General features: G+C 42.2%; 5 protein-coding genes across 13 annotated transcripts in view; 3 read left to right on the top strand and 2 right to left on the bottom strand.

Moving 5' to 3' along the window:
- Positions 1-740: 740 nt before the first annotated feature.
- On the bottom strand, positions 741-15,520 carry mettl25 (methyltransferase like 25). 4 transcript variants are annotated; one of them, XM_010887343.5, is made up of 12 exons: positions 14,960-15,520; positions 14,622-14,783; positions 14,333-14,487; positions 13,274-13,957; positions 12,074-12,221; positions 7,643-7,740; positions 7,397-7,426; positions 6,415-6,488; positions 5,139-5,232; positions 3,901-3,975; positions 2,545-2,616; positions 741-1,108 (listed from the first exon to the last, which is right to left on the bottom strand). In XM_010887343.5, exons 1-12 carry the CDS (start codon positions 15,183-15,185, stop codon positions 1,007-1,009), a joined length of 1,920 nt encoding a protein of 639 aa, XP_010885645.2. In that variant the 5' UTR covers positions 15,186-15,520; the 3' UTR covers positions 741-1,006. The 4 variants fall into 4 exon arrangements, with proteins under 4 accessions (XP_010885645.2, XP_010885644.2, XP_010885646.2 ...); XM_010887342.5 differs by having other exon boundaries at positions 742-1,108; positions 14,622-14,786; XM_010887344.5 differs by having other exon boundaries at positions 743-1,108; positions 14,333-14,445; positions 14,622-14,786.
- Positions 15,432-17,831, top strand: ccdc59 (coiled-coil domain containing 59). Its single transcript, NM_001304149.1, is given in 4 exon segments — positions 15,432-15,681; positions 15,973-16,339; positions 16,638-16,746; positions 17,382-17,831. Coding segments are annotated over 4 exon segments (801 nt in total). The 5' UTR covers positions 15,432-15,524; the 3' UTR covers positions 17,550-17,831.
- A 190-nt stretch (positions 17,832-18,021) lies between these two features.
- cracr2ab (calcium release activated channel regulator 2Ab) lies at positions 18,022-29,139 on the top strand. Of its 4 annotated transcripts, none has more exons than XM_020043044.3 (18): positions 18,027-18,328; positions 19,641-20,001; positions 20,923-21,034; positions 21,380-21,572; positions 22,021-22,167; positions 23,323-23,413; positions 23,562-23,657; positions 24,442-24,629; positions 24,811-24,882; positions 25,008-25,056; positions 25,404-25,492; positions 26,005-26,617; positions 26,832-26,970; positions 27,471-27,552; positions 28,013-28,127; positions 28,281-28,382; positions 28,509-28,585; positions 28,769-29,139. In XM_020043044.3, the coding sequence occupies exons 2-18, from the start codon at positions 19,774-19,776 to the stop codon at positions 28,854-28,856; spliced, it is 2,481 nt and encodes an 826-aa protein (XP_019898603.3). In that variant the 5' UTR covers positions 18,027-18,328; positions 19,641-19,773; the 3' UTR covers positions 28,857-29,139. The 4 variants fall into 4 exon arrangements, 3 of the variants coding, with proteins under 3 accessions (XP_019898603.3, XP_019898601.3, XP_019898604.3); XM_020043042.3 differs by having other exon boundaries at positions 25,891-26,617; XM_020043045.3 differs by lacking the exons at positions 18,027-18,328; positions 19,641-20,001 and having other exon boundaries at positions 20,942-21,201; positions 25,891-26,617.
- A 202-nt stretch (positions 29,140-29,341) lies between these two features.
- Positions 29,342-42,807, bottom strand: prmt8b (protein arginine methyltransferase 8b). 2 transcript variants are annotated; one of them, XM_010887346.5, is made up of 11 exons: positions 42,233-42,807; positions 41,879-41,961; positions 40,273-40,491; positions 38,395-38,550; positions 37,487-37,550; positions 36,594-36,736; positions 35,639-35,726; positions 34,945-35,060; positions 31,157-31,307; positions 30,369-30,490; positions 29,342-30,277 (listed from the first exon to the last, which is right to left on the bottom strand). In XM_010887346.5, exons 1-11 carry the CDS (start codon positions 42,267-42,269, stop codon positions 30,194-30,196), a joined length of 1,263 nt encoding a protein of 420 aa, XP_010885648.1. In that variant the 5' UTR covers positions 42,270-42,807; the 3' UTR covers positions 29,342-30,193. The 2 variants fall into 2 exon arrangements, with proteins under 2 accessions (XP_010885648.1, XP_010885649.1); XM_010887347.5 differs by having other exon boundaries at positions 42,338-42,807.
- An 8,268-nt stretch (positions 42,808-51,075) lies between these two features.
- The window catches only part of tspan11 (tetraspanin 11), a 20,781-nt gene continuing 10,908 nt past the window's right edge, over positions 51,076-60,948 (top strand). Inside the window, exons 1-3 of one of the 2 annotated variants that reach the window (XM_010887351.3) lie at positions 51,076-51,235; positions 54,335-54,435; positions 56,265-56,456. In XM_010887351.3, coding sequence (XP_010885653.2) covers positions 54,349-54,435; positions 56,265-56,456 — 279 coding nt within the window. In that variant the 5' untranslated portion in view covers positions 51,076-51,235; positions 54,335-54,348. The remainder of the gene's footprint in view (positions 51,236-54,334; positions 54,436-56,264; positions 56,457-60,948) is intronic. The other variant, XM_010887352.3, reaches the window with a different exon arrangement.

Raw genomic sequence — 60,948 nt, 5'->3', positions numbered from 1 at the left:
CAAAGTAGCCAGCAATGAGCTCCTCTCTTTCCACTTAATTTAACCAACTTAGCTGTAGTTGTTCCTTCCTGCTGTATGCACCATAAAACACACTGTAGGATAGTTATTTAATGGATCACAGTATTGACCCAATAACTGTTACATACAGGGCATGCATCGTTTCCACTAGTCTGATTCCAGGCTGTGTTGAAATGCACCAGCCTTCAAAATGAACGATGGAAAATGGGAATGATTTATGAAAAAATGGAAAAGACAGGACTACAAGGGGTGGAGGGCCCTGTTCTGTCCCGCTACTCCTCCTGGGTAGACCCCTGCTGATGGGGATTCCAGACCAGCCAGTCAGGGACGACTGGCGAAGAACAGTCAACTCCCCGATCCCAGTCCTTGAGTCCAGGACACCAAAACCAGCTATTGTTCTCTCTAACTCAAGTCAATACCATATGACTTTGTCAGACCCAAACATTTCTATGGGTTGTCGTGGGCATTGCAGTCATTAGAGTAGAGGGCAAACTGAGATGATGGCCGGACGGTTGCTGAGCGTGGGAGACATCTGTATTCCTGGAAGACACAGACACCGGCCTCTCACATTGACGAAGAGTTGAAAAAAATAAAATACAATAGAAAGAGCTGAGAAAGAAGGGAGTGCAATGGTGTTTCCAGGGGCTTTGACCATGTGGTATTAATGTTTGCTCCTCTGAGGCACTCCTGGAAAGACCAGCCATTGGAGGGAACAGGGCAGAAATCCACTGGTATTTTGTAATTTTTCTAATAAGTCTTTATTAATATGGTATGGTACAGTACACCCCAAAGTACAGTATGACTAGCAGAAAACAGAAAAAGGATCATTAGAGAGAACAGATGTATCGCATTCCCATGTTTGTATGTGACTTGGTAAGGTGTGCATAATCATATTAAAACATGGCTAAAATCATGCGTGTCAGGAAAAAAAAATATGATCAAAGACTTATTTTTTCCTGAAGTCAGGAAAAAGCCGTTTGAGCCACCCCTACAATGCTGTCCCAGGTGCCTTCACTCCAACAATCCCATAACAGCGAGGCGACAACAGGGGATCAAAGAGCTGCACAAGAGCAGAGAACGTCACGTCTTCCTGGAAAAAAAATAACATTACCGACAAGAATAACAAAAACAGTCAGACAACAGCGCAACGTCAAATACTGCCCCCCCCCCCCCCCACACAAGACACTCCATTGCACAGCAGAATTTGCCTTTGAACAATGCAGCGGGGGCCTCAGATGAATGCGGCCCCCTTCCTTGTAAAATATCTTCGTAATGATTCCCCCGAGTAGTCACATCTGTGCAAATATTGTGTTAGGTGGACTTCTTGAAAAACACTGAAAGCAGCATGTTTCAAGTTCTGAACATCCAAGCTAGGTATTTTACAGATACTGACCGGCTGATACTTTACGGACACTGACCGGCTGATACCTTACGGACACTGACTGATTATGGAACACACACACACAGTTTGTGCATAGCTGTCATCAAGGCAAAGGGTGGCAACATTAAAGAATCTAAAATATAAATGCATTTTGATCTGTTTAACACTTTTTTGGTTACTAAATGATTCCATGTTTTATTTCATCATTTTGATGTAACTAAGAAATACCCTCGAGTGAGTAGGTGTGACCAAATCTTGTGGTTTTGTGACTGGTAATTTATATACATTTAACATGGTAACACTATATATCAATACTGTATGTCATCTAAACATAGAGACACTCCTGTAAGACAATACTGTAACATAGTGACACTATTTTTTTCTGTAACATATTCCTGTCAGTGGGCACTTTGAGACAAGGCAACAAACATGTAGAAGAAAACACCTCTCCTTCCAAAGCATATAGATAATATTAGATAATATCAGTCAAATCACTGATTGTTTGTAATTTAATTTCAGTCTGCGTTATGCAGTTCAAACACTCCCAGGCGAGAACGGCAACCCTAGTGGTGTCTGCTCGGATTTCTTCCGACTTACATGATATTTCGCCTAGGAAATCTAACGAAATGCAAAGCCACAGAGTTATAAGGCAGAGTTTAGGATCCTTCCATCACAAAACTGTCGCTTTCCCCCTGCTAGGACTTGGACAGAAAATTGCTAACAAATTACATCTGTATTTTTTTTTATTACACGGTATAGCAGTTAATCATTATATGTCTACCCATCGCAATGTATATTTTATACTTACATCTCATTACATGTTATTATCTTATTATGCTAAAACCAATTGTATTTCGACTTGGAATCTCTACGTTTTCTCCAAATAGCACATTCCCCAAAGAGTAGGTCAAAGAGATGTTTGGTTTCAAGGCCATTTGACGTGAAAACCACGTGATTATACCACCACATTTGACATTACGTGTGAGTGTTTGTGTGTTTTAATGTGTGAGAACGGATTTGGGGAAAAAGTAGTGGGACAGTTCATGTCCTGTACTCCGTAGTTGCAGTGCGTCTTATCCACTTCAGACCACAGAGAAGCCTCCCAAGCGCTGTGGGGCCCATTGGGGTTAAGGATGTTTCTTTACCTGTTCTTTGAGGTAGCAGAGGCGGTCCAGCAGAATCAAGCCCTCAATGCAGGGAGCCAACATCACCTTCAGCTGAGGAAATGCAGCCATGTCAGTAAACAACAGTGTTTTGTTTGAGAATACCTAAAACAAAACCAAGTCTACAAAGAAAATATGAAAGAAAATACTGATTATTATTCTATCAATATTTTATTGGCAACTAGGGTGAGTGTAAATTGTCTTTTCACAACAACAAACCCAATTCAGGTCTTTTTTTGGTTCTTTTGACCAATCTGATCACCACAAAAAAAAAAGATCTGGTGTGATTAATCAAACGACCAATCTGGTGAAAGAATATCAGAATGCTTAAGAAAGCTTTAGCCCTATGTGATAAGTGACCCATGACCCAACAATCAGTGGCACCTGGTGCACCTTGAGCAGGGCAGAATGACGTGTGTGTGGGCACACTATCTACTGGCATGTCATCTATTTCTTCAAAAGTAGGAATTTACTGGAGATGTCAGAGAGGGCAGAGAATGGGAGGAAAGGACTTCTCCTAACTGTCTGGTACAAGTGTGTCCCAGCACTGAGGCCGAGCATGTGTCTCAAGTACTAAAGCATGTTTACACTCTGAAACCTAAAATTGTAAAGATCATATTTTATAACTTAGCTAGTATTGTTGGTAAATGAGTAACTTTCAAATGATGACAACCAGATCCAGAGTGTGTTTTATATCAGGACATTTTTGGAAAGCGTAAACAACAACTTTAACTGTGTGATGGTAGGGATTTATGAATGTTCCACCTCTGTTCTCTTTCTACTGTGATCGCGGTCACTATGCTTTTCATATGTCACCACCATTGTCATGCATTTGCTATTATATTACTTCTGTCTGAAACTATTTAAATCTCCTCTGTCAATTTAGGCCAAAATATATCTATGTAATACATTTAAAGGGTTAAATATGGGACACAATAGTTCAACTAGGTGCTACGATTGTCAAAGGTGTGTAACATCAAGGAAACAAAAGCCTCTGATTCTGAACTAGCTTTGGTTTGGCCCGATGACAGCAAAGTTCTCACTTAATTGTCAACGTATTTACACAGAGTAGAGCCGGCATAAGCCAATGAGGGAGTTGTGTAAAGGTAAGCCAATGAGGGAGTTGTGTAAAGGTAAGCCAATGAGGGAGTTGTGTAAAGGTAAGCCAATGAGGGAGTTGTGTAAAGGTAAGCCAAAATGAATAGGCTTAACAACTGATCCAAAATACAAAACGGACAAAGTAAAGAGAATCAAATATTTTTCTGTCTGACCCATTCAGTCAGAGTAATACTTCCTCCAGGTAATAGCACTGCTGTAGCTTTAACAGTAGGGACCTACCATGTTAAATGCCTCCATCTCAACCATTCTGGGCTGGTATGTGTCATAGTAGCCCTGTATGACACTGTCTGAGAGCTGAGAGAGGGAGGGAGGGAGGGAGGCAGAGCGAGAGGGAGGGAGAGATGGAAGAGAGAGTGTGAGAATGTGTAAGAGATGGGGCCAGATGAGGACAGAGGGTTCGAGACAGAGCATGTTTAATGAGGCCCTGTCACAGCCTCGGAGTGGACATGTTAGTCCACTTTTAACGTCCTATCATAGGTCAGAACGTTGACAAAGATTTGAATGTGCCTGTTGTTTGCTGATGTTGTCATAATGTTGAAGGTAAACCTGAAACACATTATACACAGAGTGTTAGGCTATTAACCAAGTCTATTTGTATATAGTTCTGACCAAGCCAATTCAGCTCATTGGAGGGACATTTCAGTCAGTTGAGTTAGGCTACTCTTGAGACATTGTGTATTATCAAGAGTTTAAAAATACAAAACGGAAACAAGTAACTTCAGCAATGGCAGCCAACCAAATAAGTACGTTGAAATACAGTATAACCATATTCAACATTTTGGCATGTAAAAACGTTTACATTCTGTCTCTAGTGACTTGTTTTAGACTGTCATGGAGTAACCATGGTAACAGTCTGATGTATAGGCAAGGGTAAAGAGGGCGACATGATTGATAACACAACATAAACCTATTGAACAGTCCTAATCTCAGGCTTTATGAGCAACAGGACAAAAAATCTCCTGTTCATAGATAATTTTACAGGAGCCTGATGAGACATTCCCTAATCCCTACACTAGCTGTTAGTTTAACGATGCATTACCCATGAGGCTATTCTGTGAGGCTAGGCGTTTAAAGCAGGTGTCAAATATTCTTCTAGGTAATGCATATTTAGACAACTTGCTGATTTCAAAACAGCCCTTAAGGTCCATGTGTCAGTTTAATAGCCGTTCTCGAGTCAGTGACGTTTTCACGGTAATTATAGGTACCATTACAGATAATCGTTACTGTCAGTTCGATTACACAGAGCTATGCCAAAAGCTTAATCTCTATGGAATTTGACATCTCACATCAAGTACTTTTTTGACATCAAACCCATTATGGGATGCCTTTCCAGTGTCCAAAGCCACAGAGCTGGATTCCCCCTGAGGACATGTTGCTTTCAATGAACAAAATCCCTAAATATAATGTATAACATTCCCAACTCTGCTCCTGAAATTCCCGAATCATACAGCACTAACCTTTGATTCATCCAGATCCAGCCTCCGGAGCGCTCTTCGGACATAGTCCACAAACGAGGCGGCCTTGGAGTAGACGTTCCCGACACGTTTCTCACTGCCAATGGCACACACACACACACACACACACAAAAGTTTGTATGGCTATCCACATGGGGACCAGAAAATAGAAATTGCATGCTCCCTTGCCCTAGTCTTAACCCTAACCTTAACCCAACCATAATCTTAACCTAACCATAACCTTATTTTCAATAAAGTAACATTTATGCCTAAATTCATTTTACCTTGACGTAATGCCTAACCTTAACCCTAAAATTAACCAACAACGCCTGGACCTTAAAGAAACCCCAATTCTAATCATAAAACAAATTGTAAGTTTGACCCTAAACCCTGAGCCGGAAATTGACTTTTGCCTCATGGGACCGGCAGAAGGTCCTCATGAGTCACATTTTTTCTGGTTTTACTATACTCATTGGAACATTTGGTCCCTATGAGTATAGTTAGACCTATAACACACACACACACGTACACGTGCGCGCGTTAAGACCGCTCTTTCCGAATCACCATGAATTCAATCATTAAGTCATAGGTTTCCGCCTCCCCTTTTTCTCTCGTGTTCACCCTTGGTAACAATACAACACCCTAGCAATCAATCGGTGGGTGACGAAATGAGTTCCATTGGTGAGATATGGGATCCTGGTTCCTGTCTGTGAGGATCTGTGTCCTGTGGGCAAGGTGTTACCAGGCTGTGGAGGCAGTCAACCAGGTGGGATGCCTTTTTTATTTCATTTCCTCTGCTTCACTGACAACTCTGGTTGTTAATCTCCTCACGTCTCCAGTTCAGAATCTCAAAAACCACAACGACGGCGCTGTGACACACTCTCATGACGTCCCTGGTCTAGTTTTGGTGTTTTCTCACTGAGAGCAGCTGTCTTCCATGGATTCATAGTCAACTCAAGTCTGAGAGTGTTATGTTGGGAGTCTACTAGTGTCAATTTTCAAAAAGGGGTGTTCAGCACAATCTTAGCTAAGGGAATACTCTTTCTTGGTCTGAAGACTCTCTTTTGTAATCTAGCTAAGCATATCTGAGTGGAAGTTGTGGCAATCTGGCAACAAACTATATAATAAGGGCCCGTATGACCTCACATGGACATTGAACAGCTTTGTCAAATGTGCAGTACTGCCCAAGGCAGAGGGCATCTCGGGTCTCTCAGTAATCTTTGGAAGCCTGCTAAGCCTGCTGCTTTAGAGGCTCCCAAACCAAAGGCACTAAACCTACCTTTTAAAGGAACTGTAGTGGTCCCTTAATATCACATGCAGGACTGCCCTGTAGAAGAGTGACTCCATTTGAATCTGTGAGAGAATGCCCCCAAACATTTGGTTACAACATACTTTTTTTGTTTTTATATTTCTTATTTTCTCTGCCAGTAGTTAAGGTATGAAGGAATGGGATAGTTTACTCAAAAATGACCTTTAGTTCACTGATCATAAAACCCCAAATAAATTGTGTCAGGCTTTCAAAATAGAGCATTTAAAAGCAAAGTAAAAAATCACATGATGATGTGTTTCTTAAAAATATATAGGATTGTATTATCAGTGGACTAACAAACAAAATGATGATATACAACTTCTAAAAAAACAGAAAACAATCGAGGGAACATTTATGCCAATCATCTATGCTTATTCCGACCTCAAAACGAAAAATGATCTGGGCGCAATCATCCCTAAGTGATTACATTAATATTCAGAAACGTTCTTTGTTACTGGTCTGGGTGGAACTGTGTATTGGGGTGGGCCCCACACACAAGAGTCCCAAATTACACCCTATTTATATTATAGGGACCAAAGGTCCTATGGGGTGCCCTTTGAACCCTGTTCCATTGTAGTGCTCTATAAAGAAAACCGGGTTCCATTGTGCAGGCATACAGCGATTGGCAGCTCAAATACAGAAGTATGTAAGCTCTCAATCAGGACCTATTGTATGTGAATTAGTCCAGAGAAATATGGGCACAGTGTGTTTTAATGCATCCTTATCAACTTGATCTTGAATGCAAACAACAAAAACAGGATTTATCAAGCGCCCATGGGGCCAGATGCTGGATGCAGTCATTCAATTGGTCAGCTTTGTTTGTCTTTCATGGCACAAACGTGTGGCCACCAGAAATCCATTCAACTTTGTTTGCACTGTGTCCTAGATGTGTGGTTTGACAGAAGTCTGATCACAAATGTTGCCGTGTACTTGTGTCCAGTATGGCACTTACCCCTTGGCCCTGGACAATTCTCTCCAAAGACTGGAAGAAATGAAGAGAAATTTTCATATACTTAGAACCAATTGCTCACCCCTGAATTGTTGTGGTACAATACAGGTTTCTAGGTCAATTCGTTTTTCTGCCAATACTGTGGCTTATCTGAACTGTTCAGTGCCTTCTACTAAAGGAAGTAGAAAGACATCGTAGCCTTAACAGATGTTGGCTCAATGTCCTTCACCGAAGTGACGAAAGTCTTACCAGACACGCAGACATCCTGGCATTTCTGCCACAGAACCAGGACTGCTCCCTTAGGAACCGACTCAGGGGGAAGCCATACACACTGCCGCCCGGACCCTCTGAAACACACACACACACACCCGTCATACACACACGGTAACCAACGGTGTTAAAACTGTGTGAATAATCTGTTTCCACCAGAGCTTGGCAGTTCTCATTTTGGGTGCAGGTTCTGTTTCTATATGCTGAGTGACATAACCGTCCAGATGGAGACAGAAAGAGAAACAGAACCTGTTAGCCACATAGCTCTGACTACACTTCGGTTGAACGGGACTGTCAGTCCCAAAGCGAGCAGTGCTTGTGAAACACTGCTTTTGGTTGGATGCTGGAGGCAGCGGGTGTATGGGAAATATACAAATTCAATGTGATATAACTGGTGATGTGCGCTGATGGCCAAAGAAACAGTGGATCGCTGATGTATAACTTAGGGGCTTGGCCCCTTTGTTGGTGTTGGGCTTGCTCCTAAGACATCATTGCTGCTATTCAGTGGCTGGATGTTCTGTACGAGGGGGCAGGCAGGCGAGGGGAAGTGCCCTCCTCGGGTTATTCCTAGTAAACCCCTACTGTCTTGGCAGCAGTCTCGCACGGACCGCAGCACCAGGGTTGTTGTTCCGGTTCTAATGGCAACCGATATCGGAAAAGTTGAGGGTATCTCGCTACAACAAGGTCATTTGCGGGCTCTGAGAGCAGGGCCTTTCATTCTCCACTTAGGTGTGGGACGGCAGTAAATGCACCCGGTCATGTGGAAACAGATGCCACAAACACAGGGGATAACATGCTCGTAGTATTAATACAGCAACGTGGTCATTCTATCCCTCTATTTCTGGTCATACAGTGCAGACCAGAAGCATTTGGATAATAACACACTTTGTTGTTTAGGCTCTGTACTCTGGCACGTTGGATTTTAAATGAACCACTTATTAATGGGTTACAATACAGGCTGTCAGCTTTATTGTGAGGGTATTTCCATCAGTGTCAAATGAACTGGTTTGAAATAGCAGGTTTTGGGGGTACTAAAGGAATTACTAAATTAAATGTAATTCAAATGTTATCATTATTTCTTTAAACATAATACCACAACAAAATGTACCAATTTGGGAGTTGAACTTCATGTTTTTAGTGCTTTTGCTGTGTACTTCACAAAATCAAGGCATACGAATCTACCAGATGTCACCAAAATAGAACTTCTTGGGTAAAACAAAATCAGGACACCAACCCGGCTGGCTACTTTTTCTGTTTTGCTGGATTTTCCTTGCACTCAGGAAAAACACTGCACTCTGTGTGGTGACATGTTTACATTTCCCTAGCACGCTAGGCTAATCAGGCCAGCCTAATCTCAGCCTCACTAAAGTGACCATGTGGCGAGTGCCAAGTACCGATTACCCACTTCTCTGGCACACCGCTAAATACAAACACAGACACTCCCAAGTGTTTCTTTTATTGTAGTCTGAAATGATACTGTGGCTCTAGGGCACATTACTTTAACCCCTTGAGGACAGGTCTCAGGCCACTTAAATATATTGTAGGTTTGAAAGAGGCCTGTGGTTAGGGTTGAGCCAGTGACTGAAAGGTTGCTGTTTTCAATCCGCCAGCTTACATTATAAAAAAAAAAATGGTCTTAAGCAAGGCACTTAACCCTATCCAGCAAGTCACACTGTATGAGATGCCCAGCAAAATTACTAAAACATAGTGTAAAATAATATAATGGTCAAAGACAGAGGAGTAGAGCAGGCTGACCCCATATCAGTTGAAAGGTCTCTCACCAGGCTGAAAGAATAAGACAAATGGTACAGTCCACCGAATCATGTTCCATAGGACACAACTGCATGGATCTTTCCTATATGAATTAGCTAAGGATATCCACACTCCTCAGCTCAGCTAGCGGTTTGGGTTCCCATCCTGTAGGGTGAGGCTGTACACCACAGGATTTGGCTCTCATCCCAGAACTATTTGCAAGGTCGAGACAGAGAGTGAGATGGAAGCGTGCAAGGACGTCTGGAGCGACTTTAGTGTTTTAAATCAAAACGATGTGATGTCATTATCGGGCGCCCCAACAGAGTAGCGAGTCACAGGTTAGGGGTCGCTGTGTTAATAGACAGCGTGATAGGAAGCAGCTCACAGCGCCTCGATGCCAAGTCACTGTTAGAAGCACGCAGAGGTAGTCATAGCACACCGAGACGCCATGCATAAATGTTTCGTACCTCATAAACAGGAGGGATTGGAGATCAATGAGGTCATAAAAAAAGAGAGGAGCTGAACGAACATTCTGGCTCATCTGTCAACCCGTCGGTCTGAATCGTTAGGGCCTACAGTGATGTGTGCCATGTCTTGTGGGTAAAACAGGTGCCGCGGTGTATTAAGCATTGTTACGACTAGACTCCTCGGAAAGCATTGCATTATACATTTGAAGGGAAAACAGAACAATTCCTGTGGAGAGACTATTAGCCTGTGTACACAGTATCCTAGCCTTTGTATTTTCAAGACGATAAATGTAAAAAAATAAAAATAAATGCCTAAGTAAAATAAAACTTCAAATGAGAAAGAAATGCTTTAATCAAGCAAAAACATCTGCCAGTGGTATGAGAAACTTTAATTTGTAACAAGGCAGATATTTCAAAACCAAGCTAAACATATTAAGAATGTAGTTGTGAATTAGACTGAGACAATAACATTTGTAAAGTCTGAAAACAAGAATATGTAGCTTATTTTCAGAATGTCTGTATATTAAAAGTTACATTTCTCCACTCATTGGCAGATTACTATGCTTAATTTAAGCTCTTAACTATTTTTAAATGATTTTCAAAGAAGCATTTTTTGCAATGTAGCCATTTGGGCTTATTATTTTATGTAAATCCATCATTTCAATCATTCTTGTACATTTGGAACAATTTCGTAATGCAGTGTTTTTCTGAACAGACTACATTTTTACAGCAAACTGAAAATGCCAAGCCACTCTGGTTTAATGTCTGAATAAAAGCTGAATAAATCATTTTTAATTCCACCCATGGACATTAAAGGGTCAAAATAATCACATTTGCAATCTGCTAAACTTCTATCCTGAGACAATAAATGCATTAAATGACTCCAACAGTCTCTCTCATCTCTGTTCTTTCCTAACTGAATCCACAGAGTGGGTTCGCCTCTGGTCTGGGCCCGTCTATATTTCTATGGACCGCTCCACTCCACTCCAACTCATCTACCCACATGAGTGTTCACGCAACTCCATATTTGGCTTGTGAGAGAAATAAGGGCCTATATAGATTTGGGATTGGTAGAGAGTAACAAAGTAGACACTGGGTGACAAAAGGATGATTAGCATAAAAACAACACCGGGAAGTCTGCAGAAGATTTACAGGCCTTCAAAGGGGAGGGAAGGAGGGAGAGGAATGGAAGAAGGGAAGGCCATTTATATCAGCAGTAATAAGTAAGAGTTTGGCTCTGGATGAGATTGCCACATACAATGGAAACCATATGGTCTATAGGGGTTGGAGGGGGTGGGCTTGTGGGAAGACGAGGCCAATGTGTCTCCCTGCCTGAGTACTGTGTAGCTAGCTGTACTGTGTAGCTGCTGTGTAGCCAACTGTACTGTGTAGCTGCTGTGTAGCCAGCTGTACTGTGTAGCTGCTGTGTACCCAGCTGTACTGTGTAGCTGCTGTGTAGCCAGCTGTACTGTGTAGCTGCTGTGTAGCCAGCTGTACTGTGTAGCTGCTGTGTAGCCAGCTGTACTGTGTAGCTGCTGTGTAGCCAGCTGTACTGTGTAGCTGCTGTGTAGCCAGCTGTACTGTGTAGCTGCTGTGTAGCCAGCTGTACTGTGTAGCTGCTGTGTAGCCAGCTGTACTGTGTAGCTGCTGTGTAGCCAGCTATACTGTGTAGCTGCTGTGTAGCCAGCTGTACTGTGTAGCTGCTGTGTAGCCAGCTGTCCTGTGTAGCTGCTGTGTAGCCCTACTATACTGTGTGCACCTAATAAAGGTATGCACTGCCTCTCCCTAGGGGAACACCCTGTGTCACTGTATACCAGGTTGGTAATTAAACGGTTATGCCATTCCCACAGGTCATGCCATCTGTCCAAGTCCCCTTCTGTTCTCCTGTCCCTCTTACTAATCTGAATGGACTTGATAGGTATGAAACACTATCATTAAGACTTATCCAGTCCATTAAACACTGTGTGACTAGGAAGAAGAGGTAGAAGATCAAAGAAGCCATTAGAGTGTGTTGGGACAAAGCCAGTGAACGTGGCCTCTAGGCACATGAGCTCTGCTGTATGGGCCATTTGGCTGAGACCTATAAGGTTTTTTCTCTCTTTCGCGCTCTCTCTTGCACTCTCTCTCACACACACACACACACAGAAGCGTGTGTGCCAATCTTTTCTTTCCCCCTAGGGCGTGTAATTACCTTGTCTGGTGGGATCAAACTCCTCAGAAAGGAGGTGGTAACAGCAGCCTACATTGCAGACGGAGAGGAGCTCCCGTTTGGCCACAAACATGCGCAGGGTACTGGGCGCCAGGTCTCCACACGTGTGCAGGCCAACCATGACCGCATCCTGGGGTTTGAAAAACAAGAAGAGACAGAGCTCAGCACTGACATGGGGCCTGCGTTAGCAACGCCACCCAGAGATGGCAACAGGGACCAACACATTATAGGCACGTATGCAAACAGAAGAGATTTGAAATGCCTATTTGAATGTGACAGGTATTTGCTGTGGTAAACCTAAATATTAATCTTAGGAATTATGGCTTTAGATATTTGGTCAGTGACATAATGGTTTCAAAATAGGACTAAGAAATTAGGTATTCATCGTTGGATATAAAAAATTAAAAAAACATGTAGCCTACTGCTCAGTTAATCAAAATTGCATTACAATATCCATAGTTCTGGAAGTTTTATGGACATACACTTGTTGGCTGATGAAAAACAGTGAAAATACCTGGAAAACCTCTAAAACTTATTTCCTGTAACACAGTCAAGATTTTTATTGCATCCTCAAATCCACAAAACAATATTATGTAATATGACTGTAGAAATCTGGGTTATACCACTTCACTGTGGCTACATTACAATTAATAAATGTTATAATGGGAGATTCATACCGTGTGCAATGTTTCATTATCTTTTATTATATTTTTGTTAAAAGGCCACTGCCAACTAATATCAACAGTTAGATTTAGTTCTTCTGAAATAATTTCCCATCTGTACGTTTAAGAAAACATAATTACAACATTTCATAATTTCTTTCTCACGAGAAGGGAACATTCTTCAAGTAACAGAAACCTACCCATAAGATATTGTTTTTACAAATAATTTAGTCCATTAATTAACAGGATTCAAATGTGTCACTATTACCCAAATCAGGAAAAGTAACTTAAAAAAAATAAATAATGACTGTAATTTAATTAGCCACAATGAGAAATCGAGCATTACAATAGAGCACATGAGTAGAGCAATAAGCCCCAAGGCTGTGTGCTACCATAGCCATATACTTTGGAAATCAAAATGGACATGTCACACCACCGACCCATTCGGTGGCTTTTACTGTCAACAGAGCATGGTCTGGCCATTTCTCCGCCTTCTGGGTTAAAAGTGAGTCTAACCTACCTTCAGTTCACCGATAATCTCCTTGAGCTCCGTCTCTGCGGTAACATAAGAAGTCAGAGGTGAGTACAGGATGCCGCCGCTCATTCCATCACTGTTGACCCAGTTCCTGGCCTTCCTCTCGATGTTTTCTCTCTTCCTCCTCTCCCTCTCCTCCACGCTCAGCTCACTGGGGGGTACCCGTGGGGATCCCGCCTCCACCATGCCGACACACAGAGCACCGAGGAAGGGATCCTCTGGAGCTGAGACTGGGTCGGTTGGCTCCACCTCGGGTAAGGAATTGTCCGCTAACAGAATGGCCGAGGTCAGTGATGTAATGTGGTCGTCCTTGATACGATCTTTTAAACAAGTTGTGTTTGTCTGTTCTTCTCTGTGTTGCCTCCCCTCCGCCTCAGCATCTTCTCTCCTGTCCTTGGCATCCTGAGTTATCGAAACCACGTGCTTTCTGCATCTCTCCCTGGGTGCAATAGCCTCCAGGTCATCCAGTCCTGAAGGGGGCTCTACTGTTTGAGTCTTATTGGCCTTGCTGTGTCTTTGGTAAGCCCGGGAGTACTTCTTGAGCTTCCTGTTCCTCTCCTGGGCACCGTGCGTGTTGACGCTGGATGAGTCAATACCGTACACCTGGAGGCCATACTGCATTGACAAGAAGGAGCACAGATAGCCCTTCCCCGAGCCAACGTCAATCACCTGATCAGAAGTAGGGACACATGGTAGTTGTAATCTAAAACCTAAGGATTTATGCTATTATTACATTTAATTAGATCATGCAGTAGTCTAGTCTGTGCTATTTTGTCCTGAGGAGTCAAATTATACTCTAACTCACATTGTAGTATACCACTCCAGTTTCAGGAATTCTTAACAAAGCTCACAGCTGTTTGTTCTAACCCAGCACTAACACACCTAATTCACAAAATAAACAAACTCATTGTATAGCAATAACAGAATCTAAGTTCCCAGTGGAATAAAAGACTACACTTTGTATTAGCAAGTATAACAAAAAAAACAACACTTGGATACAAAGAGATTTCCCTTTTTCCCAAATATTAATTTGATATGTTTCACCTGCTCAACCTGGCAGCTTTGGGCTAGGCATGCCACCACCTCTGACATGGATTCCACCTCATGGGACTTCTTCGCGTTCATGAACTCATCCGGCCCCGTCACAGCTACTTTAACTGTCAATGGACACATGTGCAATGTCAGTGAACTGCTGCCTGCTGGAAAAAGCACGAGAATATTGATACTAATAGAAATGTTTTTTTGTTCAGACAGATCCCAGACCTTGGACTAAAACCAACAGTTTCCCATAGTTTTTCTTGGGGTAAAAGACGCAGCGTCCATTCTGTTGTACCTTGGTCCAGGGGTGACGTGTTGAGGAATTGCAGTAGCTCCGCGAGGCTTACACAGACCCCAAGGCCAGATAGGGAGTGGGCATTGGCGGCCTCCAGGAGCTCAACAACATCCACCAGTCGCTTAGTGTCATGGCAGAAACCAAAGATGCTCTTTGTTTTTTCTTCTAGAGTAAAATAAAATAAATAAAAAGAAGAGTTTGTGACATTGATAAACATTAGAATAGTGTAATAACAATACCATAAAAAGAAAAAAGAAATGGTACTTAATTAAAGTGGTTGTGGACTGAAGTCATCCTTTAAAAAGATTGAACATGGAGTTTGAGAGAGAAAGGCTTACCATTGCTATGGTTTAAGTTATCTTTTTGCGCTCTCTTGTGGTCACCGTTCGAAGTGATTTCTGTCAAGACATCTTCAGGAGGCAATGCCACGAACTTATCCCATATATTTAAAGTGTAAAAATCCACCGTATGGGCATTGGCGATGCTAACCGAAACAGATAGAAATTGTTTAACCTCATCTATTTTTCTCTGAATCACTTCTAGCGAACTCATGGAAGATGCCATTGAATATAAAATATGTACCGTAGAGGTATATAACGTAGACTGCTAGACTGACTGCGCTTTCCAAAATAGTCAGGCATAACTAGTTGCAACTTAACATGTATGATTTTCTCAGCATGTATGCGGTCGCCATGTTTGGTGTACCGAAATAAATTGCGTCCTATGGACGCTTTTCTTACGTATGCAGCAACACAAATGACTTCTCACTTGCTCTAATGCTCTTGGATAGATTGTAATGTCTGTTCGAACAGATACGTCATGACAATGCGACGAAACCGCATGCTAAGTAGTATGAGATTTGTAAACACATTTTTCTGAGATATTTTCTCTGAATTTTGTGAAATGGCATTACCAGAAACACAGAAAATGAAGACCAAAGGCACGTTCCACGGAAAAGAAGGGAATAGAAACCAACCCTACAAACAACAAAAGAGGTTAAACAAGTATAAGAGGAAATGGGTCCCTGAGCACAAGGTGTTCGACGGCAGTATTGCAGAAGGTACATTAGCTACTGCAACATTAGCTAGCTCTCCGTGTCAGTCTTGCTGTCTACTTATTTATATAGCCATTTCTCTATCTGCATAGTTGCACGTGAATTGATAGTTTCCAACCAGATGTAACGTTACATAAAAAGCTCACGTTACCCCCAGACACAACACTAAACAAGTGTGTAAATACTTATATACCTGTATTATATGTAATTTACAGTAGATTCCACATCCAAGTGGAAGTAGGTTTAATCAATCAAAACTATTTTATAAAAAGTATGACAAACATAACTTTTTCCTAGGTCAGGGTTTTGCTTTCAAACGGAAGGAGAAAGTAAAACATGAATACAACAAACTGCTACGGAAGGAGCGGAGGAAGAATGCAGAGGTCAAAACCCAATATAAGGAAGAGTTCCCCGAACATCTGCGACATCTGTACGAAGCTGAGGCAGAGCAACTAATGAATGAGGCTAAGATTAATAGAATCAACAGAACTAAAGCTAGGATGGGTGGTGGAGGGGGTGCTGTAGAAGAGAAAGCAGCCCCAATGGAAGTAAACGAAGCGTCACCAACGTCCACAGAACCTGCAGCTGATGCTGGCATCTGTACCAACCAGACGGATTCTTCTGCTCAGCTTCCTTCAGCTACAGGGGATTTAGAGAACGACAGGTAACATGCTTGATTTTAAAAGGGTGGTTCCGTCAACCACACGCTTTTGATGACTAACTACCTGTGCCTCAAGTCTTCAAAATAATGTTGTCTCACCTCCCTTGGATGCTTGTAGAATTGTATAATAGCAAAAACAATGTCACTGGTCCACGGGACAAAACCTTTGTGTAAAAACTGAATCCGTATATGATTGTGTGTGTGTGCGTGCACGCTCTGTAATACTTATTGCAATCAGTGTGGAATATATGAATAATATGCAATGTTTGAGTTCCTAATAATGTATAAATATATTTCCCAGTCTGCCAGTGAGTAACCGGAGTAAAAAGAAAATGTTGAGGAAGACTTCCTATCAGAAGACAAAAGAGGAGTTTGAGAGTATAAAAATAAAGAAGCAGAAAAAGAAAGAGGTAACGCTTCTCAATTCCTTTTGCATTGTAATGTCAGATAATGTCCTTAATATGTCTTCAGTAAAGGTCGAATGATAGTGTTTCACAACATTTACGTACCAGCGATGTGGGTGTGTACAAAATACATCCTTAAATTAAGAATTTCTATTGGCCAGTAGTCAAAGTGGCACCCAGCCTCTCCCATTGGGTTCACAGAGGTACACAATTATCTCCAATTTCACTCAGTTTCTGTTCAAGAGAGAAAACAAGCAGTGAATAGTGTAGATAATCAGTGACATCTCAAAAATAACCTTTTTAAACTTTTGCAAGTTTGTCGAGCAAAACTGACAATGTTTTTATATAAACAGTTGTTGGTGTAAATCAGAACTTCCACCACATGATAGAACAATTTGCAATATAACCTTTAATAAAAAGAAGCCAAACTGCTAATGTGATGTCATTTCCACCATCTATAACCACAGATATTACCTGGGTATAGGTAGAGATACCGTGTGTGACTTTGTGAGAGCAAACTCATAAGATCTGTTGTGGCAGCATCATTCCGAGGCACACTTTTAATGGGAGCAGAAAGGTGTCTATCTTTGTTCAAATGTGTTAAATTTATCATGAACAATTTAATTTTTTCACTGATTCAGGAATTTTTGAAGAACAAGCAACAAAAAGAAGAAGCCATCAAAAAGTACAAACAGAAGAAAAGTGAGACCTTTCAGATGCTGAGCAAAAAGACCAAGAAGGGGCAGCCCAACCTAAACCTACAAATGGATTACCTGCTCCAGAAGATTCAAGAGGCCAATAGGAAATGACAAGGAAGAATGGACATTAGCTAAACTTTGGAACTCCTACATTTACATTTTAAGAGAACATTTCTTAAGTCAATGTGTCATTAAGTTCCCCTACACAGCACGTTCTCGGTGACTTGTCTGTATCATAAATGTTTATGTAGTGTGAGACTCTTGTAGTGTATTTTAATATTGAACCACAAGGTGGCATTTAAAGAAATCTCGATGGACGAGTTACTCTTGTTAAATATATAAAAATGTATCTGAAATGACTTTTAAATTGAATTAAATGGCTTTTAACTTGGTGTAGTTTAAAGTTCGTTTTATAAATACTCTAGTATTTACAGCATTACATTCCTTTAGATGGCGCTCATACATTCCGTGAAAAATTATCTAAAACGATGTTTGTTTTTTTGTTGACGTAACACCATAAAAACCGTGCATTAATGCACCCACGTGAAGTAATATATAGTTGTAGGCACCCGTGCATATGTCCTAGCGCGAGCGTTGTCATAGTTACAGATAATATTTTAGTGCACATCTGTTAAATGCTTGACTCAGCTTTACTATTGTCTTGGGGTAGTTGCAAACCCATTGCATGCCGACAGCAATTCCGACTTACGTGTTAAATATTGAGATCCAAGCCGATTTAAATTCCCTCAAACGACTGCCCCTTAACGTCACATGGTAGACGAATGACTTTTGAAACGTAAATGTTGTGGGGTAATAACTTCTAACTGTAATTGTCGCGCTCTGTGGCGGAATTTTCAAGGTTTATATATACGTCTTTTGAAGTTGAAAAGGTACGTTATTTCTTTTTTCTTTTAGTGAAAGTACAATGGATTCATTCGGCTATATTAATGATTACGATATCGATCCTATTTATCTACGTAAAGATAATAATGCTTAAGTTGTACAATGACAAACATTTTACTTTCGATAGGTATTGTTTTGCATTTTAGACAATTCCTTCATACGTAAGTAATGATGCGGTTACCAATTATATGACATCCCAAACCGTGCTTAAATGTGATGCCAAATCTTTTCTTGGTCTGGCTGCATGTAAAAGAAAGTACTCTGATTGGCTATTTAGAGGCTGCGTTTTGACAGACCCATTCTGATATATTTTCCAAAATTACAGAAAAAAGTCTGTTGTAAAAATATTTTATGTGATTGGTCAAAAATAGAAATTAGGGGGGGAAATGCCAAAATGTGGCAGCCTGTGAAATAGAGTTTTGGAATAGGCCACGGTAACGGCTGTCAACACCTACTACAAAGAGGGGATGTCATGTTTTTTGTTTTTACAAAGAAAACGCTACTTTATACATAGTTCCCGTGTTGATATGGAAATGCTTTCTCAACCATAACGGTACCAGTTTCTGCAGAAGCCCTGTTATCTAAAAACCAAACCGCTTCCAATACCAAGCTCCATTGCAATGAATTAACAGTACATCCGTTTGGTTCAACCAGTTAGCCAAAAGACATGCACTTATGAAAATCATAACCGGCACACAGATCAGTAGAAATGGTCGGATACAGATTGGTCCTCAACACAAAAACTGTTGTCGACCCCGCTGTAGTCCAAGCATTTATTTTGAGCCTGGACAAAAACACTTTTTTAAAGCTCCCAGTTGTAACAACGATTGCACTACATAGTATACTCCAAAAGTATGGGCTACGTTAGGAAATATGTTTACTTTAAGGAATGTATGAAATTACATAGCGATGAGGTTTCCATGCTAGGGTTTTAATATAAGCTGTTTTGTTGACATGTTTCCCCAGTATATTTGTTTGTGAATTACGTTGAGTGTTTAGCTTAAGAAAAAGGGAACTATGTGCCTACGGACACATGCATGGCTCAAGACTGAGCTGTTCTCTTAGTGGTTCTTACTCAATATTAAAACTAGTCCTTTTCCTGTTATTTCGTACAAAGATAAGGTACTTATCTCAGAAAATAGTTCCCCTTTTAAACATCGTTAGCCTAAAACGCATGACATGACACACATTTCGAACCTGCACGACAACATAATACTCTGTACTTATCTTGTACCTATTTTCCAACAACCTTATTGTTTAGATTATATTCTATTTGATTTTCTATTTATTCCCTCATAGGGCGTCTCCAGGATTTATACACTCCTGAGATATGAAAACCTCTGGACGTACTCTTTGGGTCCATCCCTTCTGATTCGCGGTGTCTCGTCTCTCACCATGACCCGAGCGGGCCTGGCCAACGAGTGAGACGGCCATGTCCGATCCCACCCTGTTCCGAGCCACCAGAGTATACTGCAGAAGCGTATCTAGTGATATGGAGGAGTCTGACACCAAGACCCAAGGTGGAGATGTCCCCGTGAGAGTGAATTCTGACAGGAGGGGTTCTGACTGGGAAAGCACCACTTTGCTGGATAAGACCAAATACTTTTTCCAGACTTGCGATGTGGAGGGCAAAAGCTTCATCACTCGCACTGATATGAGGGTTAGATGGATTTATTTTTATTTATGTCATATGTAGATGTTGTCTGTAACATTAATGTTTAATTGATTATTTATTCTCAGCCAGTTGCACACACTAAAGGAAATTAGCTGATTTTTCTCAGTTGATATCCGGGTCAAGGTGATATGCTACAGTGAGGTTGGTGTGTGTGTGTGTGTGTGTGTGTGTGTGTGTGTGTGTGTGTGTACAGTGTGCGAGGGCGTTGTGCGGCGTTTGAAGTGCTTTGTGTTGTGGCTCTCTGCTGTACCGTGTTGATCATTCACGGGCTATTCATTTATGTGTGTCTCTTTTGTCAAGAACCTCTCCATCCACTCACTTAAGCAGCCACTCAGTAGTAGACTTTTGGTCACTATATTTATGAATGCTTGATTACAAATACACACACACACACACGCTTCGCCAATGAGCAGTTTTTAATGAGCAAGATGAGCCCTTAACCAAGACAACTACTGTTGGTTGATGTATTGTTATTGGGGATGATGTTTAATGGATTTAAAGGTGTAGATATTGATAACATGTAATCATTATCCATTTATAATCTATTAATTAAAACAATTAATATAAAGTGCTTTAGAGAAGAATTTAAACCCCTTCACTTTCTCACGATTTAGTTGTATTATAGACTGAATCTACAGTTGCATTTATTTATTTATCTTTTTCCTCAATGATTCCCTCCCAACAATTAGTTTCACTTTTTGATTAATTTTGCGCAGTCCTCTGTGGGTCTTGCAGAATGCTCTTTACACTGTGACCAACAAATTACATTGGATGTGGTGGTTCCCGCAGTCTTCGAGGACTTCACCGACGATTTAAAATGTTTGAATCCTTTACAATATATGATGATGTAATATTTAAGATGATTGCATGTGTGTGTTTGCGTGTTTGTGTGTACGCGTTCCTTAGAGGCTCCACAGAGAGCTGCCTCTTACTGCTGAGGAACTAGAGAACGTCTTTGACTCCCTGGACACCGACCAGAATGGTTACCTAACCCTAGAGGAGTTCTCAACAGGATTCAGTCTGTTCCCTATTTTATGGTTTTCTTTCTAAATAACTTTTTTTTATTCAATGCCATATGACATTATTAATCCCACATCTTCTTTCCATCTGACTGTTGTGTATTGGGAGGACTCTAGTGAGGGGAAAACATTCAAGACTCCTATCTGGCTGAATTTTCTCACCCAGGTAAGGGGAGGTTGTAAAGGGCAGGTTGTGCTCTGTATAAAATGCACTGTGAAATCCGACCTTGTAACAATCACCATTGGTCTAGTTTCTCAGAAACTAAACGCTCCCTGATTTGTGATTCAAACTCAGATGTTTCTAATTCATGTACGTGTTCCTTCCACTTCCTTGTCTGACCCAGGTCAGTTCCTGCACAGCCTGAGAATCTCTGTGACAGAGGAGTCTTCCCCCACCCTCCCCAACCCATGGAAGCCCTCGGATGCCCTATACCAGACTCAGTGGGATGAGAGGTTGACTGGAGGGGTGGAGGATGATGAGGAGAAACACTTCTGTATGCTGCTGGAGAGCCTAGGAGCCAGCAATGTGTTTGAGGAGTGGGTGGACTTAATCCCATCACCTAGTATTACATTATGTAGTACTACTGTATATTACAATACAATATGCGCAGTATCACAATGTTGAATATGATGTATTAATTCCCCCCTAGATTTTTCTCTGTTTTGAGGCTGTTGCCGAACTAGATCATAACTGTGTAGGTTTTCAAGTGTGTCCTTAGAGATGGGGGTCACGATTCAATCGTCATGGCAACAGCAGGTTCATTACACAGAACTGCTTAGGAGCCACCTCTGTGGTTTTTGCTCAGTGGGTGTCTGTGTAACAAAGAGTGGGGCCTGTCTGTGTTTACTCCTGACTACAACCGTGCTGTCGGTGATTACAGTGGTGTGAGGTAGCTGAGGGAAACGAAGGGATTTAATTTGACTGGTCCCTATGGACTTGTACGATATATTTTACCCTCTCTGTATCTTTGTCTCTCTCTTCCAGTCCAGGTGAGGTGCGCAGCCTGTGGGCCCAGCTGAGGAGGGATGAACCTCACCTCCTGTCCAACTTTGAGGAATTCTTGGCCAGAGTGACTTTCCAGATCAAAGACGCTAAAGAGGAGAGGAAGGAAATGGAAAGTGCCCTCCTGAGGTTGGATGAAATACATTTTTTAGGGCATTTTCTACCCTTTGTAAATTACCTATTTGGTAGTCTCTGCTGATGTGTAGGCTAGTGTCCTGGACACAGATAAAGATTAGTACCTAAAAGCATTGTCAAGTTAAAGGAAAAACCCTAATGTGGGTTTAGCAGACTGGGCCTTTGGTGTTTAGGCGTTGGTATGTTGTCCAGTATGTATGGATGTTCACTTCACTGTGATAGTAGACTGAAACCACAGTCATCCAAACCACACTACTAACAGCTGGCAGCCTTGTCCATGAACTGTATTTCTTCCCTTTCTCTATTGCAGCTTGTTAAAGACTGAATGCTTCTCAAGTCGAACAGCAGTCATTGATTAAAAGGATTCAGTTGTTGTATGGTCAGGCTACAGCTGTGTTGAAACTCACATGGTCGAGGTCTATAGATGTCACTGTACAAAAGTCTGGTACTTAAAACATAATTGATCATGGAGAATTTCATCCTGTTGAGTAGATCCATTTCACAACATGAATTTCAAGTGTGTGTGTGTACTGTGTGTGTGTGTGTGTGTGTGTGTGTGTGTGTGTGTGTGTGTGTGCGTTTTCTCCAGTGAACTACTACAGAGTCCAGACAAAATGTCCCGACTCCTGAAACCTGCCTGTGGCATGTGCTGACATGTGTTTAGATTTCTGCCTTGTGGCTGTGGTCATGGGGCTTTGTCTGGGTTTAACATAATGCTCTATAGAATGCATCACTTATCCCTCTCAAATGACTACTGAGCTCAGGGATCATATGCTGTAATTCTCAAAGGGAAACTTTGACAGAAGGTCCAGAAATGTAACAATGCATTGATTCCAAGCCTGAAGAACTTGCATTGTAGGCAGTGAGATAATGTATTGTGCTTTCCTGAATGAATGTGGCCAATACTACCTTCATGCTGCTACAGCCTCTGTGTTGTGTGTGTTTAGGAACACATGCCAATTGATTGTTGCAGAATGAAAAGCACAGTGTTTTTCCATCTACACAAATATATGCACAACAACAGATGGGGAAACCATTGCAGTAAACAGCTTTAACAAGAGTTGCTCTGAACTCTGGCACTTCTGAACGGTATATGGTTCTGTATCTGTGTTTTGTACGTATCGAATACATTATCCCCCACCCATACAGGAAAACAGCCATACACGACAGTGAGATCCGCCGTCTGTATGAAGAAATGGAGCAGCAGATCAAAAATGAGAAGGACACTCTTCTTCTAAAGGTATGCCCTTCTCTCAGACTTCTTGGCTTAACACAAAACTCCACGCGCATCTACACTCGATAAACAATAACGTTTTTTACTGTGTTGTGTCCATATGGTTTCAGTGCTCCTAATTGGCTGCTCCCTTCTCTTCTCTGGTGTCCTCCAGGACTCGGAGCGTCTGCAGTCTCGCAGTCATGACCTGGAGCACCAGCTGTCCAGCAAGGAGAGGGAGCTGGAGCAGCTCTTCCAGAAACAGAAGAAGGTGAGGGACTGAGGACCTTCCTCTCCTGACGTCCACCATCGACCTCCAGCATACTGAGTCCTTCTATTTCCAGTCATTTTTAATCCGAGGCACTTACAGTCAGAAAATGATTATTTCAATTAGACAGTTTTCTTTTAGTCCTTGTGGGGTGTTTTTTTCCTACATATTTTTTTTTTTCTCTCAAATGGTTGAGCATTTTTCTCCCCGGACTATTTTGTGAAGTCTAATTTGTACTTATGGCCTGGCCCCATTTCAACAAGCCCCTGTAGACCTGTGAGAGTCGGATCCCATCATGTGTCCTCTCAAAGCTTTTCGTCACAGGGCTCACTTAAGTACTCCCCATAAGTACTCGCCAGTACCTCGCTCGGTGGAGAATGCATTCATCAGCTAACATTTAAGTAGCAGGCGCCCGCTCGACCCGCCACGAGAAGTAGCTAGAGCGCTGTGAGGCAAAGCAACATGCCGAGTGCACTGCTACACGTTAGACCCCAGGATTGCCGGTATGACACAACCCTGATTTGAACTCCTGGTTGCTCCTCGTGTCTTGAACTCCTCGTCGCTCCTTGTGTCTTATACTCCTGGCCACTCATCTCCTTTTGAATTCCTGGCCACTGAATTCCTGTGTTTTCAGGGCCGACAAATCACGAGCAGGTGACCTAAAGATGTGGCTAAGATATGAAGTCATACTTTAATGTCCCACAGGGAAATGTGCTTCGAAAACAAAGTGGTTATGTCTATTGACGTGGCCCCTGTCATGTCATCCCATTCTCGTGCTGACCCCCAGTTGGAGCTCCAGTGCCGTGACCTGAGCTGCGAGCAGCAGGAGAGTCGAGTGGAGAATGTGAAGCTGAAGATGACCAACGAGGAGTTGAGCAGAGAGCTGGAGAGCACCTGCCAGGAACTTTCCTTAGCCCAGGAACAACTGGCAATGCTGCAGGACCAGGCTGCACGCCTAAAGCAGGAGAAAGAGATGTTAGTGCAACACACTACAACACACACACACACACACAAGCAAAGTGAGGACAGCAAAAAGCAATCAATTTAACAGTAAAATAACTTGAGTATTAACTTTTTATTCAACGTTCTTACGCTCATAGGGATTTCACTCGTAACTCAGTTCAAATTTGCTCAGTTATCTTTCTCTTTGTCTCAGGGAAATGTACCACATCACTGAGGGACTGCAGAGAGAGAAACAGAGTCTAATGAAACAACTAGATCTTCTACGGTAGTTAATCACGCACGCAGGCCCACGCACAAACACGCGCAAATGACGACAAATGCATGCTGTGCGGATGTCGTACACTAAATCAACCACTTCTGTCTCCTCTCATCCTGGGAATATCGATCCAGGGAGATGAACAAACATTTGAAAGACGAGCGAGACGTGTGCTCTGCTGTGGTGAGTCCTTGGTGGGTGAATGGTGGCGTGGTTAATCAGCGACAGTATTCTGGAATTACTTTACCAATGTGTGCCTTTGTGATGACGTCACTTTTTATTTCCATATTGTGTATTCTAGTCTAATGCATTTCACAGCATCCAGCTCGATTTTACTATCCTTTACTTGGGCAATTTGGCATGAGGTGATGTGCCGTCCTGTAACAAAAAGCATGTAGACCTTTTGGCTGTTCTTAAGTACAACACAACACAGAATAATTGGATGTAGAACTTAGTTGTGGTGTTTTGGCCATATGCCACAGTTGAATCACTCAGTTTGTATCAAATGACTCTCCGCTGTTTGTTCCCAGAATCCAAAGAATTCTCTCAAAAAGAAGCAAAAGCAGAGAGCAGACCTGGCGAATGTGTTCAGGGACACAGGTCAACAACCGATTAAAAGGTGAGGTCATTTCCTTCACACGTTCTCTGAGCATAATCAAGTAGTTTAATCATGTGTGTTCGTGTATTAGAGGGACATTATTTAATGTCTGTTAATATTGAGTTAAAGAGGAAAAATGGAGGATGTGAAAAGTGTTGTTGAGTCCGACACCCCATGGCGGTCAGTTTAATCAAATGTACTTTTCAGCATCGGAAGTGTATTTGCCTTTTCATATATTAACAATATATTAAAAATGGAGATGCTTCTCCGCTGCTTTTAAAAATTCACCTGCAGCCCCTAGTATCAATCTGAGTTTTGTAATCATAAAGGTCTGTAATGAGACACTAATGTAAAATTGACTTAATTGGGTGGGACTCAGAAACACTTTTTCTCTGTTTCTTCCTCCTCTGTCTCCAAAGAGCTTCACAGCTGAGTGGAGTTTCCTATGAGTTCCTTGATGCACTGCCCATAGAGCACCTTCAAATCTCCTTTGTCTCCTCACCATCCTCTACCTCCTCACCCTCCATGTCTAGCGAGGATGACACTGGCAACTCCTGTCCCGCGCGCTCGCCGACGGGCAACTACGGCCTCGCCAACGGCTACAACGACTCTACCGCCCCATCCCCGAATCAAGTGGCCGACGCTCCGGAGCAGGCCGAAGTGGAGGCGCAGGACGAAGTGGAGACGCAGGGCGTGAGGGGGGTGAGGGTGTGGGAGAGGATCTCCAAGTTTGAGTCAGGGAATTTGCTCACGCCCACCCAGAGACAAAGACCAAGGGAGAGAGGCAGAGAGTGGGAAATGGGAGAGCATACGGAGAAGGGGAAGTCAGAAACGGGGGGCGACGGTCTGGACGCTCCCCCAGACGGTTGGCCTCTCCGTCGGGTTATCTCTATCGAAGAGGACCACCTCCCCCACCTGCTCCAGGGAGGGCCCCAGCCCCTGATGCACCAGCTCAGTGAGGAAGATGAGGATGATGGAGGTGACGAAGAGGACAGTCTGGAGGATACACGCCTACTCGCCCCTGTTCCTGTAGCTTTACCGGTCACCACGACGATGTCCCCCCCGAAACACAAATGTCGTTTCAGCAGAATCAGAAATGCCCCTTCCTTTGCTCGAGGACCGCCTGTTGGCAAGGAGAGTCAACATGTAAGTAACGTTCTGTTGATGTGTCGCATATCGATTCACTTTGAGTTTGAGTCGAGTCCAAAGCAGCAACCCTGGTTTAGTGGTGAACCTGCTCAAGGAAGGAAACGGCGTCAGCGAGCGCATCTGTAATAACTCTGTTCAGCAGTACGGCATGTCTTCTGAATAGAAAATAAATAGGATTTTGGTCGAACTCTTCCTCTGCCGACCCTTCCAGAGAGTAAAAGAGGGGGACGTGCTCGCCCCTGACCGGCTGTTTAAGGTGGTGATGGTGGGCAACTCCAGCGTGGGCAAGACCTCCCTTCTGCGCTGCTTCTGTGACGGTCATACCCATGCCCCCACCACTGCCACTGTGGGTGAGAACCCCCTACTCACTAATTATTGTGTGTGTGTCTGTGTGTCCAGGCGATGGGAAGGGACAAAGCGGTATCACATGAAAAGGCTTGTGAAGTCACACCTGTCTCAGAACCCTGGCTGGTACATGTTGTTCCCACTGCAGATTAAGTCACGTCTAATTTATTTAATGCTCCTCTCAATTCTCCTCTAAATCCTTCTCGGTTCTGGACCTCATTCACTTCTTTGATAGTGAGTCTGTAGTAAAAGTTGAATTACTGAAGCAAGACAAGCGGCTAAACTAGGCCCTCTAGTGTTCAGTTATTCATTTGACTTCAAAGGTCTGTCATGAATTAGACATGACAAACTGTGGAGCCAATTAAATTGAGTTCTTTCAGTAAAAACACATTTTGCCAAATGAGGTGCCAGAAAACTAGTCAATATGCGTTACAGTGTATCTGAGGGTGCCGTAAAACGTTCGTCTTTGTCCTGTGTTAACCAGTCTGAGTGCTACTTCTGATAGGTATTGACTACAGTGTGAAGACTCTACAGCTGGACAACACCCAGGTAGCCATGCAGCTGTGGGACACGGCCGGACAGGAGAGGTGACTCACCACTGACAAGTGCAAATATGATTTAACCAATCCTTTACATAAGGCAGCATAGCCCAGTGACATTGAATCCCTGGCAGGGGTAAAACACGGCCCGGGTGCCGGTATGATAGTGTAAAATGTCTTTTGGATCAGCCTGTTAGGAGCAGGTGGCCATGTTGGTATGAGGGCCAGATTTGATATTTAACAAGGACATATTACTCTTGCGAGTAAGTGCAATGCAATCTAGTCACTGCAGAGGGAGGACACCTGGTTAACATTGCACCTGAAAGACAGAACTCTACAGGTCCCCCGTCTCTGCTCTGGGTCCTTGGGATCTTCTACTCAGACCAGGGGAAAGACTGCCTTCTCCTGGCCCCGTTCAACAACATTTCCATTAGCATTTGGACTCAGAGCCAAGTCAGCAGTGTATACTTCCCGTTTGTGTGGTTATGTGACATCATGTTGGATGCAGGTACCGCAGCATCACCCAGCAGTTCTTCAGGAGGGCGGACGGCGTGGTGGTCATGTATGACGTCACGGTGCTACCCAGCTTCAAGGCTGTGCGACCCTGGCTCTTTAATGTCAAGGTCAGCCCGTGTTTTGACATTTAAAGAAAAGACATGACAAAATATTTCATCATCACCTCCTCTGAGTAAATATTTGATGGTATGGCATGACTGTCTGAATGTTCTGAACAGGACCCCGACCTTTCACTGACCCCCCAATCTTTGCTTTCCCAGGAGGCAGCGGGCGAGGGCGTTCCCATCCTGCTCCTGGGCAATAAGACTGATGCGATGTCCAAGAGGGAGGTGCCGCTCAAAGACGCAGAGAACCTGGCCCGTGTGAGTTGTCCTGCTCTCCATGGTCATACACATATAGACGAGAGCTCAGGCAGTTTCTCGTTTGGCAGACATAGGTCTTCTAGCTCGGTGACAATCAGAGTGACCTGAGTCTCTGCTTCGTTGTAGGACACTGGTGTGATATTCTACGAGGTCAGCGCCTACACTGGCTACAATGTAACCGAGGCCTTGGTCCATCTGGCCAGGTGAGGAACGCCTCATGGTTATGTTCATCTCCCAGCGATGAGAGGGAATAGGTTGGAATTTTGTATTGACGCCATTCCCGCTATGGGGGAGGGACGGCCTGGGGGGGGGGGGGGGGGGGGGGGGCTTTAGGGGTGAGGGTGGGCCTTGATTTTCGACTAAGTGTGAAATCTGTCTGTGTTCAGAGTGCTGAAGGACCAGGAGGACAGGGTGAGAGACACTGTTGTCTTGCTGGAGGACCACCCTGGGAAAAAGAAAGCGTGCTGCAAGTGAAGACAGACATTCGACTAATGGAGCCAAATTCTAACTCTGTGAGCATTTGTCAATGAGTGTCTTGAATTAGGACGTTGAGATTTTGGATCATGATTAGCGCTGGTCTAGATTACTCCACTTTCATTTAAAAAAATGTCTTTATTGTTCTATGGATTGCCTGAACCTTTCTGAGAAACAGGGTTTTGTTGTCAATTTAGGGTTCTTAGTATATATTGTATACATTATTTGAAATATGTATCAGTCATTTGATTATATACAAGCGTTATTGTCGAATTTTGTGATTTCGTGTTTTTATTAAAAGCACACTCTTACGGCCCTATATAATCTATACATAAATAATTGTTTGGTTAAATAGATGTTAACTGGTCATTTTAAACCACGTCAACACAACGTAATAATAAGGTTTTAGACTATACATTTTTAGGTTTTAATAAATTGAATGAGAATAGTGGTTAGGGTTAAATAATATTTTTTTCTTATAATTCAAATTCAATTATCTTTTTTTATTCATTTATTTGTTCATCGGCACTCGCACACCACTCCCCAAAATCAAAATGACAAAATTACTGACAATTTGTGACACATTGTACATTTCTCACAGGTTCCCTTATCCTGGCACCGTACTTTAGCATTTTTTGAATATCTTTAATCAAATAAAGTAATCAACCAAAAAAATAAAAGCTGAACATGCGAATAACAATATTAATTACCAACAAAATATATCTAATGTAACAACTTGAACAAACACTTATTTACTTTCCTCTTACTAACTCACACAGAAAGACATCACTGATTCATACAGTGGAAGTAGTGTCCGTCCGCTTTTTGACAAAAGAGATGCTCAATGTATGGGCTTAAAATGCTTCTAGACCAGCATCTACCCACCTCTTCTCATTGATTTAGACCTAGTACTAATAACACAAACATGACTGGACCTGAAGAAAAAGGAAAAATGTGGTTCTGGGATGTTACATTCAACGTCATGCTGAGGGCAGTCTTACGAATGACTGGGGGGCAGTCTTACAAATGACTGGGGGGCAGTCTTACGAATGACTGGGGGGGGCAGTCTTATGAATGACTGGGGGGGGGCAGTCTTACGAATGACTGGGGGGGGCAGTCTTACGAATGTCTTGGGGACAGTGGTGGGTGATGACGCTATTGCTTCAGAATGGCTTGTTCAGATGACATCACTTAGGTCCTAGAACACTGACATCTAGCAGATGTGTCTCATGTCCCTACTGGGTCCATTGGAAGTCCTTTTGGAGAGCCTTTTCCCTCCCCCTCTGAAGGTGTGTCCAGTAGTGGATTGAGGAGGGTCATTGATCCTTGCTGGTCAGCTAGCGCATTTTGTAGTCGTGGGAAATAGCTGCATCACATAGCTGTCCTTTAAAGTCCAACTCAAAGGTAAACTCCAGGTCCCTCTGAAATAAAACAAGAGGAAATTGATTCCACCTGTAAATCACATCACATCAGCCGTGTGACATATTGGGCAGAGTGTGACCGTGTTCTCACCACGTTGTTTTCATTGGGCCGAACAGCGATGCTGCCCATGATCTCCTCCCCTTTCTTCACAGTCAAATAGTCCTCCAAGTAAAATACTGTCTGCTTCCAGTGGGTACTGGCAGCGTCAGGAGCTGGTCAGAGGAGGGACGAGGAGCAGGAGGAGGACAAGAGGGAAGAGGAGCACGAGGAGAAGAGAGGGTAGGAAAGGGAATGAGTAGGGGGAAAAGAATGGAGGAGTAGGAAAGGAAAGTAATAAGGTGTTAGTAGCGAGATGGTGGAGAGTGAAGTAGGCGGAAATCGAGCAAGAGACAAGTACCACATGTCAGATTTCTGTTTATAACATGCACAGTTTAACTGACGACCACTAGGTGGGAGTCAAGAGCTGACCTCACAATGGACGTCATTAATACTTTATGTCCCAATTTAGTTGGGTCAATTAGTTAAGTGGTTCCCAAATTGGGTCCACAGAGGTACGGCATATGTGAACATCTGTTTTCTTAACCCCGGTTCTGAGAGGCTCACAGGCATATTAGTAGTCACAGTACCCTGCAGTGTACATTGCCAAATATATCATTTTAAATACAGTAAAAACACAGGATCACTGTAATTCAAGATTTGAAACGACAATGTTTTATCTCTGCCTCATGGTAAAACCTGTTAGAATTGCTGGTTGATTTTCGAGTTGTGACAACAAACATTTCTTTGCCTCCATGAACAAAATGTATAGAACTACAGGAAATGAGCTAGTCTTGTTTTTTTTTTACAATAATATGCATTGCAGAGAGGTAAAGTCTAACCAGTGGAGAAGCCGGTCTTCTTGTGACACTTAGTGAACTCTATGTTGAAGTAGGTGACCAGGGCGTGAACATAGTCATTCCTCTGGATCTGCAGGCAAAATGCTGTGGTGAAGGACAGGTCCTCTGGCTTCACCGTGTAGATATCCACTTCCTGGGTCACAGGGGTAAATATGGTACATGGTGAACAGGCCGACATCTTGAGGGAAAACTGAGATCTTGGTCGCTCTCTCGCTGTCTTACAAATACACACACTCACTTACAAATACACAGACACACTGTTGCTGTTCCCTAACACCTGTATGTCTCTATCCATTTGGCTCTCTTCTTATGTCTATAACACCTCATGTGTGTAAAAGCAACTCATGTGATTCTAACCCCCCCCCAGCAGACTGGTAATAAACCTGCATAAGCCAATTACTGTCAAAACATTTGTTATAGTTAAGCTATATACAAATTGGACTGTGTAGTGAAAGAATTCTGAAAATTGTAAGTTGAATAAACTTTGAGAACACTTAGGGTCTTAACATTCAAAGTCTGAAACAGGTCTTGTAGGTTTCCTGTGTAGTTGACAGCAGAATGGGCTTCTAAAGATAGCATGTGTTATAAAAAGTGTGTTACACCTAACACTGTACCGTCAGAAACACACACACATTACACTTGATGTTGCAAGATTTTTGTTAAAAGAGGATTTAATTTCGAAACAAATTGTGTATTCAAGTTGGGCTTGAGTTCACCACAGTGATAGCGTGTCACTGTCAAAACCACACAAAACTGGGTCAGCTACTGTTCAGACTGCTATAGCCATGAGCATCCCAGAGAGTAAGAGATGTGAATGCAAATGTTAGTGTGAGGCACAATATTAAGGATTCCGGTGTAAGATGGGCTGTTACTGAGAATTCAATGGAAAATAGAAGTATTAAAACAGGTTGTTTAAATAGAAGTATGAAAACAGGTTGTTTAAATAGAAGTATGAAAACAGGTTGTTTAAATAGAAGTATGAAAACAGGTTGTTAAAAAAAAAAAAGTGTAATTTTGCTATGAAAGATTATTAGCATATAATAAAGAGTTTAAGGGTTTTTAATAGTGTAGTATTATTGTAGTTTTTTTCCATGAAGTTCAAATGGAAAGGTTAAAACTGAACCTTTTTGTAATGTTCGGGGTTCCATTTAGGATATTTTCTGTAATACATTGTACTGGTGGCAGCTTATCAGATAAGAAGAATTGGCTTATTGGCGGTCAATTCTTTCAGTTGTCAAAATGCAATTGCTGATCATTATCTTGAGTTTCAGAATTATCAGCAATGACAAGTAAAATGTTCTTTAAATATGTACGCACAATACAATAATATTAACATTACCGATGGCAACAATTATTGCAAATGTGGAATTTGCGAAAGTTCATGAGACACTTATACACTTTGGTTTATCTCATTGACGCTCCAATTCAGTGTTAGATTACTATAATTTTTTTACATTATGTCTTCAGGAATTTTATGCCTTATTTGGCAGCTATGTGGTTAAAGGTAGAGGCCAGTTTTTGCCAAAAAAGCAGTAGGTGGGATTCAAACCAGTGCTGCAGCAGTAGGTGGGATTCAAACCTATGCTGTAGCAGTAGGTGGGATTCAAACCGTTGCTGCAGCAGTAGGTGGGATTCAAACCCGTGCTGCAGCAGTAGGTGGGATTCAAACCTATGCTGTAGCAGTAGGTGGGATTCAAACCGTTGCTGCAGCAGTAGGTGGGATTCAAACCCGTGCTGCAGCAGTAGGTGGGATTCAAACTGGTGCTGCAGCAGTAGGTGGGGTTCAAACCAGTGCTGCAGCAGTAGATGGGATTCAAACCAGTGCTGCAGCAGTAGGTGGGGTTCAAACCAGTGCAGCAGCAGTAGGTGGGGTTCAAACCAGTGCTGCAGCAGTAGGTGGGATTCAAACCAGTGCTGCAGCAGTAGGTGGGATTCAAACCAGTGCTGCAGCAGTAGGTGGGATTCAAACCTATGCTGCAGCAATACATGTCTTCTAGAATTAGCAGCTTAGATCCCTAGACCATCCCAGGCCACATCGAACTTAACATGTAAGATTCCAAACTTAACAATATACAATATAACAAAAAATACGAAAAATGAGTTTTACTCAAGTGGCCAAACAAGATTTCTCCTAAAACCACGCCCCTGATACAGACACATCTCATTACTGCATGGGCTAGTCCACTTTTAAAACCTGATGTTACATTGGACTGTTTCAATGGTCATTGGACCAGGTTTCTCCTCGAGGATGTCCAGGGCTCCTTGGGTCATTGGTGTGCATACAAACACTGTTTAAGTGATGCATTATGTTTACCTGGATGCTGTTGTCTGTGTTCTACCTCTTTAACCTCTTTTTGTGCTAGAATTAGAATTGTTGAGGTGCTTCATAGCCTCTTTCAAAGTTGTGAAAATCAATGGGATTTGTTGTTTTCATCCAGCGCTGTCTCTTTCTATTTCACTCTCTTTCCCTCTCACTTCCGTCTCACTCTCTGATTGACTCTCCCTATCCATCCCTCTCTCACTTCCACTCTCTCACTTCCACTTTCTCACTCCTTTCCCCTCTTACCTCGCCCTCTCCTCTCATTCTCTATCTTTTTCTTACACAATCCAGATTTTTTTCTCACCCACAGTGTCTGCCTCTTCCTCTTCACACTTTCTTCTTTCTAATCTTTACAGCTCATTTTTACTGTCTTCTCTGTATTTCCTTTCTTTCTTGCTCTCCCTGTCTCTCTCTGCAGTTTTTTCTTCACTGCCAGGCCTCTGTAGTTCCTGTGAATATGTTTCTCTGCAGTGTCAGGGGCACAGATGTATTCTGTCACACTACAAAGCACTTAGGCTTGTAACTGGAAATGGAATATCCACCTCACAAAGATCTCTTTTCTCTTTTTGTATTCAATTGACACTTTCTTTCATTAATTCCATAGTTCATTCAGTTCACTCATTCATTAGTTAAATCCCTTCATTTAGTCAATCAGTATTGTATCCATATAAGAAAGTACTCCAGAGACAAAGAACCTCTCAATATCAAATCCTGAAAACCAGCGTATAATCATATCATGCCCCACACACTGAAATGGTGGATATGTTCTCCACATCATTGTTGTGACTTTGACCCAGGTGGCTGTTATTACATAGGACAGGACGGCTGTGTTAAATCCCAATCTGTCACACGGGGCTGGGAGTGCCAGACCCATTTTATCTAATGGCCCAGGTATGGAGGCTGGCTGGCACGGGTCACACTGAGAAATCGGCACAGTCTAGACATATTCATTTACATGCAAATCATGGGCTCGGACATAAAACCCATTCGGGCTCATCATAATTATTGGACGGTAGCCTCTCCGCGACACTTCTATTTTGGAAAGTCATTTTTCAAGTGTACTTCAGGATTTTTCTTTTTTTATGTAACTGTGAATTCTGAGGAGGTTGGTCAGCGGCCCTGTATAAAATATCTATATTTAAACACCACCCTTTTCATGAGTACACTCATTATTCTGGTACACTGTGTGCCTGGAGTGGTACTCCTGTCGGACCAGGAAGAGAGAAAACGGACCAGGAAGACAGAAAACGCCTTCACGGTATGTGTCCCAGTACAGGGCTTAGTCAACCCCCTGTAAATCAGCCCTGGGCTTTCAGCGAGCCCCCCCCCCCCCCCACACACACAAACACACATGCACGCACATAAACACACTTAACCGCTTTCCTCTCCAGCTTGGTCTTCAACCACCCTCCACACACACACACACACACACACACACACACACACATACCTTTACTAGGCAGGCATTGGTCACCACCTGTTTGGGGTCCACCACGTCCACCAGGGGTTCCTTCATGGCCACGTTACGGATGCAGGTCATGTCAAAACCATAAACGTTTTCCCACCCTGCAGACACACACACACACACACACACACACACACTCTCAATGGTGCTTAGGGAAGCGTGTATACTGTATGAGACGGGAGGAACGTCTTCGGTGTAGGAGGGTCTCATTCGTTTATTGGCCGCCTGGGATCGATAACGATCGTTAATGGCCCTCAGGCATAGAGAAAAGAGGGCGCAGCTCTCCAGCTGCCAACAACGTGGGCTCAGTCCTTCCATCCTCCCTCGGCCTGTCTATCTGCTGTTCCTCTGGTGAGGGAAAGGGACCTGAAATAGACTGTACCTCCCTCCACCATGTCTGGCATCCTTTTATTAGTTCCTCCTCCTTTAGTTTGGGTTGAGAACAGCAGGCAGGTTCTCTCCCTCCCACCCACCTCCCCACAGCTCCCTAGTCAGACCCGACGGCTAGAGGAGACAGCTTACTGGAATGATGCCACACGCATCCATATAGCAGCTTAAAGGTGCACGTGGGTCTGTTTGAACCGTGCACACGCTTGCATATGAGCGTGCGCGTGTCTGCGTGAGTGTGGGACAGAAAGAGAGAGAGGGAGATGGAGAGATAGCCGAAAAGGTTTCTCACAGTGTATCTTGAAGTCTTTGTACAGTCTGTCTTCGATGGCCACCACATACAGGGCAGCTTTATCAGGAAACATCAGCCCTCCCGGTTTCTGAATGGGAGAGAAAACAGCACGTGTCCGGTTTCACAAGTTCTCCTCGACACCTCATAGCCCCACCCGACCACAGTCAAATTGTCTGCACACCTGGTTCGTGGTTAAGAATGACGCTGTTGTATGTCACCTTAGCTCATAGGCGGACGAAGGTCTTGAGGCAGTGGTGCTGGTTTGAAACCAGATAGTCTCAGGTTTAAGTTTGTGGACGCGTAAATATGTAGTGTACAGAGATGTCACTAGACTGGGAAAACACTCGGGGCTCAGCCATTATCGGGTGGGTTTCTCCGTAGTTTTTTTGTACCACCTTGAGTATTTTAAACCAAGTGCACGGCGTATAAATAGAAGTGCGCGTTGGCTCTCGCCGTGCATGGTTCGCTGACATTGAAGGCCAACCGAAGAACACCCGGGGCTAAAGCCTTACAACCGTGGTTCTGGAGAAACCCCTGCACATGCATGCAAAAATGCTCACCCTTGTACAGACACACACCCTGATGCACCTTGTACAGACACACACCCTGATGCACCTTGTACAGACACACACCTTGTACAGACACACACCCTGATGCACCTTGTACAGACACACACCCTGATGCACCTTGTACAGACACACACCTTGTACAGACACACACCCTGATGCACCTTGTACAGACACACACCCTGATGCACCTTGTACAGACACACACCTTGTACAGACACACACCCTGATGCACCTTGTACAGACACACACCCTGATGCTCCTTGTACAGACACACACCTTGTACAGACACACACCCTGATGCTCCTTGTACAGACACACACCTTGTACAGACACACACCCTGATGCACCTTGTACAGACACAGACGCAAACACACAAGCACACTCACCAGCCACTTGTCTCTGGCGAAGATGACCGTATTGAGCATAGACTCGTAGAAGAGACAGTAGCCCATCCACTCTGAGATGATGATGTCTACCTTCTCCACTGGCAGCTCTACCTCCTCCACCTTGCCCTTGAAGATGGTGATGACTGTAGAACGGAAGAGTCACCAGATATCACGCAAAACACAACTCCACACAACACGACTGAGTCGACGGCAGAAGTCACTAGAGGACGGAATATCCCCCATCACTGCATCAACTGGAGAAATAACAGAATATTACACAGCACCAAACCTGACTACCTTGCAAGCCTGAAATCCAAAGTCATCCCGTTATACTATTCTTTCATTGTACTGATTTAGCATCCAAAAACAGCCCAAATAAAGGCCAATAACGTATCAATGTTCCACTTTCTATTTTGGGTCATGCAATTAAAACTTCATCAGGGGAATTCCTTCAGCGTGACATCTCAAAGTGGTGATCAGTGGTGCGGAACTAATTGTGATTGATGACTCAGTTAAATCATGTTTGTTTTGGAAGAGAGCTGCCAGCTTCCCATTAGAGCTGAGACAAAGACCAGAGTACGATGACATGTAGTAAATTGATTCCTCCCTGTCTTTCCCTCTCTTTCCCTCTATTTCCCTCCCTCTCTCCATTCCTCTGTATTCAGCCATGTCTTTCTCCCTCTCCCAGTCCCTCTCTGTCAGCCAGCTGTTTCACCCAGTTCTCCCATATGGTCATCATTAGTGTGCATGCAAAAAATATCCACAGGGAAAAGCACATGCAGGATATCAGAGTTATATGCATAGTATTTTAATTTATTTGGAAAAAGATGCTGTCAAAACCTTGGTCATTTGAAAATTACCTATATTCCTTTGCACTAAAATTGCGTCCTTACCATTATGTAGGTGATTTGATTTGATGATCTTCTCTGAATATTCAGATATGCTTGAACATTCAATCTGAGGAAATAAAAAACAAGCACAAACACGTCTGTCTGGACATCATTCTGAATCTTTGCTTTATTTATGCACTAAATACAGAAGGAATTGTGGAATGAATTACTGAAACAGGAACATGTGTGCATGTCGCAGTGATTTTGTCAAAGCTGTGCCCTGTGGGACTGTCTGTTCGTTCTCTTTGTGTGTTTCCCAAATGGCAGCCAAGGGTCCTTGGTCAAAGGTAGCGCCCTATGTAAGGAACAGTGGACCATTTAGGATGCAGTCATTGACTCTGAAATTATCAGCCTCAGAGATCTCAGCGGGGGCCAGGAGATGTGCTACACATCCATCAGGATTTAGGAACTTTACAGACGGGCTTGGGGAGTAACAGACATGTATTAATCTGGAATATTAATATTAAGTCTTCTCAATCCTCAGAACGAATTAACCTTTTTCACGCTATAGGGCCGCTCTTAATTGATTTCCACTACAGGGCCAGTCTCAATAGATTCACGCTATAGGGCCACTCTTAATTGATTCCCTGTATTGGTCCAGTCTCAGTAGACCCATGCTATAGGGCCAGTCTCAATAAATTCCCAACCATTGGGACTGTCTCAATAAATGTACACTATAGGGCCAGTCTCAATAGATTCCCAATATAAGGCCAGTCTCAATAAATTCCCACCATTGGGACAGTCTCAATAGATTCACATTACAGGACCAGTCTCGACCTGTCTCAGCCTGGTTACGCCTCCACCAAAGTTGAAGGAAATGCCGGTAAACATGCCGGCCTAATGCATCTTGGCTTGGCAGTTTCGGCCCTGTAATGCGCCAAGGAGTTTGGTGTGTAAAGCGAGTCTCTCACCCCGTACACGTGTTTGGCACCCGCATTGGCAGCAAACATGGACAAGATGCCAGTCCCGCTGCCCACGTCCAGCACAATCTTGTCCTTGAACATGTGCTTGTTGTGGTACATGGCATTCCGATAGGTCAGGGTCCGCACCTCATCCTTCAGCATTTCCTGTCCGAGAACCAACAACATGGGGATGTAGGAGAGCTGAATCCTGACTTCCGTTCATGTTAAACTGTGTACTTAATCGACCACTGCAGTCCAAGCTGGATTTTTCTGTGGTTTCGCGGGGGGCTGTGTATTCCATCCTTTTGGATATTAAATAATAAAATGACTATGGTGTCAAAGTGCAGACTGTCAATTTAAACTTTTTTCCCCATACATTTCAGGTGAACAGTTTGGAAATTGCAGCCCGTTTTGTACAGTACACCCATTGTAAGATGACAAAATAATATTATTATTCTTTTTTACTTATTTCTCCTTGTCCAAATACTGAGTTCACTGTAGTTGTGCTGCATAAGGTTCTCAGTAAAGTAGATGTCCCCCGTCCCCATTCTAACCACTCCCAGACACTCATTCACAAATTCTTGATTGAGATTTTTGTTAATTAAAAACTATTACAGTAAGCTACTTGACTGTCACGTATAGTTTTCTCACTGGTTTCTATTATTTATTTATTTTTTACTTTGTGTATCTCTGCTACTATGATAAAGTGGGAAGCAGATAGCCTAGCATTTAAAGCATCTGACCGCTAACTCAAAGACATTCTTGAGCCAGCAAGGTGAAAACTGCGTCGTTCTTCCCCTGAGCACCTAGTACACTGCTCCAGTATGTGGCTCTGAATTAGATAATGACTGAAATGTAAGTCCAGAAGTTTTTTCTGGTCAGGTCATATGGCCAATAAAAATGTGTATCTTTTACAGTTAATACAGAGGATGTCAAACTGAAAAAGACTTCTAATATCAAGCCAAAAGAGACTCAACAGAACATTGAGGAACTATGTACATGAACACTTTCATATAATGAAAAAGTACAGTACACTGAATGGCTTAGAGGTCAGTACAGCATACGGAGACATTCCAAATGTCACCATTGTTTGTATATGGTGTACTACATCTGTTCCAAATGTCACCATTGTTTGTATATGGTGTACTACATCCATTCCAGATGTCATCATCGTTTGTATATGGTGTACTACTTTTCACCACAGCCCTATGAATGGGATGTCCTGGAAAAATTTAAATATAGCTACACTATATGAAGAGTAGTGTACCATTAAGGATATATTACTTTTCTTCTTAAACATGTATACAATTTGACATCCTCTGGATTTCTATTCAGAGAAAATGTTAGAGGTGGTATTTAGTACATAATGCCCCTGAATTTCTGGCACAGGCTATTTTTATAGAGGTAGGGCTATAGCAAAACCCTCCAGGGATTATCTTATACCCATCTCACTAAACCCATTCATACACACGCACCCACACACACAAACACATTTTAATGGGGACAGCTCTTTCCTTTGCTCTGCCTCTTTCCATTCAGACAAAAACCCTGACCCACATGCTAAAATAAGGACCTTGATAGAAACTCATTTCAGGTGGTTCTTTCTTTATTCTTGGTTTCAGGCTACTCAGTGCATGAAGCATTATCCACTGTATAGGCCTGATCCCTCTCTTCTTATCCATGTCACCAGGCACCAGGATGTCAGTCTCGTGACAGTCAGTCAAGCAGGCAGTCAGACAGCCATCCAGACGGTCAACTAGTCAGTCCCATAGCTAATATCCAGTCGGTAAGTCGGTTTTCAATCTCAACACCTCTAGCCTAATCACCCCAGAGAGCAAACAGTACCAAGCTAATTGTTCCAATAGGTGACATGGAGTCCCTGCCTACCTCATGGATGCCAAAGTGGGCATAGGAGTCAAAGTAGTAGTCCCGTGATGTCATTTCCTCTGGGTTGAGCAGCTTTGCCATCTTGCCGCGCCCGGGGCAGGTGGGTAGGGCTGCTACATGGGGCGTGTGTGGAGGGTGGGGCATGTGGTGTAAAGTAGGCACAGGTTTGGGCAAAGAAGCCGGCTGGATAGACTGAGACGGGGGGGTAGGTACGGGCCGCTGGGGTGGGGTGAAAATATAGAAGAATAGAGGAAATAGAGATATAGATACAGACAGACAGGAATCCAGACAATAGACATATAGATACAGACAGACAGGAATCCAGACAATAGACATGTAGATAAACACAGACAGGAATCCAGACAATAGAGATATAGATACAGACAGACCGGAATCCCGACAATAGAGATATAAATACAGACAGACAGGAATCCCGACAATAGAGATACAGATACAGACAGACAGGAATCCAGACAGTAGAGATTTAGATACAGACAGACAGGAATCCAGACAGTAGAGATGTAGATACAGACAGACAGGAATCCAGACAGTAAAGATGTAGATACAGACAGACAGGAATCCAGGCAGTAGAGATACAGATACAGAAAGACAGGAAGGAATAGAGACAGTAGAGAAATAGATAAAGGTATAGAGTCAGTAGTCACAGAGACAGAGAAATGTCAGAATAGAGAAAATAGAGACAGACAAACATGGAGAAAAGGACGGGAGGGATGTGATGAAGAGGGATGGAGAGCAAAGGAAGAAGAAACAGAAAGAAAGAATGCAATCTAAAAATCCCATATATTGGGTCAAGATCCCACAATAGCTTATAGGACCGTTTATCTAACAGGAATCTTGCACCACCTGTAAGACTTAACATTGGGAATGGTTAATATGACAACTCTGGATTCCACTCATCATCAACAAAGACCGAGATATGAGATGTTTGAAACAAAGAGAGAAAAAGGGAAAGCGAGAGGAATACAGTGAGACAGACAGAGGAAATGAGGGAGAGACAAATATCAGTGGTGCTGTATTTGAACAGTTTAGGGCACTTGAATATTATGTCAACATCGAATGTCAAATCGCTCTGGTAACAGTGCCGTTTGATAAAAGGCCTATAGCATTACATGGAAAATTGTGCTATTTACGAACACACAAAATGCTACTTTGACTACATTACCAGTGACTTGGTAGGCTGGATTACATAATGTTACGCATCTACCCGTGTTCAGATCAGCGGGATACATTCGACAGATTGTGCCGACCGACAGTGAAAACAGGACCAAGGACAGCGCTCAGAAATGGTTGCTTGTCCCGCGCGTAAAAATACTTCTCTGCGCCAACTCTAGCCAATTTTTACTATATGCATATCTTTGCAACGTCGATGTTCTAAAGGTATTTACAAAAAAACTTAGTCTGTCTCTTCATTTTTTTAGACACCACCCCAGTCAATCTTGATTAACCCCAATAAAGGCATAGACAGTCAAATCGGATGAAATAACAGAACCACCAAGAACGGTGTATCACGGATTACGTTAATGTAAAGAAATGTATTGACCAGCATATGTCACTCCTTCCATCATTTGCCGGCGAATTTACATACCTCCGAATTATCCGGTTCCGCCATTTTTCTCCGCAGGAGCAGGCAACGCGAGTGCCTCAGTCCCATATGAGCCAACGAGATTTCTTCAACCACAGGAGGGAAAATCTGATATAAAATAAACTAAAATATCCGCCTTAGGTGAGCTATAACGATTTCCCCTAAATTGACTATCATAAAAGATGCAAACGTGTAATATCGAATATAACGTTTTTTTTACATTCCTCATTGTTACCGAAGAAAAAGTAAGCATGCATTTCGAAAACTTCTGTTTCACGCTGATAAAAACTCCAGTTAGTCATTCTGTAAAAGCTTGACAGCTCCTTAAAAAGACACTTTCGCATCGATTTCACATACTCTGCGAAGCCCGTTCTTCTCTTGCGCACTGCAACATATGCCTCTGGGTTAGGCAAACTAGACAAACATTCCTGTAGTCCTTGTTAGGAAATTAAATCCACACACTCGCAACAGTTGTTTACCACATCCATCACACGTCGTCGGCTTGAAATCGCCTTAGCATTGGATCGTTTTCTCAGAAACCCCATCAGTGAACTTCATCTTCGTATGATGCGCTTTGCACTGTTTGACTTGGCTGCGTTTCCATGCCAAAAGTTGAACTTGAGTGTTGAGTTGGAGCTGTTCATAAACGTTTTCCATGAACCTGTTTTGAAAGGAACCTGGTCGTGATCAGACCGTATACATCACCGCATCCCACGCGTAAGATTTCTCTCCACCTTCCCACTACATTTTCTTATAACGAGAGAATATAGGGAGATAATCTGTCGAGCAATAGCGGACCAATAGAATTCCGTTCTCGGCTTTCGCAGGATTCCCCATGGTGTGTGATTCTTATGATCTGTCCATGGCAGCTTTAACGGTCTTTTCCCTCATACTGTACACAGTTTCAGTTCAGGTTCAATGCATATGATAGTTCACTGCATATGATAGTAATAATAATGAAACGACAAAAGCCTAGATAATACATGTGGCCTCTTTGAATGTGCATAAATGGCGGTTTTTCTCGTGGAGGTCGTGGAGGTCGTGAAGATAAATTGACTACGACCTAGTGTCGTCTTGTCATTACATCCAACATATGCAGGGAAGACAAGGGATTATTCTCACAAGGGATATTCTCACAAGGGATAGTTTAACACTCGATGTCTCCAATCAGGGACAAGCTAGGATCATGTTTAATCAGTTTAATCCTTAGGCCATTGCTGCAGATCCTTTCTGTGATATTTACAGAATTTGCATCTCTCTTGTTAAAGATCCAGAAGCTTCTGAAACATGAGGATCCCTGTGAATCTACTGTCGAACCAAGCCCTTCAAGTTAATTTCTTTACTTATGCTTTGAACATGATGTATCTCTAGTTCATGTGCAATTGTGAAGTAGAGGAAGGCCAATGACTGGGGGCACAAAAAATATATTAAGATTGTGTATATGCATTTTTCTTGTTTTGGCCACACTAAATGTTAAACGTGGCAATGTATTTCTCATTGTCTAAAGGACTTTCAGTATCTCATTGCCTGTCAATATGTCCTTTTTACAAACTGTAAAGTTAATACATTTCAGTCCTTGTATTTAAGAAAATTTTGAGAGATAATGACAAGACCAATGTGCAGCAGACAGGTAAGCTTTTCATATGAAACATTGAATGTTGCAGCCCAATCAGTCTCAAAAATGTAAAGTTAGAATGTCATTTTTAGGACATATTATGACAGTGAATACTGTCTGGTCTACCTCGAAAACCACACATTAAATAAAGGTATTTATATTGACTCCAATATCAAGCATGCAGTAGGAGCGTAATGTTTTGAGTTTGCTTTGTCACCTCAGGATCTGGGCATCTTGGCATCTTTGATGGAACTGTGAATTCTGCTATGTATCATAAAACACAAATGGAAAATTTCAGGTAATCTGTCAGTGAGATGAAGTAGAAGTACTCCTGAGTCATGCAGCTAGACAATGTTTCAAAACATACTGTAAATTCTTCAAAAGCAAAACAATGGTATATTTCGGTATGGCCTTGTCAGTGTTCAGACATGAACCCAGCTGAGTCATGGCATGACTTATACAAACAGTTCTTGTTCAGTAACCAAAAATGCCACTGAATTAAAGCAATTCTGCATGGAGAAGTGGGCCAAAATTTCTCCAGAGCTGTGAAACTGATCAACCACTAAAGGAACAGTTGAAGTTGTTGCAGTAAAAGGTGGCACAACCAGTTACTGATTGTGAGGGGCGCGTCGGGTGTTGAAGAACTTAGTTTGGTATATTATTTGTTCACTCAAGCTGCCAAATGTAACAGTATGTCTATATATGTATATTCATATTATAAAGCATTTACATGTGAAAGTCTGGAAATTAAATGCTGCACATTTGCCTTGTGTTCCATCAATAAGCTGTAATTCTTGCAGACACACTGTATGTGCACACAACACAATTCTGACTAAGTGCCTCTCCAGACTGAATGTGAAATGTGATTCTGGAGCCGCTGCCTAGAGAGAGCCCGTTCCTGATTATAGATTGAGGAGGTGTGAGTTTATTGTTAGACAGCCATAGCTGATTCCCCCACATCAGCACTGCCTAACTGTCTGCCTGTCTCCTGCTTGCTGCTGATGAAAACTAGGAAGACATGTTTCCATTACAAGACGAACACCAGACCGCACAAAATCCTCAAGGACACACTGACACATACGCAGCGGTGCGGTGACAATAGCGTTGGGTAGTTTTGGTGGAAGTACCATTGCCGAAGCTGCATGTACTGTACAATCAGGGGGAGTGAAGGATGGACAATCACTGACCTTCTTTTACCATTACAAGCTTCACACATGTTAAGGAAATGTGTACATTTCATCATGGTTGTTAGACATTGTGAACCCTATTAGAAACACTCACCAGGAGGGTACACACACTTGAAGTTGTGTTCTAATTTCAGCCAGTATTCATTTGTGTGTTCTCTGATCTTGAAAATACTTCTATTAGATTTAGATTCATAATTTCACGGGGTGCCAATAATCGTGCCACACACGTTTTTGGGGCAACATTTATTTTTCTTGATTAACAATTTGTTCTTTGAACAATTTTAGCTCAATTCAAGCTTAGAGCGCTCTCATATTTTGAGTGTGAAACCATGCTAATAAAAAAACGATCGCATTTTGTGACAGCCTTGTTTGCTCATGTTTAACCAGGGAGCACATAACTGTAGAGGAGCTGTATATATGTATTTGTATGATATGCAACATATCATACAAACGCGTAAGTGTTTACTTGTTATACTAGAATAGCAGTAGCATTGTTGCCAGAAGAGTAACCTTAAGCAGAAAACCATCTGCTCTTCCTATTTCTCTAGGAATGCATCTGAAAGGGCATGTTTTTCCCTGTGGCAATACATATTCACTTGTATTATAAAATAGGCTATTTTACAGTTATTCAAAAAAGGATGGAAGTGAGATTAGGATACAGGCAGGTTGGAGAAACATTCAGAAATGGTAAATGCATGGAATTAACCCTAATGTCCAATATAATTATTTAAATGATTATATTACCCCCAAACCACCATGCAATAGAAACATTTCAGATGTAGAAACCCAATGTGCATGACATGCTTTGTCAAGTGCTTAAGCCAGAGTGACAGGGACTAATAACAAAACACACACACTCAAACACACACATGCACACACAAACACATTATTTAATGTTATAAAGCCGCCTTCAACACACAGCCAGGTTGCATGTGAGTGCTGACATGGAGTGTTCACCCCCCCTTCACAATCACAAAATGTCAGTGAAATATTTTTTATTTATTTATTAATTACAAATAGGAAACTGCAAATAATAGATTGCCGTCAGTATTCACCCCCTCACCCTCTTTGCTATGACTCATCTTAATAAGCAGTGGTGGAACCAATTTTGTTTTTAGAAGTCACATAATTAGTTGAATGGACACCAACTATATGTCGTTAAGGTGTTTCACGTGATTTCAGCTCTAATCTACCTGTTTTGGGGAAATCCCACAGTTGTTTAGTGTAATTCCTAACAAAAACTACATCATCAAGATGATGGAATACATAAATTCTTAGCTAGAGTTTACTAGAAGGTTTGTGGGAGTCAAAGTTGAAGAAAATGTTATGTTCTAATAGAAAAATAGAAGCTTTTTGGTCTCAACTCTAAGCGCTATGTTTGGCGGAAGTGTAATGTTGCACATCCTCCTGAGAACACCATCCCTGAAGCACAGCGGTGGCCACATCATGCTGTGGGGATGCTTCTCTCTGCGTCAAGGCCTGGAAAGCTAGTGAATTCAACTTGACAGAGCTTAAGCAATTTTGCAAGAAAGAATGGGCAAAAATTGCTGCCAAAAGGTGCATCTACCAAATATTCATTAAACGGGGTGAATACTCAAGCAGTCATGTATTTTTCTGTAAAGTATTTGTTATTAATTTAGAACAACTTGTACAATTTATTCATGACTTCAACTTTACTGTAACATTGTAGAGGTAGCAGGACACAGGCGCAGAGGGATATAAACAAATGTAGTTTAGTTGAAAAATGTACACTACACCCCAGGAACTAGACACGTCACATGAAACAATGATTGACAAATACACATAAAACTGGGGAAACTAAATAGGGAAGTGAAAGGGGCAAACGAGCCACAGGTGGCAAGACTAAACGGGACGCAGGTGAAATCAACATGAGGGCTTGAAACATAACATAGAAACACACCGACTAGACCTAAAGTACATTGGCCGTTACAATTATGGACTTTTTTGTTGATCATTGTGAAAAACACCTAATTACATCCATTTCTATTTCCTGTTGTAACACAATAGCATTCGTTAAAAAGTCCAAGGGGGTTGAATTCCTTTGAAAGCCACTGTTTGTAGGCTTGCCATTTCAAGCCCAGTCACTGTTAGTCTGTGAACATTGCCCAGATTCAATTCCTCAAGTTGTCACTGATAAACGAAGACTGTCGTGTGCTAACTCCTGTGTAGCTCGTTTGGTAACCACATAATGGATTAGAGGATCTGCTAAATTACTTGAATTTAAATGTTCAGTCGAAACATGAGGAGCTGATACTTAAGCAGCTTGGCAGGAAGGACTTGCTCCATTTAGTGATCAAATAAGAAGCCTTCTTCCCTCTGGTCTTTCCCCACAACACCATCCAGCATAATCTGGACACCGGAAAATACATTGTCAATATTTTACGAGCTTAGCTTTATACAAAGATGTTTATGGGTGGGCAGTGCGAGTGTGGCTATCTGTCTCACTTCATTGGCTATCAGATCAACAAGTTACCATGTGTAGAATATACAGGAACCTTTAAGAACAACAACCAGTCATACAATTATCAGAATCAATTACATTAGAATTATGGCTTGCAGGGTAACAGAGTACAAGATTACCTAGTCTTATTGGTAGTCTCTCACACACCCACACAAACACATACACACACACATTTGTTTTTGCATTCTTGTGGGAACCTGAAAACTAATTCCATTTTACCTATTTTCCCTTTGCCCTAAACTAAACCTCTAATACCTGAACATATTCCCAATTCTAACACCAGACACATTTTCAAGTGTTACCCTAAAAAATGTAATTTTAAGGTGGAAATTCCTTGTGGAGACCAGCTAAAACCTTGCGGGGACCGTCATGAAACGTTTTTACTGTCTTTCTGGGTAATTGTGATCCCCACATCTATAGTAAACCAGGATAACACACACACAAACAATAAGATGGATGTGTTTGTTGTCTCCCCTGACAGACTTGTCTTTGACCGTAGCTGAAGCCTGGACCCCCTGAGAGACAAGGCATTAAAGAACTTAGTGGGCTACAAAGGATCGGTGGTATACCAACAACAGTGGAATGTGAATGGGAAAGGGTAGACCGGCACTGACAAGGAGCAGGAATGAGTTGACGTCTGAAGGAAGGAATTGTGCTTGCGTTTATATCTGTCATTTAAGTTCACTTTCAGAGCTACTGGCAATAATGGGTCGTGATAAAAAAGAAAATCAGAAATATTCTCCAAAGATGATCTCCCCTGTCATAAACAGTTGCATTGTTCTCTTTGGATCCTGTCCATTAGCTCAGTGAAACAGAAGCAATGGATCACATTATCCCCTTCTGTAATGGAGTTTGGGAGATGGATGGTTGCTGTAGCAGATGACCACTATATACATGCTTTCCTGGTGGCGGTCCATCTTTTCCTAATGCGCTGTAGGGGTTATTGTGTTACTGAGATGAGGTTATATAAGACAATGCACATAGGACAGACATCCTGTTGGTCATGAAGAAAGCAATTAGAAGACAATGTTTATTTAGAAAAACAGCAATAAATGTAAAGCTGAAAAGTATGTTTCAAAATATTTTATTGTGTTTTAGCCCATTGTAGAAAAGCAACTGTACTCTCAAGCTTGTGGTTACTTTTATTTTAATCAAAACTGTGCTCAATAACAGACTTTACAAAACCCTTCTACTAACTCTGTCACGTACAGTGGATATGAAAAGTCTACACACCCCTGTTAAAATGCCAGGGTTTTGTGAGACAAAGATAAATGATGTCAGAACCTTTTCCACTTTTAAAGTGACCTATAATGTGAACAATTCAATTGAAAAACAAACTGAAATCTTCGAGGGGGAAAAATTAAAAATAAAAACCTTACAATAAACTGGTTGCATAAGTGTGCCCACCCTCTTATAACTGGGGATGTGGCTGTGTTCAGAATTAACCAATCACTTTCAAATTCATGTTAAATAGAAGTCATTACACCCCTGCCATTATTTAAAGTGACTCTGATTAATCACAAATAAAGTTCAGTTGTTCTTGTAGGATTTTCCTTACATTATCTTACTTGCATCTCAGAGCAAAAGCCATTGTCCGCAGAGACTTCCAAAGCATCAGAGGGATCTCATTGTTGAAAGATATCAGTAAGGAGAAGGGTACAGAAGAATTTCCAAAGCATTAGATATACTATGGAACACAGTGAAGACAGTCACCATCAAGTAGAGAAAATATGGCACAACAGAGGCATTACCAAGAACTGGACATCCCTCCAAAATTGACGAAAAGACGAGAAGAAAACTGGTCAGGGAGGCTTCCAAGAGGCCTAAAGCAACATTAAAGGAACTGCAGTTATTTCTGTCAAGTACTGGCTGTGTGCTACATGTGACAAGACAGAAGCCTTTTCTTACTAAGAAAAACATCCAAGCCCAGCTGAAGTTTGCAAAAACAAACATCAAGTCCCCCAAAAGCATGTGGGAAAATGTGTTATGATCTGATGAAACCAAGGTTTTTACATTTTGGCCATAATTCCAAAAGGTAATTTTGGCGCAAAAACCACACTGCACATCCCCCAAAGAACACCATTACCACAGTGAAGCATGGTGGTGGCAGCATCAAGTTTTAGGGCTGTTTTTCTTCAGCTGGAACCGTGGCCTTAGTCAGGGTGGAGGGAATTATGAACAGTTCCAAATACCAGGCAATTTTCAGGCGTCCGTTAGAAAGCTGAAGATGAAGAGGAAGTTCACCTTTCAGCACGACAACGACCAAAAGCACACATCCAAATCCCCAAAAGCATGGCCTTACCAGAAGAAGATTTACTTATTGGAATGGCCCAGCCAGAGCCCAAACCTGAATCCAATTGAACATCTGTGGGGTGATCTGAAGAGGGCTGTGCACAGAAGATGTCATCGCAGTCTGACAGATTTGGATCGCTTTTGCAAAGAAGAGTGGGCAAATATTGCCACGTCAAGATGTGCCATGTTAATAGACTCCTACCCAAAAAGTAGACTGAGTGCTGTAATAAAATCAAAAGGTGCATCAACAAAGTATAAGTTTAAGGGTGTGCACACCTATGCAACCAGGTTATTGTGAGTTTAAAATGTTTTCCCCTCAAAGATTTCAGTTTGTTTTTCAATTGAATTGTTCACATTATAAATCACATTAAAAGTTCTGACATTATTTATCTTTGCCTCATTCTTTTACACCACAAACACATGGCATTTTAACAGGGGTGTGTAGACTTTTTATATCCACTGTATATCCATTGTTCTTTGGGGATATAAGCATTTGGTTGGGATCAATGACGACCTTCATTTTCAAAATAATAATAAGTTAGGACCAGAGAGATGAAGAAAAGGCGCTACTAGGATATAGTGCATTTTACCATGGTCACTGCCATTGAGGGCTTCTACCATTTTGAAGTTATGACCTGGATGTCCGAATTCTTTATCAGATGATGACCCAATTGGGACATTTTCCAAATTTGCCCTCACTAGTACAGAGAGGGTGTGTCTTCAGTCTCCTGTCAGCACTGTGACTGGACTGCTCAGGAACACTCAACACCCATTGGACAAACGTTTCTGGTGGATCTTTGGCATTACAGTTTGTGTAATATTCCTGGTGGAAAATAGAAATCTATTCCACGGTTTGGATTTCCGAGTTGTAAGGTGTGCTTTCCTCTCACTTTTTGCTTTGGCTTTGCTCCTTTTGTATGTCATTGAATCCTGACAAACACCCCAGGCCTTTCAAGTGAAAGGCATACCCATGATACAATGATGCCACAGTAACACTTGAGATTACAGGGGTTCCCTCTGTGCTGTAGTGTAATTGGCAGAGAAAATTGGAGACCAGTAAACATTGGCATTTCTGCTGCAATGGATGAATACGACACATTTTGAAATGCTGTTCTAAGCATGTGAAATGTGTAAAAAATGTCATCAACATTTTTAATAATGTGCTTACATTGATTCAAAAAGAAAAAAATATACTGTCCATTGAATATCTATTTGATAAAAAAAAAAAAAAAAAATTATAAGCTGCCTCATTTTAACATGGATAAACAGTAATGTGTTTGTTGTTGAATAATCCAGAATAAAATATAGTAGTTCTGTAAAACAATACTGTGATATGAGTTGGTTGGGTATGTGTTGGAGTGTTTCACGTTTTTGTATTTATTATTACTTTTTATATTGATGGGCCTAATTAAATTATGTGAACGAATGGAAGCGTTGATATCGAAATGCAATGTGTTAGAATGGCTTGCTGTAAAACTACATGACACAAGCATCGTCAGTTGTGCGAGGAATCATACCCTAACAGTGTTGGTACTGGTTATTACAGTGTTCATTGCTACAAATTAATAATGACATTACATGCATTGCCACTGTCGATATCATTCAATACAATGTGGGCGGGTATAGTTCCATTCATTTCCTCTTCAACCCAAAATGACCTTGCTCTCCACAGGCTGGACGCTAGGGAAAGCAACAAGCTTGATTGAATCGCATAGCCTGTGCTACAATAACAGAACAACTGCGTTATATATACCGGTTCATCCACAGGAGCAAGAGTTACATTGGTGAGTAATTATTGTGGCGGCAGCCTAACGTTGACTGGATGCATGCGAGTGTATACATTGGGCTATTTCGTAATCTCTGTCGTATTCTTTTAATATTTAGTAAGCTTTCAGTTTTAAGAGTCTCAAAATAAATGTTTTCGAAACCAATGATATACACATGTATACCAAAATTCTTTAAACATTTTGGATGTTGCACTGGTTTATTGGGTTTTGTAGAAAGAACGAGAAAATTCTGCAAACGAATGTCGAGCCTAGCCCTGCTGCGAAACTCCAATGGCAGACAAACTTATGATCCGTGTCAAATTTGATTTTCACATCGACGGTGGGGATCCCTTTTTCGATAAGACCACTCAGTCTCATTGTGGCATTTATATACAGGTGGAAATAGATTTTGCGGATGTTGCCTGCATTTGGTGGTAATAGATTACCCCAAGTGCTGCTCGACTGACCAGTACATGTAAACAAACATCAGTCAAATAACCTGTAGGTTCAAGGTTGTTTTAATAGGCTAAGAAACACAGCCTTGACTACCTATCTGTGAAGTGTTGTGAGGAGCTTATTCTAAAATGTTATTAATCTCATCAATATTACACAGCTGATAGTTGGGGACAACTTCCCGCTTCTGTTTTCATCCAAAGGATGTCATAGCCTACAAGTCACATTTTACAGTTTGTTGATAATGCCTGTTCAGAAGCCTGGTGCCCAAGAGGGGGAACCCAAGCAATGAATTCAACTGATTTATTCTATACTGGAACTCCCTACAGCCCAAAGGACCTGGTTTAAAGGAGCAACTACACACAGTAAACCTGTTGTACTGAATAGAGTTTGAGCTGTGCCCAGTAACCTCAGTTATAATACCATGGAATAAAATAGATTAAGACGAGCAGAATAAACCATTTGCAGAATGCTAATAGTTTGGGTGTGGGATATGAGTTAAAATCCTCCTAGGCAATAGCCAGTGCAGCTAATCTATAATTAGCAGCTGGCCAGATTTACCTATGGGAGGATGTAGGCGTACACACACTTATTAGTGTGAGCGAACATTTCTATGGGCATATGTAATGGGTTTAGCCTGTTGGATAAGGGGGGCAGGTCTTATATGTGTTTCGAAGCAGAGGACTGCTTTTTAGAGCCCAGTTTGGGACAGTTGGACAATGGAGGTCATGGTTCTTTGTAAGAGTGAGGCCTGTAACACTCGGAGGTCGGAGTGTTGGAAGGGCCAGTAGGGGCCACTCTTCCCTCTCCTCTAAACAGTCAATCCCCAGGCTCCAGAGCAATGATAGGGATGTTGCCCTGGGTAAGTGTCCATCTTTCAAATCAGAGTGTGCTAACTCTCTGAGGTCACTGAAGATTCTAGGTTAGCAAAGCTGTGTTGTTACCAGTCAGGTCCACCCACTCATTGCTAGATTCCAACTGGCTCATTCATCCCCTCTTCTCCCCTTGTGAAAATAAATCCAGGTAAGTCACTCTGAATAATAATAACTGAAGTATGAATGTAACACTTGGATTGGTGTTTTTTTTTTTCTGCCTTGTTGATTGGCTGATGAATGATGTAGTCTGGGGACATGTGTGAATCACAATTTGTTTCCCATTTTAGACTGGATGTGTACCATGTGGAAAAGCAAAAGAGGTTTTGAGGAAATAGCGTACATATTGTCATGCTGTACATGACAAAGTACACAATCATTGGGATGCGTTTTGACAGGATGTCAATGAAATATCCCCCCTGGTTAATATAAAATTCCCAAAATATTTGAATTTGATTGAAGTCTGCAGAGTTTCTGCAACTTGGGTGGACTTGCTTGAGTCGGTGAGGCAGCATTGCTTCCAGGCTCAATCCAGTCCTTTTCCCCACCCCTGGACGAACAGCACAAATTATTCACCCAGTGGCCAGAAATCCTGGAAGGTATCTTTAAGTGGTCGGTGCAATCGCCAATATTTTATTTACAGTTCTCCTGTGCGCTTAATTATTTATTGTCATGTCCACTGGTGTGAATTATTTAACTGTTGCAGTTTTGGAGAGGTACACTTAACTGCATTTAGAGGTATTGACCACACACACAGAGTATGGCAATGGCAAGCACAATGATATACCATTAGTAATACAAAAATAGCACTGTTATGCTTTCGGCAGATGCTGATCTCTGGTGGACATGTGCTTGTAATATAATTAAGTAACTGATTAATTATGCAATAGTTTAGTTCAGCCCAATTACAGAATTCGCTGGGACGTGCTGATTCTGCAGGTACTAGATCACCAGCACTGGCGAAATGCATAAGCTATACCATTCATTAGGGGAAACACAAGTGCCTACTACCTTCTATTGGGCTTGCTAGGGCCTTGTGGATAAGAAACACAATGGTTATTGTGCCGCAGATAGTTGGATATAACTCTGTTGTGTGGCATTTCTTTTTACCTCTTGTACATGATGGACTGTGGATGTGGTCCTGTTGTCAATATATCAATATGTTCCACTTGAAACATATTGATATATACAAACATTTTAGAAATATAACCTTACAAAGTATTTGAGAATTCCTATTGCAAATGCAGCTACTTTAATGCTAAAAAGTGCAAGCAGACAAATTCATTGCTCAGACAGATTACCAGTTCATTAAGTTATGCAGCTAACACAAAGCTACTCACACTTGAACCAGGGAGGGGATTTATTGTCTCTGATTTTATCAGTAAGTGTTCTTTCGTGTTTCTGTACCAAGTGGGAGAGTTATAAATGGCACCAATTAGGCTACCATGCTGAAGGTAGCTTGTTTTGAGATTTTTTTTTTACCTCCTGAGCATTTGCGAGTACCGACATCTTTTAGATCTGCCAGTTTGGATTTGTTTCCTTATTTTAAATTTTACTTAATGTTTGGAAAAACTTATAAGAACAGCCAAATTAGTCCCTTTTTTAAATTTTGCGGGTTTGTGTGTTTCCTGTTTGTGGAATATGCTCATTAAGTTTTAGAAAATATGGGAGATCAGCCAAAAACTTAACTGCCAATCCATCCATTTACCATGACTGTTGTAACTGAACAAGTTTAATATTAATGGAATACGAAACATAACTTGGTTTTGTGTTTTGAACCTTGTTTTTCCAGAGTTTGGTGGGGAAATGTCGACCATGTACAAAGATGATCAGGATGACTGTATGACCGTTTGCCTCAAGTATCTCCTCATCGTCTTCAACTTCTTGTTTTGGGTGAGTAGCACTTCCAAGCTGGCCTGGGTAAGATTGGGCTGTGTTGAGTCACTGTTACAGAATGATGCAGAGATCCATATTTGTCTCTGTATAATATATGCAAAACAATCCCTGAGGTTGCCAAGTTAAATAATACAACTATGCACAGGGACAACTGCAATGCTAGCCTAATCCCACATTTCTCCTGTACTGCCCAGACAACAGTTCTCACCGCACAAGTAGAAACTTTTAGAAAGTAGACACAAGTTGTTAATTTCACAGATTAGTAATTGATTTATGGAAGGTTTCTCATTTTAGGTATACTGGGGAAACTGAATAACCTCTTCAAAGGCATGTATAGAAAAATATATATATATATATTTGACAGATTTTACATCAAAGGCAGAGGGAGGGAGGGAGGGAGGGAGACAGACAGACACTCTCTCTTTTTGGTTTCACTCTGTCATACTTCCTCAATCAGCGTGGTGCATCCTTAGGCCTGCGCAGTGCAATGAGGTAAAATAACTTGATTTCAAGCCTGATTGGATAAATGTAGCATGTGGCAGGATGGGTACATACCTGAGTCACCTGTCTAGTGCACCAGAGACTATTTGTGTTGTGGATGGAATGGAGAAAGAAATCTTACCAGGATATGACCTACCAAGGATCAGCCCATTGTTATTTGCTAGGAGTTACCATTCATCCATCTCAGGATTGACACCAAGTATTCTCTGGTCATATCGTTTTCTCTACATTTCATTGTGACCTACAATAAAAGCATCACTTCAATCCCGATGGTGATGCGTCAGTAATCTCTTTTCTCACATTAGCCCAACTTTCCCCAGCCAGTCTGTTTCTGTTGTAACCAGCACCTATAGACAATATTCAAATACTCACTTGGCTAGGTGTTTCTAGCAGCAGTGTGTGTTACAGAGCGGGGGGTGAATGGTGTGGAAGAGGAAAGGGTCGGGAGACATTTCCTGTGGGTCCGGATGTGACATTGATTGCAGAGATGGGGAGAACAGATGAAAGGCTTTGCCACGTCACCCCTCCGGTCACCATTGTTCATGGATATGTATCACGCCGTGACTGTTTGGCTCTTGCTTTCTCTCCCGAAAATATGGAAAATCTCCTTCCTCTGACTCAGTTAAGGCTTTGTTTACACTAGCAGCCCAGTTCGGATCCTTTTCCACTAATTTGTCATTGGATCAATCAAGTTTCAATGTTTTCAACTTAGATCTTTTTCAGAGCTTATTGAACGGCATCCGATTAGTGCCAGATGTTGTGCCCAGAGTGGCTCACGTGGGTTGGATTATACATCGCTGAGCGGGCAGAGATTCTGTGTAGCACATGGATTAACTACATTATGCACACACAGCCAGGGTTAGGTGCCGAAGTAATGGTCAGGGGGGTCTGACAGTGAGCAAGCTGAAGATTACTGTCACACGTTTGATTAGCAAATAACCACAATTCTGCTAACTATGCAATACACATACAGTTGATTTTCACTGTTGCATCATAACAGGTTAAGGGCTGACCAAAAAGCCTGACCAGAAAGCCTGATCCTGGTGACATTGCTGTGTGTCAATATTGCTATTGAATACTTTTACTGGTGGACAAATATCTGGTTTCTGACTAATTTAATGCGTGCCGCAATCATTTTCAGCTTGCGCAATGTAAGACTTGAAATTACTCAAGTGTTTTTTCTGAGCCCAACACTGGTTGTTGTGCGCACAAAAATGTAACTCTGCTCACTCTAATTTTTTTTGTGATCTCACCAAGACACAGGGAAAACGAATACCCCCTCACCACACCCCTCACCACACCCCCCGCCCCAACTTTCCCCTCAGGTCGGTGGAGTGGCGGTGATGGCCGTGGGCGTCTGGACCCTGGTGGACAAGAGTGTCTACCTGAGCCTGTTGGCGTCCAGCACCTTCGCCGTGTCTGCTTACATCCTCATCCTGGCGGGGGCCTTGGTCATGGTCACAGGGTTCTTGGGCTGTTGTGCCGTCATCCGGGAGCAAAGGAGCTGCCTGTCCGCGGTGAGTGAGCCCTCCCTGGTTAGGGTGATGACTCTAGCATTGGAGAGTTAAAGGCCTAATCCACCAGAAAAAGCAATAATGAAACACCCTTCAGAAGCCAATGTTATATTAACGGGTGAAATAACTTTTTTTTTCTCAAAGATTTAACTTCTCTGAAGTCCATCTGTGAAATTAGGAAGTTGTGTAGTACACCTCATAGTTAAATTAGAATAGTTCTGGAGATATTTAGTAATAATCTTAACTAATCACCTGCACTCCAGATTGCCAAATCAACCTATCCATGATAAGGACATACTTGTCTAGAACATATAAATCCATCTACATCTTCATGACCATAGTAAAAAACATACAAAGTACATCAGGGCCATCAGATGAATATTTTTTCTTCTACCATAAAGTAAAGCAGTGTGTGTGGGCTTTCCTGAATATTTCCCTGCTTCACTATTACCATATCTGCTACATTCCCTCAAATATGGCCTCCTTTCAAGGCCTTTAAGAATGGAGTGGTCATCACTCTAGAAATGTTTTCAAGCTAGAAATGTATGGTTTTGAATTTGGTATCCCTGGCCAGCTACATGTTAAACACAGATGTGAGCTGGAAACATGATCTTTACCAGTTCAGCGTGGTACATCATTGATTCTTAGTGCTGTTTGTTTGAAGTCTTGCTACTGCTGTATATACTGTAACTACCCATGCTGATGTTACAACATACTGTAAGTTTGATGCCTTATTTTTGCATTATTTAATTATGTATAGAATCTAAAGTTGTGGTTTTGTATGAAGTACCCCTTTTAAAGGGATAGTTTTACAAAAGTTCAGCATAAGTATCATGGTGTACATTTTACTCATAGATAACAAATCATATTTTACTCATGGATTACTTTCAGCATAAGAAATGAACTAGCTCATTCTGTAGCTTGGCTTAAATGACGGTCGTGCTGGAGTTTGCACACGAACGAGTTGGTACTGTGGCTACAGGTGACTGGTATGCAGAGAGAAGAAGACTTGAGCTTTCTGCCCCCCCCCCCAAGGGGAAATGTGGTTCCAATTTAGATGCTTCCAATTCAAACTCCCCTCGGTGGCTTTCAGCACTTTTGATATACGGTTTTCCCCTGTCCCAGAAAGCAGTTTACCTTGAAATATCCCTGTCCGCATTTCCCCATCCTCACATCCTGCCTCGGCGTCCCTCGAGATGCCACGTGATCTTGGTTGATGCTGACCGGTTGTAGTGGTAACCATAGGGCTGTGTATCTCTATCCACTGCCTGTCCTGTGTGTGTGTGTATGCATGCATGAATAGTATGCCTGTGTGTGTGTGTGTGTGTGTGTGTGTGTGTGTGTGTGTGTGCGTGTGTGCGTGTGTGCGTGTGTGCGTGTGTGCGTGTGTGCGTGTGTGCGTGTGTCCATACTGTCCTGGTTCTAACGTGGAGACAGGGCGGGCGGCAGAGTAACAGGCAGGAGGTGAGCCAGGAACTCTCCTACTGCAGCAGTGGACTATTTATAGTGCAGCATTAGGAGAATACATGGAACTGAGGGGAGGGGTGGGGTGAGGGGGACGGGGGTTGATTGGCTGAAGGCGGTGTGTGTGTGTTTATGGGAAAGGTGGTGAGTGAAGATCCCGTTCATCAGATCTGTGCGTGTGCGTGCGTGTGCTGTTCATCAGATCAGTATGGACGGGGGATGTGTGTTGGGAAAGAGGGGCGTGTTTGTGTCAGGGCAGAAAACATCAATCGCTGATAAGAATTTCTGCTTTGATGTGGGTGTGCAATCATCCACCTTTCAGCTTCCCACGGCCCCGCCATCGCTCCGCAATATTCTGCGTAATTGACAGCTGCGGAGTCCACCAATCACTGTGATTGTCCAGTATGACGGGGTGTGTCTGTGTGCCTCTGAGAAGCTTGTTAAAACGGGCAAGACAAACCTAGAACTGCTGCTGTAACAGCGGTATGAACCTTTGTTCTTTTAGACGACAGCTTTCCCTTAGCTATCTGTGTGTGCTTTCAGAACTTTCGCTGTGCATTTATATGGCTGTGCATGCAGGAGCGTGTGTGTTTGCCTTGTTTTTCCTCACGGCCTGCCCTGCCACACGTCAGTGCCGTGCCAGTCATGGAATGAGCATCTGTCTTCCGGTAATGGCCTTGAGCACAAAGCATTTTGGGTTCTGCTTCCAACAGGTGTGCCTAATTAGCCCCTATGTTTGTGTACCTTTTATTTACTGTGCCTGACTTAATGTGTGTGTGTGTGTGTGTGTGTGTGTGTGTGTGTATATTTAGTGTACGCGCAGGTTTGTTTATTTGTGCGTGCGTGCGTGAATGGATGCTTTGATGAGCTTGTGTGTGCAGTTTAGCTCTTGATCTAAAAAGCTCAGCACCAATCCTTGTTAGTCCATCCAGGCTGTGTGTGGGTGTGTCCGTGTGTTTGAGCGCGCGCGTGTGTGTGTGTGTGTGTGTGTGCGTGTGCACGGCCGCTTGTGTGAAACATTTTCAGCATTTGTGTAATTACTCTGCTTTTAAATCCACATGATGTTGTATCACAGTGTGCAGGAGACTATTCTGCACAGTGGCTAATGGTTGGTTAGTACACTCCAACCCCACCTTTCTCAATGATATAAATGCAGCGCATATCTTGTCAGATTAATTAGCTAATAAATTACTAATTAGGTATTAGGCACCATTGGGATGACTGGAATGTCTTATTTTGATTCTCCTCCTATAGCACACTAATCTGGATTTTTAGCAGTGTTTTTTTTCTTCTATAAATGTAGCATTATGGAACAGATTAGATCAGGGATTCAGTTACACTCAGTGGCCAGTTTATTAGGTACCCCACATTGTTCATGAAAATGTATCCCTCCTACAGAATCCATTGGCTTGCTGTATAAAGCAGGCAGACAGGCACTGAGCAGTTGAGTTACTGTTTAACTGTACATTAGAATGGGCAAAATACGTGACCTATGTGACTTTGGTGATAGATCCTGGACACACTGGGTGTCTTGTCTTAGGAACTACTGCTGTCCTGTGTGCAAAAAACAGCTTGTTGGGATCCTGGTGCAACTGCTTTCTTTTGGATGGGCTATTCGAGGGGGCTACCAGACCTGGCAATAACCTAACAACAAGCCAAAAGGACTCTGATGGTCATGTGATCACCAACACTGAGCCACTGACTGGAAAATCATTGCCTTGTCTGACAAATTGGGTAAGCTGGAGGGGCCTGCGCCGTCCCAAGGCCTCAACCCACTAAAGCACCTTTGGGATTAGACGGAACAGGCTGTTCACAGGATGAATCTACCAGCGTCCAATCTGCTGCAACTGGGCGATGCCAACATGTCAGCGTGGACCAACATCTCTTTGGAACATTTCCTCTACATTGTTGGAACATTTCCTCCACATTGTTGAATCCATGTCCCGAAGAATTCAGGCTGTTTTGCAGTTAAAGGGGTCCGACCCAGGACTAGATTGTGTACATATAAATTGGCTGCAGAATGTATGTTCCAATAGTTATATCCCAGCGTGCATCAAGGAGCTCATGGCTACTTCTAGCTATGTAGGGTGGGCAGTGCTGATTTTATAATGCATTATAACCAGGTTGTTTAATGAATTGTTAAACTTAATTCCTTCATAAAGGCTGATGTTTCTAATATACACATTTTAGACTGAACTGTTTTATTTACAGATGATCAATTGTTTCTGACGTAAACATTTTCATGGCTGCCACAATATTAGCATTATCAAAGCTAATCTCAATTTAAGATGGATCAATTTGTGAATATTGCTGTTATTTCCAGCTTTTCATGCTGCTTGACTGAACTATAGTAAGGTGTTGTGGATTTTTTTTTTTTTTAAAGTACCATTTTGAAGGTTGTCTGGTTTGTGATTTTCTGTTCAATGTTGTTCCCTCTTCAATCTCAGTACATTTAGCTGTCGTAACCAAACAGCTTGACTGGAGCCGAAATCAAAACCTTGTTCATTTCTTTTCCCCACTCTCCTTTTGTATACATTTTTTTTATCTGTCACCCACTGTAATGTTCCATCTCCCTCTTCTCCCCTTCTTTCTCCCCCTTTCCTCCTTCCCTCCCCCTTTTTTCCTCATGAGAAATATGATCGTCATTTTCTGCCTACATTCTGTACAGTCTGTCACATCTATTCCTTGACAAAAAAAAGAATCGGTCTCTCTGTCGGCTTGGGGAATGTGGGTGGGTGACAAAGACCGTTGATGGGACACTATTTCTGCATTGTCCTGTCAGTGATTAAAGTGCAAATCAGCAGTTGAAACAATAACAAAATGTCCTCCCCGCAAAATGTCCTCAGTATAAATCTGAGGAATGAGGCTGGAGATTAATGTAACTACTATGAAATGTATTGACTGGATGCCAGGACTGAATATCCATTATATCAAAATGATAGTTTGAACTGTATTATGAGGCTTTAGACTGTTTACATGTGTTGTGTTACAAACCATGGAATAATCCAAGATTCATAATGGGTACAGCAGT

Source organism: Esox lucius, chromosome 23 (genome assembly GCF_011004845.1).
Source record: "Esox lucius isolate fEsoLuc1 chromosome 23, fEsoLuc1.pri, whole genome shotgun sequence".
NCBI lineage: Eukaryota > Metazoa > Chordata > Actinopteri > Esociformes > Esocidae > Esox > Esox lucius.
The sequence above is the reverse complement of the archived record's forward strand: the minus strand, read 5'-3'. Positions and strand labels throughout refer to the sequence as shown.

Excerpts from the sequence above, each read along its gene's own strand:
- mettl25 (XM_010887342.5), bottom strand. The coding sequence starts at position 15,185 with ATGGCATCTTCCATGAGTTCGCTAGAAGTGATTCAGAGAAAAATAGAT. Across the intron at positions 12,222-13,273 it reads AGATTATCGGTGAACTGAAG|GATGCGGTCATGGTTGGCCT; the intron begins GTAGGTTAGACT and ends TTCAAACCCCAG. Across the intron at positions 7,427-7,642 it reads CCAGGATGTCTGCGTGTCTG|TCTTTGGAGAGAATTGTCCA; the intron begins GTAAGACTTTCG and ends CATTTCTTCCAG.
- prmt8b (XM_010887346.5), bottom strand. The coding sequence starts at position 42,269 with ATGTTGCAGTGCGCAAGAGAAGAACGGGCTTCGCAGA. Across the intron at positions 41,962-42,232 it reads AGAAGAACGGGCTTCGCAGA|AAATCTCGTTGGCTCATATG; the intron begins GTATGTGAAATC and ends CTGTGGTTGAAG. Across the intron at positions 35,727-36,593 it reads TCGCCAGAGACAAGTGGCTG|AAACCGGGAGGGCTGATGTT; the intron begins GTGAGTGTGCTT and ends TCTCCCATTCAG.
- cracr2ab (XM_020043042.3), top strand. The coding sequence starts at position 19,774 with ATGTCCGATCCCACCCTGTTCCGAGCCACCAGAGTATACTGCAGAAGC. Across the intron at positions 23,414-23,561 it reads AGGACACTCTTCTTCTAAAG|GACTCGGAGCGTCTGCAGTC; the intron begins GTATGCCCTTCT and ends GGTGTCCTCCAG. Across the intron at positions 28,383-28,508 it reads ACGCAGAGAACCTGGCCCGT|GACACTGGTGTGATATTCTA; the intron begins GTGAGTTGTCCT and ends GCTTCGTTGTAG.